General features: G+C 38.5%; 4 protein-coding genes across 8 annotated transcripts in view; 2 read left to right on the forward strand and 2 right to left on the reverse strand.

Moving 5' to 3' along the window:
* Positions 1–1,431: 1,431 nt before the first annotated feature.
* Positions 1,432–15,618, forward strand: mamdc2b (MAM domain containing 2b). The gene is made up of 14 exons (XM_079804386.1): positions 1,432–1,910; positions 1,989–2,093; positions 5,470–5,711; positions 6,999–7,083; positions 7,490–7,597; positions 8,564–8,847; positions 9,867–9,960; positions 10,037–10,177; positions 10,370–10,635; positions 11,968–12,061; positions 12,144–12,299; positions 14,427–14,686; positions 14,918–15,002; positions 15,085–15,618. Exons 1-14 carry the CDS (start codon positions 1,880–1,882, stop codon positions 15,159–15,161), a joined length of 2,028 nt encoding a protein of 675 aa, XP_079660512.1. The 5' UTR covers positions 1,432–1,879; the 3' UTR covers positions 15,162–15,618.
* A 1,026-nt stretch (positions 15,619–16,644) lies between these two features.
* On the forward strand, positions 16,645–37,739 carry smc5 (structural maintenance of chromosomes 5). The gene is made up of 24 exons (XM_079804512.1): positions 16,645–16,885; positions 16,961–17,102; positions 17,912–17,964; positions 18,054–18,216; positions 18,549–18,683; positions 18,773–18,913; positions 19,418–19,579; positions 19,671–19,742; positions 25,066–25,321; positions 25,504–25,658; positions 25,750–25,863; positions 26,181–26,275; positions 26,369–26,501; positions 28,327–28,500; positions 31,422–31,591; positions 31,768–31,891; positions 32,150–32,272; positions 32,873–33,001; positions 33,096–33,191; positions 34,653–34,757; positions 34,846–34,965; positions 35,237–35,416; positions 37,283–37,378; positions 37,455–37,739. Exons 1-24 carry the CDS (start codon positions 16,734–16,736, stop codon positions 37,584–37,586), a joined length of 3,222 nt encoding a protein of 1,073 aa, XP_079660638.1. The 5' UTR covers positions 16,645–16,733; the 3' UTR covers positions 37,587–37,739.
* On the reverse strand, positions 37,735–51,480 carry zfand5b (zinc finger, AN1-type domain 5b). Of its 4 annotated transcripts, none has more exons than XM_079804560.1 (5): positions 51,312–51,480; positions 43,608–43,785; positions 43,298–43,498; positions 40,763–40,891; positions 37,735–40,679 (listed from the first exon to the last, which is right to left on the reverse strand). In XM_079804560.1, exons 2-5 carry the CDS (start codon positions 43,762–43,764, stop codon positions 40,531–40,533), a joined length of 636 nt encoding a protein of 211 aa, XP_079660686.1. In that variant the 5' UTR covers positions 43,765–43,785; positions 51,312–51,480; the 3' UTR covers positions 37,735–40,530. The 4 variants fall into 4 exon arrangements, with proteins under 4 accessions (XP_079660686.1, XP_079660687.1, XP_079660684.1 ...); XM_079804561.1 differs by having other exon boundaries at positions 39,133–40,679; positions 43,298–43,495; positions 51,312–51,471; XM_079804558.1 differs by having other exon boundaries at positions 39,133–40,679; positions 47,055–51,421.
* A 5,113-nt stretch (positions 51,481–56,593) lies between these two features.
* erbin (erbb2 interacting protein) overlaps positions 56,594–72,089 on the reverse strand; it is an 88,204-nt gene continuing 72,708 nt past the window's right edge. Inside the window, exons 16-26 of one of the 2 annotated variants that reach the window (XM_079804502.1) lie at positions 70,926–71,099; positions 70,630–70,806; positions 69,123–69,240; positions 68,803–68,986; positions 67,214–68,675; positions 66,015–66,113; positions 63,775–63,831; positions 62,421–62,594; positions 59,946–60,038; positions 59,270–59,344; positions 56,594–59,173 (exon numbers count right to left, since the gene is read on the reverse strand). In XM_079804502.1, coding sequence (XP_079660628.1) covers positions 59,066–59,173; positions 59,270–59,344; positions 59,946–60,038; positions 62,421–62,594; positions 63,775–63,831; positions 66,015–66,113; positions 67,214–68,675; positions 68,803–68,986; positions 69,123–69,240; positions 70,630–70,806; positions 70,926–71,099 — 2,721 coding nt within the window. In that variant the 3' untranslated portion in view covers positions 56,594–59,065. The remainder of the gene's footprint in view (positions 59,174–59,269; positions 59,345–59,945; positions 60,039–62,420; positions 62,595–63,774; positions 63,832–66,014; positions 66,114–67,213; positions 68,676–68,802; positions 68,987–69,122; positions 69,241–70,629; positions 70,807–70,925; positions 71,100–72,089) is intronic. The other variant, XM_079804503.1, reaches the window with a different exon arrangement.

Raw genomic sequence — 72,089 nt, forward strand, 5'->3', positions numbered from 1 at the left:
CAAGTAAATTATATTTAGAAATTGTATTAAGTTAATAAAGTTAATTATTATTGTGATATTTACTAAGCCACTGAATTATTTTTTAGAGTGTATTCGTGAATTTTCCTCACTACTAAATATTCCACAGTCAACTGTTAGTGGTATTATAACAAAGTGGAAGCAATTGGGAACAACAGCAACTCAGCCACGAAGTGGTAGGCCACATAAAATCACAGAGCGGGGGTCAGCGCATGCTGAGGTGCGCAGAAGTCGCCAAATTTCTGCAGAGTCAAAAGCTACAGACCTCCAAACTTTGTGTGGCCTTCAGATTAGCTCAAGAACAGTGCATAGAGAGCTTCATGGAATGGGTTTTCATGGCCGAGCAGCTGCATCCAAGCCTTACCAAGTGTAATGCAAAGCGTTGGATGCAGTGGTGTAAAGCACGCCGCTACTGGATTCTCGAGCAGTGGAAAGGTGTTCTCTGGAGTGACGAATCACGCTTCTCTGTCTGGCAATCTGATGGACGAGTCTGGGTATGGCGGTTTCCAGGAGAACCTGACTGCATTGTGCCAAGTGTAAAGTTTGGTAGAGGGGGGATTATGGTGTGGGGTTGTTTTTCAAGGGATGGGCTTGGCCCCTTAGTTCCTCTTAATGCTTCAGCATACCAATACATTTTGGACAATTTCATGCTCCCAACTTTGTGGGAACAGTTTGGGGATGGCCCCTTCCTGTTCCAACATGACTGCGCGCCAGTGCACAAAGCAATGTCCATAAAGACATGAATGAGCGAGTTTGGTGTGGAGGATCTTGACTGGCCTCAACCCGATAGAACACCTTTGGGATGAATTAGAGCAGAGACTGCGAGCATCAGTGCCTGACCTCACATATGTCCTTAGAAGAATGGTCAAAACTCTTCCCACAAGAGTTGAAGCTGCAACTGGGTGGGCAAAGATGCAAAGGGTGGGCCAACTCCATATTAAACCCTACGGAAAAAGAATGGGATGTCATTAAAGTTCATGTGCATGTAAAGTCAGGCGTCCCAATATGTTTGGCAATATAGTGTATTATAATAGGCTTTTTCATTTGGTGTCAAGCAGACAGAATATCTTTGTCTCATAAGAACACAGAACGGAAGTTGCGGAAGTCGTGAGTCTTTTCTTCCCTATTGTGACATACATCAGAGTGAAATGGCTTCAGGAACAAGAACAAATGTAGGGTGGGACTTGATTTTGTTCATCTGGAATTGATTGAATGATTGTGGTTTGCGATTGGTGGATCTCCTGTGATTAACTGGTTGCCCCACCCTCGCAGTAAACACATCAGAGAAGAGACGCTGTAAGAGGGAGAGGAAGTCATTTTGCACGGATAAACCATTCACAACAAATACTGCAATATTTCATTAAAATTTTTATTTCATGGTGACATTAAATACAATGCAGATGTGCTCATGTCATCAACAAATGTTTCATAACTAGAACACAGTTCTTACTGGATTCTTGCCTGAATAACATGAGAAGAGAGATATATTTTGGTGCGACAGATGGCACAGTAGCTACCATAGGGGAATTAAAGAAAGAAAACAAAGATCTGCTCCATATGGTTTTGATCTAAATATCCATGTGATATGATATGAAAAGTGTGTTTTGAGGTGAAGCGGTCACCAGCTCTGAGGTAAGGGAAGAGAACCTCTGAATCTGGTCAACATTACTGAAACACTCTTCCTCCTTCCCTCCCCTTTTCTTCTCCTGCAGCCAGACAGAAGGATCACATCTGAGCTTCGGTTATTCGCTGCCAGCTTGAAAGACGGACAGGATGAGAGAGTGAAGTCTAGATCTCTCTAGTTCTCTTGTGCTGAAACAGGTCTTACTTCATCTTCGCAGGACAAAACGTAGGAGAGAAGATGCTTTCTTTCTACGTTCTGAGCTTGATTGGTGAGGACTCAATGCAGAGAAGTTGTCTGTGTCCATCATTGTACATGCATGAGTGTGTGTTTGTGCTCTTTTCTGCAGTGACAGCTAAAGCAGAGCTTTTGCCAGGCTCCTGTAGTTTTAAGGAGAGCATATGTGATTATGTGTCCGACCCGGCCTTTCTCAGCTGGACCCTCAACCCGTCCGGTGAGTTTCAGCAACTTGTGAATGATTGCAGTGCATTTTGATGTCAAGTTCACCATTACATGAATGGATGATATCTGAATGTTTATGTTTATGAGTCAATGACATGATGATTTTTTTTGCAGATCTATTAAAATAGATTAAAAAGGAAATCATACAATTTCTGTTAATATGTTGAAAATGTTTTTTAATTTAATTTTAATGTAGAAGAAGAGACATTTTGAAAAGAAAATGTTATTGAGCAGTTTAGCATTATCATTATCATTATCATAGAAAAAACTAAATAGGCAGTTATGGTATCATTTCATAAACATTTGAAAAACGTATGACAAGGCAAGAGTTCCGATTAATGTCACTTATGTTATTTATTAATAATTTATGAAATTTGTAAACGTTTTAAATTGTTTTTGAAAAAGTTAATTGTGGAGCCCCTAAAGGGACATGGTAATGGAAAAAAATGAGATGGGAGTAAAAATTATGTTAATGCTTTTGCATTCTCTTGCAAAACTTTTGTGTTCTTTGTGAACAAACGCAACGTTTCTCGGCAGAATGCAAACATTTTACGAGTGAACGCAAAAGCCTTGACAAATCATTTCTCCTCCCATTTTATATATTTTTTCCTCCCTGCACTCTTGAAAATATAGGTTCTTTGGCAAGGTGTATGGTTCCATAAAAAAACGTAAATATCCAAAGAACCCTTCCATTGCACAAAAGGTTCTTTATAGCGTAGAAAGGTTCTTTAGACTATAAAATGGTTAGAATAAAATGGTTCTTTAAAGAACCTTTCCCAAAACAGTTCTTCAGGGAACCAAAAATGATTCTTCTATGGCATTGCCGTGAAAACCCCTTTTTGGTACTTCCTTTATTATTAAGAGTGTATGTCCCTTTAGAGGCTATACAGTTTGATTACATTTTGTACATAAAACAAAATGCTTGAAAAGTTTTCAAAACCAGATGAGTATTATTTATTATTTTATAATTTAATAAAAATATGTAGAATATGATATATCTTCCATCTTTAGAAAGCAAAATATATAATAATCTGTAGGCTAATCGTGTTAATTATGCATTGGAGATGTCCTATGCATTTTTAGGAACATTATACAGTATATATATATCATCCTGAATACAAACATTACATTTTTAAGCACTTGCCACGTATTTTCACATACAGAATGAAATTCTTCCATTGTTTTCTTTCATTCATCCAACACAAAAGAAGAAAAAAACACTTTCTAAGATTAGCAAAATAGTGCACGAGTCACTATGAACTGATGCTTTGTGAAAAAGAACTGCATAAAGATTCTTCAAAATATCTCCTTTTCTCTTGTCCAAGACACACTGTCATATTTTATCCCAGGGATGAAGAAGGTGGGTGAAGTAGACTCAAATTTAACTTGATTATTAACAAATAATGCAATAACAACTAACACAAATGAAACAGTGTGCCATGCACAAACAATACCGGACAATGACTTTGAGAAACAAAGGAACGTAATGCTGCCTTCATGTGCTATCGGAAATTTCCTACTTGCCACTATTGAAGTCGTGATTACGAACTCATCGCATTCAAATTTTGACTTGAGAGGGCGTTCATGTCCAATTTTTTAACAGGAGACTAGGGCTGCATCCAAAAACCTAGGCAGCTGACTTGTTGCCTCGCTGCCTTATCAGACAATGACTTGTAAGGCAGCGTTTGTGCATGAAGGCACCTCACGAAACTGATTTCGGACAGGCAGCGTAACAGTTAATGATCTAAAGAAAAATAGAGAGAGCTTTGGTGAGAAGTAAACAAATATTGAATTACCACATTAGTAATTTCTCGCTAGAAATGACATTAGAAGTGGAAAATGTTGGTGAAACAAAAACTTACATTTACACAAACTGACCAGCAAACGCAACTTTCGGACGCCATCTTTTTTTTCCAGCTCAACTGTCACAGAAATGGAAAGCACAGGATAGTGGGATATCAAAGGCAGTGAAGCATAGGCTACATATATGCTGCCTTCAAAACTCGATCAGATGAAGGTATCACAGGAAACAGGAAGTAAAGCTAACATTAGATTCAGACGTGCCTTGATGCCTTCCTATTTTGAAATGTGTCCTCCGAAGGCAGCTTTTTCCAGGTTTCGGACGCAGCCTAGTATTTACGATAATTCCGGTAGCGTGATGGCAGCATACATAGGCCTACACACAAGGTGAAGAACTTTATTACAAACAGGTGTGCTCGTTTAAATGAATATCCATGACAACATGTTGACTAGGCCTCCAAATTCCCCAGATCTCAATCCAATCGAGCATCTATGGGATGTGCTGAACAAACAAGTTCGATCCATGAAAGCCCCAACTCACAACTTATAGGACTTAAAGGATCTGCTGCTAACATCTTGGAGCCAGATATCACAGCACACCTTCAGGGGTCTAGTGGAGTCCATGCCTCGACGGGTCAGGGCTGTTTTGGCAGCAAAAGGGACCAACACAATATTAGGTCATAAAGTTATGCCTGATCGGTATATGTATATTGTTTCTTGGACATTCTTCACACTTCACTCTTTGTTAGTTGTCATAGGATTTTTATGATTTATCACTATGTCATTCCAAACCTGTATGCTGTTTTTTAGAAGAGAAAAGGAGAATATTTTTAAGAATCTTTATGCAGCTCTTTTCCAAACAACACCAGGTCATAGTGACTCATGCACTATTTTGCAAATCTTTGAAACCGGAATATGTGTTAGATTAATGGGACCAATCAAACCAGTCTGGAATGACTTGAGAATGAGCAAATAATGACAAAATTGTATTTTTCTGGGTAAACTACCCCTTTAAGGCCACTTATAGGCTTGTGTAAAGCAGTGTTTCACGTGGGTTATTCCAAATAGAGGTTTGAAGCCCTACAGAATAAAGTATTAAGTAAAAATCCAAACATAGATTTCGAGGTTAAAAAAAAAACATGTTCACTTCATGCATTGGAAGCCCAAAAAAGTGAAGAAAACATGTTTAGTGAGACTCACATCTGGATGCCATTGCCTCAACATTTACGGCATCTGGAGATAGTGAAATAGCACATTATTGGATTGAATTGTTGTGTGTTTATACGTGGCATGGATCACATTTACACAAGCCCACTGGATCATTTGCTTTTGATTAAAGCAGAGGAAATTAAGAAAAAATGTAATGCTTGAATACAAATGTGGAGACAACAGAAGCCCACTCCCGACATGTGACGCTTGATGGATGTATTTGAACATTTCAGCCATGTAATAATAGTTGAACCTTGGTTGATAAGTGGACTGTCACGACTCACAAAAACACTTTTTGCTTTCCCAGCTGTTTCCACAAACTCTTGGCATGAATGTTGTTTTCCTTTGGCTTCACTCAGGACACTTCATCACAGTGGACCAGGAGGACCAGGGAAAGGCGGTTCTTTTGGGTCCAGATGTGGACCAACAAGACTGGAGCTGTTTCAGGATGGTCTATCAGGTCACAGGCAGCGCTTCCCTGCAGGTGCAGAAGCGCACAGACGGAGAGAGTTTCGATCAGGTGCTCTGGACGGCCCAAAGCCCGTCTGACAGCTGGCTCATCGCCAGCATTGACCTTCAGAACTCTACCAAACCATTTAAGGTGAGAGCTATTTATTCCCAGCTAACAAGGAACATTCTGGCAAGGTTCTCTCAAAGTTATGAACAAACGTTCTAAGTTCCCGGTCAAAGTTATCTGGGATTTAAAGGAACTGTATGTAGGATTGTGGCCAAAACTGGTACTGCAATCACTTTCAAATTACTGTAGAGCGGTGTATCCCCTCTCTCCCTCCCGAAAGTAGGTTACAAGCACAAGCCTAAGTCACACAGGTCAACTTGCAGCATGTGTTGTCCACTATATATGCGAAGAACGAATGAGGAATCATTTTTACCGAGGTAACGTTAGGCTACTGTCTCAAATACGTTTTCACATTGCCATAATGGGCGTGCTAATGTTCTTTTCCTCAGCGTCTCAGCATAATGACAATTCAATGACCCACCTCCTCCATATGCGCTAACCTAACGTTACTTTGCACAAACATGCATAACTTTGTTCGACTGTCATGAATATTTGAAATGTCCATTTCAAAAACATAGTTAGCCAGATGAACCTCACCTGTCCAGGAGGAAATTGGCAACGTTGGCGTCTGTCTTCAAATACTTCTCAGTTTTCAGCCGTCTCCATCTTTCAAAGGCATCTCCTATACAAATCCTTGTTTTATTTCGGACAGTGTCACAACGTTTTTCTGATTCATAACGAGGTCTTTTAGGTTTTCGTAAAGTTAGACATTTTTTATCCAAAAAGTTTGTAGCTGCAGCTGTGGTAACTAGAGCTGGCAACCCCGATGCCAAAACACAACTGACTTTGTGATTGGTAGACAGGTGGAGGGTGGCGCTTCAGGCCAAAACACAACATGTCAACATCAACATCAGTTGAGGGCTGCAACTTCACTTTTAAAATGACAATATCCTGGCCGGACAACTGTTGTCAGTGATATAAGTATTTGAAATTAACATGATTTCTTAATGTCTAGTGACATATCAGGGCCATTTTATGATTAATTGAGATACATTTCTTACATACAGTTCCTTTAATAATGTTCTCAAAACATAAAATGTATGCATCGATCACTGAAATATTTTAGTCGGATGTTCATCTAACATTTTTTAAATGTTTCTACTGGTTTCAGAATGTTCAGAGAACATTCAAAAGTAACATTCCCATAATGTTTGCAAAATGATAATGTATTAACGTAATAGAACATTCCGAAATAGCGTTTCATAACTTCGTTCACATTTAAAAATTGTTTGTTAGCTGGATATACTAGATTTGCTGATGTATGTAATATTGTCAAATGAGAATAACGACAAGTTCACTCCACATTTGTAGATTGTCATTGAAGGCAAACTAGGAGAAGAAGCAGGCAGCAGTGTGTCCATCTTTGAGATAAAGATCTCTGACACATTTTGTATAGGTTAGTGCTCTTTTAACTTGGGCCAGTAAACAGCATGTTAGAATCCACCCAGAACAGCCCAGCAACCTTTCATTATGTTTCACTTTGTTTCTTTCTTTGTAACATTAATAATGCTGTGCCAAAATCAGGGCCAACCACATAAAAAGAACTATTAACCACTGAAAAAAGATGCTGTTCTTTCTAAACTATGTTTTGATGGCTATTCCTTGCGCACATCCATGTGCACATTCCTGAGGCAAAAGAAAATCTTTTAAATGAACCCAGATTTCTGTTGCTCAGTTCTTGTTAGAATTGTACCCAAATGTTATTATCATTTAAAGGCTTGCAGAGCTAGAGGGCTTCAAATCTAGTTATTTATATTTTCATGCAAGATAATAACTCTTTTCCTGGTCATGTGACCCCAAAGATTGTGACTTTGAAGAAGCTCACTTGTGTGGATACGCAAACCAGTGGAACAGACATATGAACTGGCGTGTAGGAAGATCAGATGATGCTACACTGACAGATGAAACAGGTTTGTCTGCTTTATCGCATATGATATGAAAAAGATTTAGCGTAACATCTTATACAATATAAAAACATTAGACAACATGGATTTTTTTTTTGCTATAATCTTGAACAATACAAAAAACTTTTTTTTATAGATCTGTATATTATTATATACAAATCATATACCTATACATGAGACAATGATATATGATACATATATCATTGTCTCATGTATACATCATAAATTGTTTATGATTTGTATAATAATATACCTGTATAATGAAAACAATATATATACAGTAATCTTATACAATACCTAAAATGTACACAAGTTTATCTGTATTTAATTTTATACATATTCTATGATACGATTATCTACAAAAAAGTGTCTTTTATAAGTTGTATAATTGTACACAATACAAAAAATATATAATATTGAGAAAAGTTATAAAAATCAATAATGTTTTATATTATAATCATGTACAATAGAAAATGTTATTATGTATAAATTCTGAAATTCAAAAAATTGTATAGGAGCTTTTTAGCATAGAATTTCTACAATAACATTTATAATTTAAAACAAATATATAATACAAAAAAATACATTTTATAGATATTTAATTTAATACATATTCTATGATACAGTCATTTACAAAAAAATAAATAAATAAAAGTTATATATTATACAGAAAAGTTGTATGGTATAGTATTATGTGATTACATTTTTTTAATGAAAATGTTTTATTGTATAATATTATACACACTAAAATGATCTAATGATCTTGTAAAAAAAAAAAAAAGTTGTATACAATGCATAATGTTGTATCATATAATCTTATACAATTTGACAGCATTATACAGCCAGTCAGTTTTGGGCAAATACATGAAAGACCCACTTCCTGTTACACTCTCTGACATCCTGTTATGGTAAAATATAGATTTTTCTCATACCAAGAATCTGTCAGTCATGCACTTTTATTCATTTACACAGGTCAGTACTTGTATGTGGACTCTACTGACACTAAAAGCTTCCAAGAGGTGGCCAAGCTGGTGTCTCCGATGACCACAGTGCCCATGTCGGGCTGCTTGAGCTTCCAGTACCAGCAGAATCATACTGGGGACCATCTGTTCTCCCTTTTCAGCAGGGATCAAGCTGGACAATATCAGGAACTATGGCGAGCCGATCTACCTGAAAACAACCACGTGGACTGGATTCCAGAAGACAGGGTCTGGATACCTGTACAAGTGGACCTGAAAGCTCCATATCCTATCGAGGTAAGGACTGATAAACCTTACATGACACATCAAAATAAAAATAACTCTGACTGGCTGTTTTACATACCAGGCAAAAAGTCTCTTCCTGTATAAGAGTTCTAAGCCAGAATACGCTGCCAAATATGGATCAGACTTTGTTGTTTAGTCAAAAACCTGAGAAATAAAAGTGCATGTGTTGTTTTATTGATGCTGTACCTGAAGGATGTCAACAGAAAAAAGAATATGGGTTTTGAAGAAAATACCCAGCTAACAAAAATACTAAAATATGTTCTAAGAATGTTTTGCTAACCTTCCCATTAAACGTTATTTCTGATTTTTTTTTTTAAAGTTCAAACCGTTAAGGGAACATTCCACTTGATCATTTTGCAATGTTCTCTAGACGTTCTGAAACGAGTAACATTTAAAAACATTAGACCAACGTCCAACTAAATTACTTATTAAGTATAAACAACGTCTTTTTTGAGAACATTATTAAAGACCAGATAACTCTGAATGTTCTGTTAACGTGACTGGAAGAACGTTGGTTCATAACTTTAAGAGAACGTTATCCAAAGTTCTGATAATGTTTCCTTATAGCCCGGTAGATTTCAATCTGCAGTTCCTGAATTTTCTGCTTAACATGTTGCATCCAGATGTCAAAGTATGCTGTACCTATTTACCCTTTTATCTTTTTTTTTTCTCAGATCAGTGTCTGATAATGATTCCCACATTAAATTATATTAGGGCTGTCAACTAAGAATAAAAATGTAGGCAAATGATTTTGATTATATACCAAATAATGAATTAAATTAACTGCACAAAAAAATGCATCGTCACATAAAAATATTTGTCGAGAACAGCCTTAAATGAATCACTATATTTTAAGTGTGTTTTAAGACATGAAATTAAATGTAATTAGACTTTATATTTAATTATAAATCATGTATTGATTTAATTGTTGAACATAATAATTAATCTCACTACAGTACATGTAAACTTGATAGCCCTAGTCTCTACTGTATGTGTGTGTATCTTACCAGTTGGTGTTTGAAGTGGCGTTCAACAGTCCTCATGGAGGATATGTGGTTCTTGATGATATTTCCTTCTCTCCAGAGTTCTGTAATGAAGGCACAGGTATGTTTGAACACGGTAGCTCAATTCCATAAAAATACCAATTCCTACGTGACCCCTTAAAAATGTGTTTTCCCAGAGCCAACGTTTGATCCATCTATTGCAAACTGTGACTTTGAGTCAGGATATTGTCAGTATGTCCTGATGGGTAGTCCACTGTGGAAGAGAGTGTCTGTCAGGCCCAACATCTACAGCGCTGGAGACCATACGACAGGAGCAGGTACAGCTGCATATAATATACACTACCGGTCAAAGTTTGGGGTCAGCCTTAGTGAGCATTAGAGACTTTTTTCAAAAATATACAAATCTTACAGACCTCTAACTTTTGAACGATAATGTATATCAAATACATTACTGATTAAGAAATTGTTAAAGCCTGAAAGGGCTAAAAATTGTTGTTCTTTCTTAACAGGATCCTTTTTTTTGGCAAATTCCCGCTTCAGTTTACAGTCTGGATACATCAGCCGTTTGTTTGGGCCGCCAATGCCAGGGAATCAGAAATACTGCCTGAAGTTCTTCTATTCCCTGCGAGGTCTTAGTGGAACAGATCAAGTCCTGTCAGCGTATCTGTATTACAGTGATGGTACAAAACAAGAACAAATATGGAGCCAGAATGAGAAGATAAGAAATGTTTGGATTGCAGTTGAACTAACCATTCAAAGTCAGAAGAATACTCAGGTAAGATAAGTCTTCAGTTCACCTATCTTGCTATTGCTTGTCTACTTGCTATGTATATTTTTAAAAACTGTGTCTTATATTAGCATATAAATGCTAGCTGTGAAAGCTATGGACTACAAACTGCGCTAAAGTCAGTCGAAACACTTTTCCCACCAATTCAAACGTTGTAATTGTCCATGAGACATGATGCAAGACATGCAGTCTTTGAAGCTGGTGCCATGACAAACACAGATTGGTCGATGGATGTCTCTTGTGAAAAAGAAGTGCACTTAATTTTATTGAATGTGCACTTGTAGTGTACGTCAACTCTTAAATATATACAAGATACAAAGAGATTTCAACTAACAATATGTGATGCAAACACTACACATTAACATAGATGTTGACAACACTGAACAATCGATCTGAAATCGCCCCTGAACCCTCAATTACTATTCCCTACGACAGTTCCCTGGAAGGAGTGAATGAAAACGAGTGAGTGAATTTGGACAGCCGTTGAGTGTACATCTGCTGTACACACGTTATTGCGAGTGCACACGATAACGTCCACTGGTTTCAGAGACCACTACAAATGGCTGTCCCCTCAAATAATGTCCTATTGGCAATTTCGTATTCAGCCAATGAATAGAAAGAACTGAGGGCATAAATACACACGGAATGGCAATCAACAGAACAAGGAACAGGTGAAAAACTCAATAAGGAGCCATTGTAAAAGCCATGCAAACAAGGAACGAGAACTTAGGCAAACAGAAACTTGGAAATTGAAACTAAACTGAACATCACATAAACTTTGAGGTATATACTTCTTCTTCGCAATGGATGTACAGTCCCAAGCACTTTACCAGCAATTATCTTTAGCAATGACGTCAAGCAATATAAAAGAATATAAATGCATAAGTACATAAATGCATACCAAACACATTTGGCTATTCCTGTTCATCAGGAAATGCATCAAGTCAGGAAGAAAAATGTGCTCACCAAGTCATTTCACAGGGTCTTTAAGAGACATGCAGAATCTAAGATGAATTCCATTTAACTGGACACACGTTTGGCCCAGTGCTCTAGCATCTGTTAGCAAGGTTTTTGCCGCACATTACTTTTATTATGACAGTAAGATCCAGATTTAGAGAAATAAACCTTTAAAACATCTGGAAAAATAAGACGGTCTGAGGATTATTCATACAGTAAATCCACTCACCCATACCATGAGTTTTGCTTCTTACTTTTTAAATATTATATATTTAAATGTATATATACACTGTCTTTATTTTCGGATTTGTCATGTTATTGTTCATCTTAATTATGTGTTTTTTCTAAATCTGGGTAATGAAGGTGGTTTTCATCAGTACATGCAAAAATGTTTGGAGTTGTGGTTCTGTTGGTCTTGATGATATTAAAGTCACCCTTGGGGACTGCGCACTGTTAGGTAAACAAGCTTCATTTATTAACAAAACATGTGAATCGTCATTGTGAATCTTACAGTTGATTCCTTGATATTTTTGTTACAGCATCTTCTCTGTCAGTCCCGTCTCACTGTGACTTTGAGACTGGTCTCTGTGGATACACTCAGGATAAGGAAGGAGACTCAAGCGACTGGATGCTGTCCAGAGGACCCACACCAACATCCTACACGGGGCCAAGAGGAGATCACACCACGGGAGTGGGTGAGCTTCAAACCTTCCCTAAAAACCCTTTAAACACTCGTCACTTACACTCTAAAAAAATAAAGGTTGAAAAAGAGGGATTTTTGCAGGGATGCCATACAATAACAATAAAGAACCTTTTGTGCAATGGATGTTAAAGGTTCTTCATGGAACCATTCAAGGGTTAGTTCACCCAAAAATGTATCCTATGATTTACTCACCCTCAATTCATCCTGGGTGTATATGACTATCTTCTTTCAGCCAAACACAATCAGAGTTCTATTAAAAAATATCCTGGCTCCTCCAAGCTTTATAATGGGAGTGAATGGTACCTGGTTTTTTGAAGCCCAAAAAAGCACATCCATCCATCCATCCATCCATCCATCCATCCATCCATCCATCATAAAAGTAATTAATACGGCTCCAGGTGGTTTTGTAAGAAAAATATCCATATTTTTAACTTTATAAACTATAATCACTGGCTTCCGGTAACGGCTGTACGCAAGTCAATGTTGAAGTCGACGTATGATGTATTGAACCCCGCATTGGAGCCGCATGGATTACTTTTATGATGGATGGATGCGCTTTTTTGGGGCTTTAAATATCTCAGTTACCATTCACTCCCATTATAAAGCTTGGAAGAGCCAGGATACTCCGATTGTGTTTGGGTGAAAGAAGAAAGTCATATACACCTAGGAGGCTTGAGGGTGAGTAAATTATGAGAATTTTTTATTTTTGGGTGAATTAACACTTTAATGGCAACAAAGAACTCTTATTTTTAAGAGTGTGTAATAGTGAGTTCTAGTTTAATGTAAAACTTGAAATTTTACTATATAACATTTCCGAGCAAAAAGATTCATTACCATATTAGACAGTTTGACTGGGGAAATCTTTGAGGCAAAAAATTCTGGAGGAATTTAATGCTTATATTAATTCTTCTTAACTAAAATGTGTTTGCTTGAGTTGTAAAGATGTCTAAATAAATCATCCTTTTGACATGGGACTACTTTCTTGGCGGATTTACTGCTGATTTTGCTCCATGAAAACAGTACTTTGCAGACAGTTACATCATAGATTCTCATGTGAAAGTTGCAGGTGTACTGGCTTTACCTGCTCAAGACAAAAGTTCGAAGGTTGTATGGACATGGTTTTAGTCTTGTGGTTAAGTAAACTTTAAAAAAATATACTTATGTGTGAACTGATTGTAATGTTTTTTAGACACTTAATTGCTTGTTATTTGCAATTAAATGAAAATGTATTGTAATTTATATTGTATATTATATTATATGTTTTATTATATATGAAATGCAATTAGTTGAACTTTCTTGAAATATGGTTAATTTCTAATAAAACTTTTGAATTTAAATATTTATATATAAAGTTTAAGTATATTTGTCATTACACATTTGCAATGTAGTGTATTTAAATATAAATGAACTTAAATGTAATATTGAATAACACACATAACACACACAAATTCTGTCATTAATTACTTACCCTCATGTTGTTCGACACCCGTAAGACCTCCGTTCAGAACACAAATGAAGATATTTTGGTTGAAATCCGATGGCTCAGAAAGGCCTCCATTGGCACAATGCACTGTACACTCTTAAGACCCATAAAAGGTACTAAAGACGTCGTTACAAAGTCCATCTCACTACAGTGGTTCTACCATAACTTTATAAAGCGACGAGAATAGTTTTTGTGCGCAAAAAAAACCTAAATAACGACTTTAGTACCTTTTATGGGTCTTGAGAGTGTACAGTGCATTGTGCCAATGGAGGCCTTTCTGAGCCATCGGATTTCAACTAAAATATCATCATTTGTGTTCCGAAGATGAACGGAGGTCTTACGGGTGTCGAACGACATGATGGTAAATAATTAATGACAGAATTTTCATTTTTGGGTGAACTAACCCTTTAAGTGGCCTTTTATTTCATTAATATTGTATTATCTTCAACTACAGTTTTTATACTATTTAAGATCTGAAGTACACTACAAGTGCACATTCAAGTGCACTTCTAATTCCCAAGCGTGTAACTTGCCCCATAGACATCTATTATTATAAACATTATGGGACACAACACAATTAGTTTCTGTATTCATCTAATTTTATTGTACCTGGGACATACTTTTCTCTATCTTTAGGTCATTATTTGCACATTGAGGCATCAGTAATGCTGCCCGGTCACAAAGCGCGCCTGCTCTCCAGCTCTCTGCGCGGCTCTAGAGAACCACAGTGCTTGCAGTTTTACTACCACATGTATGGATCAGGGATTGGCCAGCTGAGCGTTTACCTCCAGACTGGACAAGAAAATGAGGACAAATTATTGTGGACTAGCCACGGAGAACAGGGCATCTCCTGGCTCAGAGCATCAGTAAACTACCAATATGACCAACAACACCAGGTTAGTTACATGAAACTGCATTAGTGCTTCACAACTGCACCCACATTTTACACAGTGCCAAAATAGTTTAACATACAAAAAATAATTTTACCAAGAACTGCATGAGCCCAATAATAATTGGTTGCGACCTTGTCAGTTAAGAGCTACTTTTAAAAAAGTTTTAGTGTTTAGCATTTAGTCAACATTCTACATTGTCATTAATATATTATGTCTATTTGTCTGCATGCTTAGATTGTGTTTGAAGCCACCAGAGGTGCATCAGTAAGGAGTGATATTGCAATCGATGATGTTATTTTTGAAAGGGGACCATGCAGAGGTATTCATGACATGTCAAATGAATCTGTTATTCACATTACCATGAACATCTTTTCATACTTTTCATCCTTTTATCTACACAGAATATGCTGATGACCATATCCCCCATCTGAGCCTCTCTGGAAATAATAATGACATTCAGTCAATGAGTTTTAAATAACAAAGTGAGAAAGAAAAGAGAGAAAACATAAACCATGTTGACAGTACAGCTGGAGTGCAGAGCTCTGTGAGGATGAAAGGGAAGGATACAACTGCATCATGACCATATCTGATCACCTGCATACTTTCCTTGTTTGACTTATGAACTATTCTTAATACATCGGATACATTGTTAAAGATGGAAACCGTATTAGTCACATAGGAAGCCTTAATACAGATGTCTTATTTGCTTGTTTTAATTTTATTTTTTAATGTCAAATAAAACAGAAAATTAAAGAGATTCCTATTTGAATATGTGAATAAAAGTTAGCCCTTCATTATATGTAAGGTGTAATATTTATAAAAACTATACCTGATTATCCTGTTCTTTTGTAATAATGACCCACTGACTATACATTATCTTGCCTATTACACATCTACTGAAAAACATAAATACAAATAAATGGATATGAAATATGAATTAGTTATTTTATTGTGAGAAGAACGAGAGTACAAAGGGATGTGAGAGACATGCAACTAGCACAACAACTAGGTAGGAAATCAGCCGCCTGTGAGAAAACAGTTGAATCTATTTACATCATTATGCATTATATCCACCGATCAGGCATAACATTTTGATGTTATTGTGTTGGTCCCCCTTTTGCTGCCAAAACAGCCCTGATCGTCAAGGCATTGACTCCTAGACCCCTGAAGGTGTGCTGGCACCAATATGTTAGCAGCAGATCCTTTTAGCAGGGAATTTGGAGGCCAAGTCAACACCTCAAACTCGTTGTGCTCCTCCAACCATTCCTAAACCATTTTTGCTCTGTGGCAGGGAGCATATATATACATATATATATATATATATATATATATATATATATATATATATATATATATATATATATATATATATATATATATATATATATATATATATATATATATATATACACACACACACATACACACACACACACAAAAGCTAAGAAAATATGTTCTAAGAACGTTTTGCTAACGTTCCTGTTAAGTTATGGAAACGTTTTCTGAATGTTCTTTGAATCGTTCTTTAAGAACGATATAGGCCTATATAACAGAAAACATTATTAACGTTTCTGGAAGAAAGTTTGTTCATAACTTTGAGGGAACCTTGACAAGTTAGACGATTTCTACATGCTGTAGAAATGGTAAGAGTACTAATTTTATAGTAGGCCTATGCTACATGTAGTATTTAGGCGCAATATAATAAGCAAAAATGCTGCACATTTCGGAAAAAAGTAATTTGTAAATACATAAAATTCTCGCCCTGTCCATAGTATACACTACATACTGTAGAACCGGTAAGAGTAGTTTGTTAGTATGCTAAATGTTAGTCTATCGCAAGGTAAAGCTTTACTGCCATCTAGTGCTGCTTATGAGCACAAATCACCCATAACATATGAACCCCCCCCCCCCCCCTCCCAATAACATATGACCCCCCCCAAGCCACGTGACTACTGTGAGCCAATCACACGGCGACATACTCACAACACAGGCGCGAAACGAAAGTGATGTTGCTTGCTATCAACCGTCAGTGGGATCGACGGGGTGAGAAATGGATCTGCCGCAGAAGAGAAAACGAATAAGCCACGAATTAACCAACTCACAGCCCTCCAACCGCGAAGCGACACCCTCCACCAGCACAAATGGCCACGCAGGTGGTTTCGTGGAGGGCTCTATCCTCCGCATCACCATGCGCAACTTCCTGTAAGTGACCTGAAAGTATTGTCAAATTCAGTCATGCTGAATCATGTTTGTAATCACGGTCATCTCTGTTCTTAGCACGTACGATCACTCAGAAGTTTTCCCCGGGCCCAAACTCAACATGATCGTGGGAGCCAATGGCACAGGGAAGTCCAGTATCGTGTGTGCTATCTGCCTGGGCCTGGCTGGAAAAACAGCCGTCCTGGGCCGAGGGGACAAGGCGAGTCGCTCCCGAGAGCTACCTGACAGCTTGTGTTAGACTACAAACCTGTTTTAGATTGTAAAAGTGTCACTTCCAGTGTGACACTGCCAATCATTTCACATCAACTGATCATATCTGTGTAGTTTAGCACACACACACACACACACACACACATAGAATTCACAGGATTCACAAATATATGTAAATGCAAATTTTGCATTTGTGGATTCTTTGCCAAAAGTTTACAAGCCAGTAAATCTCAACTCTTACATGAGTTTTTACATCTAATGTGAAATTGAAATGGTTCCATGAGGAATAGAATGTTTTAGACTTAATTTATCTTTAAAACAAAATACATTTTAAGGAATTTGTTAGCACTTTAATTGTCTCTTTAACTAAAGTATAATTTTGAAAATGTTTTCTTTTTTGAATACAGTTTTCAGATTTTACATTCAGAAACAACTTATCTCATACGAGGGTTATTATATCGCTAAATAAAACGAATAACATAAATAAACAATTTTATTACTTGGAATAAAATAAGAAAGACAAACTTATTTCATGTCAGCTATTTGCATATTAAAATTTCTCATTTTCATTTATTTGAACTTCCATTAATAGATGCCTGAAACTGAAATAAAAACGACCTTTAAAACTAAGAAAAGACAAAAACACAACAAATTACTAAAACTTAAGAATGAACATAAAAATATAAACATTCAAATATGAATAATATTTAAAAACAAAAGAAAAATATAGTATATTAATGATACAAAAATTGCACTGTCAATAAATAATAAATGAACTAGATATGTTTCTGTTTCTAGGTTGGTCTGTATGTGAAGCGAGGGTGTAATAAAGGTTCAGTTGAAATCGAGTTGTAAGTATATTTATATTTGTACAATTTCCATTTCCAAAAGTGCTTGGGGAGACATAGAGCTGCTCAGTTCATCTTTTGTTTGTGTCCAGATACAGAGCGAGTGGAAACTTGATAATCACCAGAGAGATCCAGGTGGAGAACAACCAGTCTTCATGGATGCTCAATAAAAAACACGCCAGTCAGAAGGCTGTGGAGGAGGCTGTGAAAGAGCTGCACATTCAGGTCGGGAACTTGTGTCAGTTCCTTCCACAGGTGAGTGCTGGTATTGCATTTTATATATATATTGCCAAACATTTGCTATTTATATACTTATATTATATTACTTTTTTTTTTTAAGAGGACATATTATGCTTTTTTTCCATGTTCAGCTATCTTTAGTGTGTAATGTTGTCATAGAGACAGGAAAAGTGTTACTGACAGACTGGGAAGAGAGGTGCTGCAAAAATGCCTAATATATGAAAAATAATCTCTTTTTTTTACATTCAAGCATGGATACCTATCCTAGTAGAGCCCAAAAACAAAGTCAAGACATTGCATAAAAGGTCTTCTTTAATTAATACTCTGCCTTTTATCTGGTGTCACAGGAGAAGGTCGGTGAGTTTGCTAAGATGAGTAAGATCGAGCTTCTTGAAGCCACTGAGAAGTCTGTCGGCCCACCAGAAATGTATGATTTTCACTGCGAGCTCAAGACGTTTCGCACCAAGGAGAGGGAACTGGAGGTAAACGCTTTTCTTGTATTGAAATCCAGTATATTGTGTTTAGGCCTTTGACCTAATTTTACTCCATGCTGTTTGTGGTACTTGAACAGAATCTCTGTAAGGAGAAAGCTAACTTCCTAGAGAAGGCCAAACAGAGGAATGAGAGGAGCAAGCATGATGTGGAACGTTACTACATGAAGAAGAGACATCTGGACAATATCCAAGTTCTAGAGAAGAAGAAACCCTGGGTGGTGAGTGTCCGATCTTACTAAGCTAAACTTTCCCAAAACCGGAGTGGGCGGTTTCTTTGGGATTGATCATAAGTCGTAATTGTGTTTCACATCTGTTGTGTTTCATTTTGTTGCATTAGTGCTAAAAAGCTGTCCTGAGAGAAATTAATCCTCACTCTAGATTAATGCATTTCAGAATGACTAAAACAACATATGAGATGCTGTGCAATGAAACTGCTCCTCTCGTTATTCCAGTTATCCAATCACATCCTCTGTTGAGGCATTTTTTTGAGGAATTTATTTAGTAATTGTGTTTCCATAGTAGTTTATGCTCATGTCTTCTTATCAGATAAAAACATTATCCACCTCAATTGAGTGAATACAATTTTTTGTGCATTTTAGCATTTTCATCCAGCGGTTTTTTTTATGCAATGTCCCAAAATTCGCAAAATATGTCCCTTTGATCAAATCAAGTGTGCATACTGGATGTATTTCTAAACTATTTTCTGTTTCAAATTTTTTTAGGAGTATGAAACGACACGTAAAGAGCTGGAGGGGGTGAAGAAGCAAAGAGAGGAAATGAAAAGGAAGCTGAAGTCGTTGAAAGAAGCCCAGGAGCCGCTGCTCAGAAAGATCCGCTCGGTGGAGAGTCAGCTGCAGCCCATCGAGCAGCAGATGAAAGAGAAGGTCAGCACAAATCACAAACCTTATTACCAACAATCTGTTTAACCTCTTTTTTGTAAAAAAAAAAATGTATGCCTCTGTTTTTTTTTTTCAGACTGCCAGTATCAGAGAGGTGTCTCAGAAATGTAAACAGAAACATGATCAGCTTGAACTGAGGAATAAAGAGGTTTGTTCTGAAAGAGGAACCGCTTATGAAACATTTTAAGACAGTGTTTTATAACAGTGGTTCTCAGCTGGTTTGGCCATGGGACCTTCAGGTTTACATGGTCATCACAAACAAAATGATTAGGTATTTGACGTATTTATTTCTCAAAAATGGTTGACACTAGTGTTAGACCGATATATCGGCCGGCCGATATTGGCGATTTTTACGTGTATTGGCATCGGCCGATATAAGGCTGCTGCGTTCGCCGGTATTTTTTTCCCCTGCATTATTTACAGACAGGCGTCCACAGGCAGCTCTCACCGTCTTCAAACTCTCTTGCTCTCCCTCCCTCGCGCATATTAATCAAAATCAATTGAGAATTGACACAATGGTAAAAGGTCGAAAGACTGAAGTTTCACGTGGAGCATTGGGAGATTTTTTCCTGAATTACCGCTGGTGTTGCTCTACAAGAGATTAAGTTAAGTGCACCTACACTCTAAAAAATGCTGGGTTAAAAATAACCCAAGTTGGGTTGATAATGGACTAACCCATCAATTGGGTTGTTTTAACCCAGCAATTGGGTTATTTTTAACCCATCATTTTTTAGAGTGTAACCATTAAATGACCAGGTTGTAAATAGTTTTAAAATTAAGTATAGTACAGTCAGTGTGCACTTTGTTATGCTGCTTGCTTGTTGATACTGTGCAATAGTGTAATTATTTTATTTATTCTTAAAAAAAATTCACCACTGAACTTTTTTTTTTTTTTTTTCTTGTTCTACCTCACCTGTTTTTACTATTTGTTAAATATAGTTTTCTTTTAGTTCAATAAATGTTCCTTTTTTTAAATTGTAAATTTTAAATTGTTATCATCCTGATCATTGTGTCATTTTTATGTTGTTAATTGAGGGAGCAAAAGCAGTATCGGCTTCAAATATTGGCTCAAGAAAATCGGCAGCCTGTATTGGTCATCGGCTAAAGCCCCGTTCACACTGCCAGCGACACGCAGCGACAAAGCGACACGATCCCATTCTTTTCAATGTCGGCGACACGAGCGACAGTGACCGTTGGCGACAGAATGTGGGCGTGTCAAGACACGAGACAAGCGACAAAAGTTCAGAAATTTCAACTTTATGCAAATGAGAAGCGATTTTCACGAGCGACAACCTATAGGAGTGAAGTCAGTGGAGTGCACGTGATCCGTCTGCTGTATAGCTACTGCGGTGTCGTGTTAAGATGGAGATGTTGATTTTAGATGTTAGCAATTTCCCTGTTCTTTACTATATGTCTCTGTGTACATACAGAGACACATTTTAAAAAAAATGATGCATGGAAGGACGAGGGTGATCTGCTAATGACGTTTATAGGCAACCCGTAGTGGGAACGCCCTCTAGCGACATGAATCTCTGGCGCTGGCGACATGCAGCGACATTATCGCTGGCGGTGTGAACGGGGCTTAAGGCTGATGAAAAAAAATCGGTATCGGCATCGGCACTAAAAAAAAATCCATATCGGTCGACCCCTAGTTGACACACACAAGTACCATCCACTTTATTTATTATATAGATAAGTTGTATGAATATCACTTACTGATGAATAAACAGTATATGGTAAGGCTATTTGATAAGTTCATATGAGCCACCACAGTCATCAAAAATGTTCTATTTCTATAACGCAAAATAAAAATAAAGTGGTATTTTGGGTTAAGGTTATGGAACAGATGAATACACAATGCTAACATGAACTGTCGATAAAACACATGGACACTTTCAGAAAGGCTAGCAATAGTGAGCTAGCTTTGAAAGCATAAGATCCCACCCTCCCTTCAGAGCGTCTCCAAAACCATGCCTCCTTCACGCCTCCGCGTACAGCAGGGAGCAAACAAAAGCTGCATGGGGGACGAGTGAGGTCTCAAAGCACGTAACATTACAATAATTATGAACATAAACAACTTAAAGAGCTCTGACCTCTACCACCTGACTGCGGCAGATTCATTTCGCCATTATACTCTTCCAAATTACAGTAGTTATGGCAGCAGCATAAGCTGCATAAGCTAGTTTTTTTGTTTGTTTTAGGAAACAAAGGCAGGTGCTGTTTGTTTGTGGTGCTCTGCGACTGACGTCTGTCTAACTCTACATAGCATGACATTCACCCCTCATCAACCGCGTGAAGCCATCAATGAAAACCATCAAGGTGTGGCCTGCGGGGGCAGACTCCACACTCCAGGAAAGGTTTCTTAACACAGACTGGAGTATGTTTGCTTCTCAAGCCACCAGTGGCGCTCACACGGACATTGACTCCTACACCTCCTCAGTATTGGATCATATCAATACCACCATCGACAGTGTTACAACCCAGAAACAGATCACCACATACCCAAATCAGAAGCCTTGGATGAACAGGGAAGTACGACTCCTGTTGAAGTCACGCAACACTGCCTTCAGATCAGGAGATGCACAAGCCTACAGCGCATCCAGGGCAAACCTGAAGAGGGGAATCAAAAAGGCCAAGCACTGCTACAAGCTTAAGATTGAGGGTCACTTTTCCAACTCTGACCCTCGACGCATGTGGCAGGGCATTCAGGCCATCAGTGACTACAAACCCCCCCACTCCACCCCCGCAGCCACTGATGTCAACTTCCTGAATGAGCTAAATTACTTTTATGCTCGTTTTGAAAGAGACAACAGAGAAACTGCCACCAAGCTCAAACCCTCAGCTGACCACACTCTCCTCCACAGATGTCTGCAAGGCACTGAGCCGGATCAGCGCGCACAAGGCTGCTGGACCAGACAACATCCCTGGACGTGTGCTCAGGGCATGTGCGGAGCAGCTCGCTGGGGTTTTTACAGACATTTTCAACCTGTCTCTCGCCCAAGCAGCTGTACCATCATGCTTTAAACGCACTTCCATTGTGCCAGTGCCGAAACACTCCAGCCCGAGGTGCCCTAATGACTACCGCCCTGTAGCACTCACACCCATCATTATGAAGTGCTTTGAGCGGCTGGTCCTGGAACACCTAAAAGACTCTATACCATCCACATTGGACTCACACCAGTTTGCCTACCGCAGCAATAGGAGCACAGAGGATGCCGTTTCCATGGCACTGCACTCTGTGCTCACCCATCTGGACAGTAAAAACACTTATGCACGCATGCTGTTTGTTGACTTCAGCTCAGCATTCAACACTGTCATCCCATCCAAGTTAATTGCCAAACTTGGAGACCTGGGCATCAACACTTCAATGTGCAACTGGATTTTGGACTTCCTAACCGACAGACCCCAGAATGTTCGATCAGGATCCACCTGCTCCACATCCATCACTCTTAACACTGGTGTACCACAGGGCTGTGTGCTAAGTCCGTTTCTCTACTCCCTCTTCACCGCCGACTGCAAGCCTGTGTATGGAACTAATTCCATCGTCAAGTTTGCGGACGACACTACGGTGATTGGTCTCATCAGCAACAACGATGAGACTGCCTACAGGGAGGAGATCCAGCACCTGGCCACATGGTGCGCTGATAATAACCTGCTCCTCAACACCACCAAAACGAAGGAGCTCATCGTGGACTTCAGGAAGGAGTCAAGAGGCACACACGACACCATCCACATCAATGGAATGGCTGTTGAGCGTGTCTCCAGTTTCAAGTTCCTGGGGACCCACATCTCGGCGGACATGTCGTGGACGACCAACACCTCCAGCCTGGTCAAGAAGGCTCACCAGCGCCTCTTCTTCCTGAGGACACTGAGGAAGAATCAGCTCTCCTCGGCTATCCTGGTGAACTTCTACCGCTGCGCAATAGAGAGCATCCTGACCAACTGTGTAGCAGTGTGGTATGGGAGCTGCTCTGTTGCGGAGCGCAAGGCACTGCAGCGGGTGGTGAAAACTGCCCAGCGCATCACAGGAACTCCACTGCCTGCCATCGAACACATCCAGAGGAAACGCTGCCTGCATCGAGCTCGCAGCATCCTCAAGGACTCCTCTCACCCAGCCCACAGACTGTTTTCTCTCCTGCCCTCCGGCAGGCGTTTCAGGATCCACCGGACCAGGACCAGCAGACTAAAGAACAGTTTTTTCCCCAGAGCTGTCTCTTTACTGAACTCAAACCCCCGTTGATCCACTTCCCTCATAAACTGCGAACTCTCCTACCTCACATCTGCCTTCACTTTGTTATTTGCACTACCGACTGTTTATTACAGTAACAACTGTTTACCTATGCATTCTGCACCACCATACCGTAACTGGATTATGCTCATCTGCACTGCCGACTGTATTTACAGTAACAATGTTTACATTTGCATTTTGCACCGTACTTCTAACGAACTCTCAAACGAACAAATGTTTACATTTGCATTTTGCACCGTACTTCTAACTGTAATATGCAACCACTTTCCACTGCACTTTTACACTTTCTTTCGGATAGCTCTGTCCATAATTTATTGTACTAACTTAATCCACTGCTATATTCCTCATATTAGCCTAACATATTATTGTATACCTCTAACTGTAAAATTCTGTTCAAGTAATAACCGTCTGTATATTTATTCATAGTACATAGTCACCTGTAAATTCTGTTTATAGTAATAGCCATCTGTATATTATATTCATAGTACATATTCACCTGTAAATTCTATTTATAGTAATAGCCATCTGTATATTATATTCTAGTACATATTCACCTGTAAATTCTGTTTATAGTAATAGCCATCTGTATATTTATTCACTGTATATATTCATCTGTAAATTCAGTTCTACTTATAGTAATAACCATCTCTCTACTTATACATATTTATATATATTCAGAACATTTTTACGTCCTGCACTTACGCAACCATTGTATATCCTGCACTTGCTGCTATTGCACTTCTGGTTAGACCTAAACTGCATTTCGTTGCCTTGTACTTGTACTTGTGTAATGACAATAAAGTTGAATCTAATCTAATCTAATCTAATGCGCTGATGACGTGTGATGTTTACATTTTGTGATGACAAACATTTTAAGGTCCTATGCCTCCCACAGACGATATATACAGATCACTAAACTTTGTGGTTGCTATCAGGATGTGAAGAGACTTTCAACCAGAACATCAAAAAAATGTTTCTAGAACAAATCGCCTACCCTGCCTTTAAACTGCGTCTCACTGAAGAGTCAACAGCTTTTATGCATGTCTTACAAAATAAGTCTTGCATTAGTAAAACATTTAGAGTTATTGTTTCTTTAACTGCACACTCCGCGACCCACTCAAAATGGTCTTGCGACCCACCTGTTGAGAAACACTGCTTTATAACACCATTAAAGACTGTATTAAAACACTGACTGATCACTGTCTCCTCTGTCAACCGCTAGGTTGATGACATCAGACAGGACCTGAGTCTGAAGCAGACGGAGGAGGCGGACCGGCAGAAGCGGATTGGACACACGCAGCTCATGATCAGAGACCTGCAGAAGGAGCTGCAGAACATGGACGGCATGGAGGACGTCACGCCACAGATCGAGGCTGTTAACGCAGAGCTGAGGAACATCCAGGAAGAAAAAGCCAAACTGGATGGCGAAAGTTTGGACCTGCGCAGAGATAAAGACGAAGCTTATGGAGAATTTATTCGTAATATTTTAGTTCACTTTAAAAGCAAAAAAAACGTACAAATGTGTCTTATAAACAGGAAATGTTGGAGTTATAATGGTGTATATCTTTGCCTGTTGTGGAGAAACCACTAAAAATGTGAATATCAGTTCATCATATTAAGTCTTGTACTCATTTTTATTTTGTTGGTTGTTGTTTTGAAGGTTTGCAGAATCGTCTGAGGAGTCTGGAGGACATGATGAAGGTGAAAGAGGATAAACTGCGCAGCCGTTTTCGTGACACCTACACCGCCCTCATGTGGCTGAGGAGTAACCGTGACCATTTTGAAGGCAATGTCCACGAGCCCATGATGCTGGTGGTGAGAGCCTAGCAGCTGATCACTTTTCTGGAGATGGCTGTTCAAACAGATTGGTTTGATGTTTTCACTCTTTTTTTTTTTTTTTTACCAGATAAATGTCCGTGATGCTCGGCACGCAAAATACATTGAGAGTCACATTCCTGTAAATGACTTGAGAGCTTTCGTCTTTCAAAAACAGAAGGACATGGAGAGGTTCATGGCAGAGGTGGGAAGCTCACCATGTAGTACTTAGAATGAAGCTGACACCATTTTTTTTTTTCTTTTAATTTTAACAAATGGTCAGTGGAGAAAAAATAGTGATTGTTCACCTCAGGAGGTTGAACTAAATATTATATGAACAATTTTCTATTAATTTCATATGAAGTTTGTAAAGGTTTGAAACCTTGTTAACAAAATGTGCCATGTTTATTTACAGTTTATAGCCTTAATTTATATGATAATGCAATAAAATGATAGCATAATAAACATCTATAATAGATGGTAAATGAGGTAAAATCAGTAAGATGAGGCATGTTTTCTCAGGTGCGAGACTCACAGAAGCTAAGAGTCAACAGCGTCATCGCTCCAATGGAGTCCTGCTCTGGAAGACCACCGTCACGATCTCTCGAGACTCTAAAGTAACACCTTCCTCTTGACCTGTACCAAGACATCTTATTCGGTTCATTTTTAGCATATGTATTTATTATGTGTATATCATTTTTTTTTGGCAGGCGTTATGGCTTCTTCTCGTACTTGCGCGAGCTTTTTGATGCTCCTGAGGAGGTTATGAGTTACTTGTGCCATCAGTACAAAGTCAATGATGTACCTGTAGGAACAGAGAAGACCAAGAGCATGATCGAGATGGTGGGTCCTCCTTCATTCAGCTGGGACGTTAAAGGAACACTCCACTTTTTTTGAAAATAGGCTCATTTTACAAGTCCCCTAGAGTTAAATAGTTGAGTTTTACCGTTTTTGAATCCATTCAGCCGATCTTTGTATCTGGCGGTAGCACTTTTAGCATAGCTTAGCATACATCATTGATTCTGATCAGTCCATTAGCATCTCATTCAAAAAATGACCAAAGACACTTTCAATGTTTTTCCTATTTAAAACTTGACTCTTCTACAGTTACATCGTGTGCTAAGACAAACTGAAAATGAAAAGTTGTGATTTTCTACACCTATATGGCTAGGAACTACTTTCTCATTCCTGCGTAATAGTTGCGGATCTTCGCGGCCGTACCATGGCTGCAGCAGCACAATGATATTACGCAGCGCCTGAAAGTAGCCCCCAGCTAGGTAACTTTCAGTGTGACCAGTACTAAGTTTGTGTAGTTGCAGAGAAAGTTTCAGGCTTGCAGCCGACAAATTGTGTTGTGGATTTACCTGTGTGATTAGCCATGGTTCTGTGTGTTGTAAAGGGCTGTGATAGTAAGTCGAAGGTGTATACTACCACCATGTTTCACAGAATACCAATGAATCATTGCGCCGCTGCAACCATGGTACGGCCGCGAAGATCCGCGACTATTACGCAGGAATGAGAAAGTAGTTCCTAGCCATATAGGTGTAGAAAATCGCAACTTTTCATTTTCAGTTGGTCTTAGCACACGATGTAACTGTAGAAGAGTCAAGTTTTAAATAGGAAAAATATTGAAAGTGTCTTTGGTCATTTTTTGAATGAGATGCTAATGGACTGATCAGAATCAATGATGTATGCTAAGCTATGCTAAAAGTGCTACCGCCAGATACAAAGATCGGCTGAATGGATTCAAAAACGGTAAAACTCAACTATTTAACTCTAGGGGACTTGTAAAAATGAGCCTATTTTCAAAAAAAGTGGAGTGTTCCTTTAACCAAAAATCCTTATAGACCTCATGTAGCTGGCAGAGGATACAAACTTAGGGCCCTGTGATTTTAGGTTAACCGTGTCTACCACTATATTGCCCACCCCTACTATGCAGTGTTATATTTTTATATTTGATTATTCAGTTTCCGTATTGTATCTTAGTGGAATGCTACTGTTAAATAGATCTGATGGAGCCCTACCTGAAAAACTTAAAGCACTGTTTATTTCATTTTTATTTTAAGTTTTCAGGTAGATATAACTAGATATCAAGGTGAGAATTTTTTTAACTGATGTTAAAATCTGTTAACTTATGTAATGCTAAAGCACTGCTGTTCACTTTCAGAAGTTGTAGTGATGCTTTCTTTTCCCAGAAAGAATGTGAAACATACTGTATGTTGGAATCAATCTCAGTTTTTAAATATAATTTAAATTGATTTTACACACTTAAAGTATTATCATATTGCATATTGAATATTGCATTATCGAGATATCGCATAACACATTTTTCTTCAATATCGTGCAGCCCTATTTTTTGCACCTGCCTTCTCACTGTATGAGGACATGAAGATAATACATTTGTATTAAATTATATAACAGAATACAGAAAAAGTAAAACGGACAACACAGAATTTCTGAAAACTATATTTGTAAAAAAATTTATTAAATTGTTAGAAGTTTTATGAAATCAGTTGATTTGATGTGTTTTGATTTTTAAATGAGATTTCATTAAACCATTAAAATTGAAGTCAAGGAATTTGAGGGGGAAAAAAAAGGAATTTAGGGTTTAATAGGGTCCTATAGGCTTTTCCTGATTTATTTATCCCGTTTTATTTTTCTGTGGCAGGTGATAAAAGATGTTCAGTTGAGGATGATCTACACAGCGGAGGAGAAGTACACAGTGAAGAAGTCCTCCTACTCTAATAACGTGGTCTCCAGTAACTCTGCCCTGCGGCCCTCACAGTTCCTCACCACGGCTGTAGATGTAGACGAGAAACGACACCTGGAGGAGCAAATAAGAGTGAGTGAAGCCCATCTCACACACTAGCTATCTTTCCATACACTCATTTTTATGCGCATTTTGGGATATTGCATAAAATAACCACTGGATGAAAATGCCAAGATGTGCAAATATTTTTTAAATGTGCATTAAAACATGCAATTGAGGTGGATATAATTTTTACCTGATAAGAAGACATGGATACCGGATAAATCCCTCTATGTGCAACAAAAAAATCTCACGTGATTTTGCCTCAACAGTGGATGTGATTGGATAACTGGTCAAATCAGCGGACCAATCGCATCGCACAGCATCTCAAATGTTGGTTTGGTCGTTCTGAAATGCCTGAGCTAAAGTCTGTCATCAGAATCATTTGGTTTAATTCCCTCACAGAAGCTTCTCACATGATTGTGTTTCCAAACCTCAGCATCCGAACGCAAGATAACCTGACAGTGTCATTAGCAGTTGATTCCCTGGTTGCAGCAACTTCCAACTACAATTTAATTGCACCTCCGGAAGACATAAAATAAAAAACATAAACCATGACTTCTGGCAAGTTTTGTGGATAGAAATGGACATTTTGAACATTAAAATCCAAATTAAACTTTTCATTCGTTTAAAAGGTGACTAGCTTACATAGCCTATTTTACTTCACCTCCAGGGTTGTGCGGAAAGTTTGGATACTATGTTTTTGCAAAAAGTCTCTTATGCCTATCAAGTCTGCATTTATTTAATCAGAAATACAGAAAAAAACAGTAGCCTAGTGTTGTGAAATATTGTTACATGATGTTCTTTTTAACTTTTTATTAATCAAATGTATGTATGTGTGTGTGTGTGTGTGTGTGTATAAATATATATATATATATATATATATATATATATATATATATATATATATATATATATATATATATATATATATATATATATATATATATATATATATATATATATAAATATATAATTTTTTTTTTTTAAGAGCATCACATTATCATAAAAGAGCTGCAAGTAATTTTCTCTTTGCCTTGTTGTTTGATTCACATTAATGGCTCAATCGTCAGCAGGTTTATTAGATGCTGCCCCTTTAAGACCGAATGCAGATCTAATAATATCATTCTCCCATTGATTTCTCCGAACTATTTACGCCCATTTAAGATAAACTGTGTGAATACTCTTCAAGCCGGTCACTTTGAGATATAGGCTATTTGTTGTTTATTTGATGGTTTAGTCGCACACACAAAGCATAATGTACAAGGCGGTCCGTTTCGCAGCGTGCGCGCACACACACACACACACACACACCCGCACCCGCCTTGAACTTGGAAACTGCGTCTATTGCATGGATTATTGTGCTTTTAATTTTATCAAACACGTCCTGCAATTTAGCCAAAGTGGAGAGTGCATTTGACAACAATCACAGATTGTGCTGAATCTGACGTTAAAGGCATGTTTGGGGAGAAAAGACAGCGCACACTGTGAAGGGAAGGAAGTTGCGCTAGACGGCACGCGGGTATACCGTAGTTTATAATAGTTTTACCTCATATCATCTTTTTATAATCCTTGGGGGGGGGGAAATAAAGCGAATATAAAATATACTCTCTCTCTCTGAATACATTGTAGGGGAAAAACTGAAAGGGTTCTAAGATTGTTTTATCTATGTAGCCAGAATATGACGTGCAGTTTCCCCAAACACATCTATTAATCGACATTAATAATCATTATTGCAAAATCAAGAGCATTAATTGACAATAATGACTCCATAAAGAGTTCCTGTTAATTTTATCATTTATGTGTACATACACATTTATGCTATTTCAGATGCAGTTTCTGTTCCACCTTTTCATTGTAAAGATGGCTTTTGTTAATGATAAGCTTTTATTGGTAACGGGGTGTAATGATATATATCGTTAAATCGATATATCGTGATATAAAAATGCGCCGATATGTATCGTTGATGTAAATGATGAATCGCGATATAGAGTTGTTTTATCCAAGGCTCAACTTGCTGTATTTATAAGGTATAATTCACCCAAAAATGTAAACTCAGTCATCATGCACCAGTGTTAATTATGACAGCAAATTTTGATTTAGTTTTAGTCATAGTCTTTTGACTAAAATTCCATTTAGTTTTAGTCATATTTTAGTCACCTTAATTGTTTTTAGTTTTAGTCGACTAAAATCTAATGAGTTTAGTTAAATTGTAATGCATTAATTAAGCATTAAATTACTGACTGTTACTTGAATACATGTCAAAACTGACATTTTGACATCATTGTTTTTGACAAAAAAATAAACAAAAGAGAGCTCAATTTACTTTTTTTGTTTAACCAAAAACGTATATATAATGCGTGACTTTTAATCATAATCAAGCTCGAAATACACATTGACCTCTTCCCTAATCGTCCCTCCCTAACATTTGTCTCGTTTTTATTCCTTGACGGAAAATGACAGTAGATTTGCGTCATAGTTTTTGTCATCCAAAACTCTTTTTTAGTTAAGGTCTCATTTTCATCAGTGAAAAAAGGGTTGTTGACAAAAATGATGACAATTATTCGTCAACGAAATTAACACTGCTCTTCATGGAACGTTAGGTCATGAATATTTGCTGAAAACCATAACAAGGTTTGTACATTTCTACCAATACCTTTCTGAGTACAGTTATTTTGCATATGGGAAATGTTTTAAAATAAAACAATGTAGGATCGGTTTCACAGACAGGGCTTAGATTAAGCCTTTAATTAAGCAATTAGGACATTTAAGTAGTTTATATAAACATTATTAAACAAAAAAAAAAACAATGCTGGTGTACAGCTTGAGACAAAACAATGGCACTGACAGATATGTCAGTCAAAACAGCTCAAACATGAATTTGAGTCTGGGACAAGCTTATGCCTTGTCTGTGAAACCTGGGGGTAATGTATCATTTGACATCTCGTTGACAGGTAGCACAGAGTAATGTTCACAGAATTGATGAACGGATGGCAGCCATTCGTGAGCAACAAGGCAAACTAGATCGCCGTGATAATGAGCTGCGTGCTAAGAAGAAGAAACTGTCTGAGATGAAAGGCAAGAAGAGACAACTGGAGCAGAAAATCAGTACAAAACAGGACAGGTACCTTCTGCCAAAACCCATCCGTGTGTTTCTTTCTTTCGTATTAGGCAGGCATCTCATTGCTATTGCTCAAACTTTGGGTGAAGGGTTTGTCCAAATCAAACTTTCTCATCCCACACTCTTGTTACAGACATGAACTATGCCTTTTTCACTATTGTGTTTTTCTCTCTGTGTAGTTTGAGGCAGATGGAGCAGAATAAGATCAACTTGGAGGCAATTGAAGAGGAAACGAATGCCAAGATCGCTACTGTAAACAACAAGAAAGTGGCCATAATGGAGGAGTATTTGAAATACATGCAGGTGTGTTAGTGCTCTCTGCATGTTGGTTTCTATTCTTGGATGTTCTTGTCTCATAGCTTTGTGTGTGTGTGTGTGTGTGTGTGTGTGTGTGTGTGTGTGTGTGTGTGTGTGTGTGTGTGTGTGTGTGTGTGTGTGTGTGTGTGTGTGTGTGTGTGTGTGTGTGTGTGTGTGTGTGTGTGTGTGTGTGTGTGTGTGTGTGTGTGTGTGTGTGTGTGTGTGTGTGTGTGTGTGTGTGTGTGTGTGTGTGTGTGTGTGTAGATGAAGGCCAGGTTGAGTATGGAGAAGGTGTACTTGGCTCTCCAGTGTGCAGGTCTCTCTGCTGAGAAAACCAAACTGGAGACGGACTGCAGGGACAGTTCATCTGAACTCAAGCAAGCAGAGGTCAGTCAGTCTGTCAGATGTCAAAAGTCTTTTACAACCTTTTGTGATATTTAACAAATATGTAACAGCAATGTAATAAACACTTTCAAAGCCCAGAAAGGTAGTAAGTACGTTGTTCAAATAGTCCATGTGACTCCAGTGGTTCAACCTTAATTTTGTGAAGCGACAAGAATACTTTATGTGCGCAAAAAAATAAGGACTTTACGTCAACAGTGTAAGAGTCTGACTCAGACTAGAAGAAATTGTTGAATAGTGTAAACAGTACAGCACTTCCTGGTTCTACGGCAGAGTGATTCGTACACATTCGTCGTAGTGCTCACGTGAGCAGCCTTAGCCAATGGTAAGCCGGCGTTCTGAAAGTGCCGCACTGTTTACACTACATCAACAGCACATGACTGTAAAAACTCAAGAACTTGTGTTTCCTACGTCTCATGTTTTAACCACAAAGCACCTTCTTTGTAAATGCCTCTAATTATTCAGATAGAGAATTTGAATATTTGAGAATACAGTATGTTTTAATGTAGTTAATGAAAGATTCCTGACCCATGGATGAATGGTGCACAGTAAGACCCCAGAACGTGTGTCTGTGTGTCGGTACAGGTAGCATATACCAAGCTGGACCAGATAAAGAACAATCTGCTGGCCACGTGTAAGAGCCTGATGAGGAGGGCCATTGAGATCTGTAACATGATCCCTGGAGAGGCGGCGGTCCCAGAGGAACTACATGCAGTGAGCTCTGTCTACCTCACACACTCCATGTCCTCCTCCATTACGTGTTGAATTCATTATTTTACAACATTATGTGTGTGTCGTTTCCTTTCAGGCCTTCAGCCAGTTGCCTGAGACACTGGATGAGATTGATGCCATGTTGAATGAGGAGAAGACCAGAGCGGAGTGCTTCACAGGCCTCAGTGATGCTGTGAGACCAACAACACATCAGCTCATTCACACTTTGCCTAACCTCCGCCTTTAAAAATGATATGAACCAGTCCTAACTTCAATGCATCATGACAACTGAACTGTTCTGATTAAGAATAGTTTCTTGATTTCTAACTTTACATATATAAAGCAATTAGGGATGCCCACAAAAGCTCCAAGTTTAGCTTCTAAAATATATTTTCCTCAATATTTGTCCATTTTGGGATTATCAATATCCTCTGATAACCATGAGCACCTTGCAAATGAACATAATGTCAATTCCAAATGGTTCTACCAGCCTTATTAATTGAAATATGCCATTTCTAATGGCAATATTTTATTCCAAATGTATCTTAATTGAATTGTATTCGCCTACTATTATCTAATGATTAATCTCCAAGGCCAACAGTCGGGTTTCGGAAGTAAAAACTTTGCGTTTTCTTCATAGGGAAATAGATTTTTAATAACTTAAACCAAGACGGCCCTACTGTGAGCTACGAGGTTGTTAATCAATGGTATTTGCTTCGGTTGAAGCCGTCAGCCAAGATTATTTTAAATTATTTTTATCAGCTAAATGTATAGTGAAAAACTACATTACCCATGATGCTGCACTGTGAATGATGTCATCGAGTCTCAATTTGGCCTCAAAGTACTTAAATATTTGTTTGTTTTTATATAATCAATATTTTTAAATGAGTTAGTTAATTTTTTAATTTTTTAGTTAATTATGCTGTTTGCAACTCTAAATCAGGTTAAGTTCACAATCCTGTACCTTTTGTATTTTTGTTAAATCAAAGTTTATGTTGTAATTCACCTCATATCTGATTGGCTTGTTTTAGATTGCTTTAACAAAGACTTCTTTTAAAATCCCTATGGGAGAAGTGAATGGAAAAAATACGTCCAGAACCCACGCCGCTGATTTGGTCTAAAGCGGGACTTTTATTTTGACAGTGTTGAGAACCCAGTGCCCAAGCTCCCATTCTCCTTCTTCATTAGTTTACTAGACAGTTTATTAAACAGTGCTGTTAAACAGAAAATAAACGGTATATGAAAAATATTAGCCCTTCTATTATTAGTAATTAACCGGCAAACGCTATAATACTTTCTAATCCAATGTCAGCATTCAGCAAATACACATTTCTATCATTGAAACAAGTCTTTGAATATCTAATAAATATTTAATTCCATAAATCGTGCAACCTTTGAATGCAGCTGTTAGATCTTCTAAGTGTGCATTTGTAGCCTGCATAAAACCACGGCTCAAATTTCAATCAAAAGTCTGCGTAATGCATTTCATCAGCCAGTATCTCATTCTGAATGTAATCTTCCCTACCGAACAACTTCCTAGCTGGAAAGCATGACAGAGTTAGCAGCATAAATACTTGAATATAGTCAGTTCAAATTCAGATGAATGAAGAGAAGGGCTTCTATTCAATCATGTGCTGCTGGTTTTGACTCTCAGGTGGTGGAGGAATATAACAGACGCGAACAGGAGATTCAGAACATGGAGAAGGAGCTGGACGACAAGACCAACGATCTGACGACTTACCGACAAAACATCGCTGAGGTGCGTCCGACCATGCAAAACTCACACACACATCTCCATCGTGCAAACAGATGAAAAGAGTTACCAAGCACGTTGATGTGTTTCCTAGGCGAAAGAGCGCTGGCTGAATCCTCTGAAGCAGCTGGTGGATCAGATCAATGAGCGCTTCAGTGATTTCTTTCGTTCGATGCAGTGCGCTGGAGAGGTGGATCTGCACTCGGAGAATGAGGTGAGGACGCATTCTCTTCCTTTCTTCAACAGTATGGCCATCATTGGCTCTGAAGCTCTCGTACACTTTCAACCGTTCTCTCATACACAACAGCTGGTCAGTACTGGGTCATATGAGACTGGGTTTCACATATTTTGTACTGCAGTATTTAAATTTGTAAATTTGCCAATTCACACTGCACCGACAGACACTTTGTTGGGTTGTCGCATCAGTGTACCCAATACTGGGTGTCAGACTCTAGCAAACGGAGCATCTTGAACATGTGTTTCAGGAGGAGTATGATAAGTACGGCATCCGCATCCAAGTGAAGTTTCGCAGCAATGCACAGATGCATGAGCTCACGCCTCACCATCAGAGCGGAGGAGAGCGCAGTGTGTCCACCATGCTGTACCTCATGGCCCTGCAGGAGCTCAACCGCTGCCCCTTCAGAGTGGTGGACGAGATCAACCAGGTAAACCCTTAAAACGGTTGGATTCCAGAATTACCTAGTCGATTCCAGCCAAAATGTTCCTTAAAGGTGCTTGAATGTGCTAGGGGTGTGAATCTTCACTGGTTGCGAGAACAAATTGCGGTGAAATGGTCAGATACACACAAATGTATGTACTAAATGACCGTCTTGAGAGTGTGCACGTAAACCCCGCCGTGACTCGCGAGTGAACGTTTGTGCAACTGCATGTAACCGTATCAGTGTTCGCTCTTAAAGTGACAGCTGTCGAATAAACTGCTGCTGTCTCTGAGTTTCTCTGTCTTGTGTTGTTTGATGAACCTTTATGACACTCACTGCTCTTGAATGACTTACTTTTGCAACCTTAAGTGTAAGGATTAATCTAATTTAATTTTTTCAGGGAAGACCAATATTAATTTACATTTGATTTCTTATTAAATGTCTTTAGTATTTCTTATCTCAATACTAATGTTAGACCTACCTGAAAATTTGTCTTTAAAAACAAAAATGCACTGCATGATCAAATATTTAGGTGAGATAATTATATACATTTATTATACCGTATACATTTATTTGGGAAAGATGGCCTACAGTAGCCTTAAGTTATCTCATTTTCTAAAATGAACACTTGGTGGTTCTTCAAGATCTTGACTCTAGCCTATTTCTACAGTTTTTTTTCTCAATACAGTTAATTTAGAGTTAGTTTCATTTCTACAAATGGTGCAAACTCTGCAAGATTATAGATAAAAGATTCCCATTACCCTGCCATTCTGTGATCGGCAATCGGCAGATCATGATCTTGGTGATCGGTAATCGGCCCCAAAAATGCTGATCGGAGCATCTCTACAAAGAAGCTGTCGAATAGCGGTCTTTCGAATCGGCTTTGGCCGCGACTCTGGAAGACTTGGCGTTAAGCTTTTCTTTGAGGAAAGAACAAAGACGACACTGAAGTTATTCTTAAAAAAGGAAGATGTGTTCAGAGTTTTGCCGACCGGATACGGCGAAAGTTTAATCTATCAACTAGCTCCGCTTCACCTTCTTCGTTGCTCTGGTTGGTTGTAGCGCTATCCTATTGCGTGCAGAGGGAATTTGAAAGACAACCGTTTATCCCGCCCCTCAGATTGAGCAATGCCAATGGTGTGTTCCCAGACCCAACGTCTTGATGTGGGTCTGGCTTGTCAGGCTAACTTGATGTACTAAAATAACTAAAAAGGAAATAAAAGTGATAAACTAAAACTAATTAATTAAAACTATTAATAAAAACTATAATAGGATCTCTATAATACAAAAATAAAATAAAATAAAATAAAAAAAAGCTACATTTTTGAGCAAAAAGCTGAGAAAAACACATTTTTGTCAAAGACCACATCCAGATTGGATTCATAACGATCAACACCCCCAATGCTTGCACAGTCCTATAGCTTGTCCTGGGTTGACATTTCATTCAGTAACATTAACAGCATTTTAATCAAAAGTGCCTGATGTTGATGATCGCGTTTTTATATTTGCATCTTCTTACATGATACTGCTTGTTTCTGCGTCTTCTTCACTGTGTTTTGATCAGGAGATTCAGTACTCTTTCAAAAGTTGCATAATAGTGGCCCCTACCATATAACAGTGAAAACACAGAAAGCTGGAAATTTCCATCAATGGCGGGGAAAGATTTAAAACCAAAACTGAAAATACTACAGAAACTTTACATCATTATTTAGACATAAACTTTGACAATGAAGATTTAGCCACTGACTGAAACAGATTTGTAGGAGAACATGTATAGTATAGTTGTGGTATTTCCTTTCTCCATTCCTCAGGTGGAGTGTGTAGGTGCGTGTCACTCTTGTGTTTGATTGGTGTTTGTTGTTTTGTGTGCAGGGGATGGACCCGGTCAATGAGAGACGAGTGTTTGACATTGTTGTGAGAACCGCTTGCGGTGTGAACACGTCTCAGTATTTCTTCATCACACCTAAGGTTAGTTTACTGAATATGGCTGTGTGACGTGTTCACTGATGTGGGTGTGTAATTCAGTGTGTGTGTGTGTTTGTAGCTGCTACAGAACCTGCAGTACGCAGAGCAGATGACCATCCTCTGTGTTCACAACGGACCCCACATGCTGGAGCCAAATAAATGGAACGAGAAAACCTTCCTCAGACGTGCCAAACGCAGACCCATTTCCTGAAGTTCAAGTAAACTTGCTAAATGCTGAGCTGTTGGTCAAGTTCTTGTTGGACTACCAGTTCATATGCTGTTCATGAGTGCCTTAATATGTGTAAAAAATGTTTCGCGGTCTGATGAAAAGATCTGTTATTATAAATACAACTGCTGTTTCCTTAATGTGTAGTGTTTATTTTCACTAAAGGAAGAATCACTGGTATTATTATTACTGCTTATTCTTAGTAACACCCATCCAAAATATTAATCCAAGATATTTGACATTTAAATTTGACAAAAAGTCAAGGCTGGTCAAAATGATTGAGCTGGCCAATCAAATCAAAGAAGGTGAGACTTTACCGTTCACAGATACGATATACCAAACATGTAGCGCGTTGCTGCAGTTTTTAACGGTGAAAGAGTGCAAGATAAGATGCAGAAACAGGAAACCGGGCAGGACATATCAAACAGTACCTCCCCTTTTTTTTAAATAGCCAATAGCGTTGCATTTATATGACAGCTCGACAAGAGCCGTTGAGCTCGGCAAAGTTGCAGTTTCTCCTCCTAATGTCCTCCATATCACTATATCCATAAAACATTGTGCAGAATTAAAATAGGTCCGATGTGTCAACTCGCACATATTGTGTCTCTGGACCGGAGCTGCGGCGGTTCGCCTGACACTAACGTGAAACCAGACTTCATTCACCCCAATGGAAAGCACATTTACACTGTCTGAATTGTTCCCTATCCCCTATATAGTGCACTATGGGCCGTTCACCATGTAGGAAATAGTAAATGTGTGAACAAGTGACTGATTTCAGCCTCAGCGTCTATTTATAATGTAGGGGGCGGCACGCTTCAGATTCTAGAGAGCATTTGATTGGACAGAAACTCTGATGAGAAGTGCAGAGTGATCTCATCAAAATCATTGATCCATATTGGCGGAAGTGAGAGACTTATATTTTCGAAATCTGTCATTGTTTTTGAGCACACTAGCTTATAGATAACAGTAAGACTAACAATCATACTAAAATCCAAAAAACATGGGGACTTTAATATTTGACAATTTTATATGTTAAATTATACTGTCTTGCATTGACAATATAGGCTGTCATTTACATATAACTACATGGAGATATTTTAAATGAAAAAATATCTAAGATTTAAATAAAGATTTATTCAACACGTTTCAACAATAGCCACTGATTCGAGCAGTGAGGCAGTTTTATGTTGACAGCACGTTGTGCTATTGTTTTGTGATAATTTATGAAATATTGAAGTCAACTCGCGTACTGTTAACTGCCGGAAGCTAGTTATTTTAGTCAAAAAATCTTATATGGATATTTTTCTTACACAAACACTATCGCTTTGCTTCAGAAGGACCACTCGAGCCGTGTGGAGCAGTTGTATGATGGATAGATTGTGTTAGTCTTAAAGAAGAATGTCATATACAACTAGGATGGCTTGAGGGTGAGTAAATCATGGGGTAATTTAAATTTTTGGGTGAACCATCCCTTTAAAGCTCTCATTTTGCACAAATCAATCTTAGAATTAACTTATTACACCAGTGCAGCACAAAACAGTACAGGACACATTTTAATGATATCTCTGTACATAATTTTATTTACATGATACAATTTCGCAGTAATGTCGGATAACAAGATTATATGCGCAATACATATAATAAATAAAGATGGTTTGTACAAACTTGCATAACTAAAATCAAAATCAGAACAGATGGTTAGTTTTACTGTGTAAACTGACAAAGCTCTAAAATAAAACAGCGCTGTGCAGCCAGACCCAAAAAACAGGAAACGGACTGAGCCTCAGATTCAAAGATGGCATTCACTGAGTAAACTAGTCACATACTCACACTGACTCACAACACAAGCACACTCAAAGGGCTGATTAAATGACACTAAACAATACCATTAATTTCTTAACCTGATTTAACACTCAATACCCACTGAATAGATCAATCACACACACACACAAGAAAGGTGAATTAGAGAGTGGGGGGAAAAATGAAATGGACTTCTAGTATGTGGTCAACTGTAAAATACTCATTTCACTAACCATGCAAAACACCCACTTAAAAAAAAAAAAAAATTCAACTCTCTGAACGAGCCCAGGAACCATGTTTTCATACATTGGTGTCACATTACAAATCAATGAGAAAAAGAAATAAAATAAATTCACTTAAAATGACTTGAAGGGTCATGTGGGAGGATCAATAATTGTTAGTTAGTTGCCATGTCTAACCCCATCCATACTGGACACATGGTTGCTCAAAATCGATCATGAAGTATTCTGGTCTGGCTGCATTAAACAATCGGAACTGGATTATATATTTTTTTTTCCACAAAGTCCGTCAATGGTTAAAAACAAAAATCTTTTTAACATGAAAGAGAAACCCAGCATCACTCCAATAGCTCAATGACTCGCGTAGGCTGATGCTCAAGCAGAAAAGTGGTTGATAAATGTCGAAAAGGCTGACTCTAATGGGAGGGCGAAACGTTCGACCCGGAGGAAACAGAAGAGCGTCCATTTGCTACATGAGCCAGCCATGCACTGTTGCTCTGACGGCGCTCGGGTCAGAGCGGTAACAGTCTTCAGAGTCCCGCGTCATGAGACCAACCAGGAGACACGATCACAAAGTAAACTAATGACGATCACGACGGACAGTCAGCCTTTAGCACAAGATTCCAGGATACTCCGAAACGGACACGTTAGGCAACGTCTCTGGCTTCATACCTCTTATAGAATTGTTTTGTTCTTTTAACTTGAAGCTCATATACCAACAACAGAAAGCAAAAGAAAGATGGAAACAAAGTGATCACTCATGCATTGGCTTAGAAACGAGATTCTTTCCCATACTGGAATTTAAAAAAACTAGTCTTTAGAATCACAGGTCAAAGTGCGAGTCCTTTTATCTGATCTCTCGCAAAATCGAGGTGAAGACGGCGAGAGGTTTATATTCTCTGAATCTTATCGGCGACCACCACGGGGTTCTCTTTGCGGATCTTGGCGGCAGCCTCTGCCTTGTAGTCGTAGGGGCAGTTGTGCTTGTCCGAGTAGCGATGAAGTCCACAGAAGAGATTCCCACAGCGGCAGTCGAACCCTGGCGAACGAGACATCGGCATCAGAATGATGGATGGAGTGTTTATATGGAGTGACGTGTAGGAACATGCTGGTTCTGCTCACCTGTCAGGCCGACCTTCTTGCGGCACATGAAGCATCTGTTCTTCTTGGGTTTGGGGGCGTCGGGCGTCTTGGCCTCTTCCCCGTCAGCCGAGCTCGGAGGTGCAGCGGACGCTGTTGGCTGAGTGACGACTGGGAAGACATGCACAGGATTAGCATCCCCAAAACAACTACATGCCATAGACCCATAACGCGTCCGGCATTCGCTTGTTTGTGGTCTTTTCATCTTCAGTGTGCAGGCATTTTTTGTAACTTTCCAATTTTAATTATTTTCAGTCCTTCCAGAAAAATGTGGATTTTGTGATCGTTGCGGGCAAAATTCCTTGATTTTGCGGCACGTTTTCTTAAATGTGATGGAATGCAATGAAATTGCAAAAACTGCGGTTTGATTCAACCAACACCCTGTTCTCAATAGGCTACCTTAAAATGTTAAGAGTATACTACCTATGATAAGCAAGCATAGTACATCACAGAAAGTGCTGGGAATATTTAGTTTAGAATATTTAAGTTCTCATCTTGTTTTATTTCAGACCTTGATAAACACATGGCTCAAACTTAAAGAACATTGAGTCAAACAAGTTCTGTAGCTTTAAAAAAGGAATACGCTACAACTTCTGTTAAAATGAATAAATAAATAAATAAATAAATAAATAAATAAAGTGTGCTTCCTGTTTTACAGAGGCAGCTATACAAAACAGACATCTGTTAAAATAAGTGCTTCCAAAGCACAATCTTTTAAATGTACATACTACTAATATACTTACAACTGTAAGGTTTTTGAAACTAGTATGATTTAACCCACTGGTAACAAAAAAAGTGCAGTCTTACAACTGTAAAGTTGCTTTTTGATGATGTTCACGTCACGTAATTACGTCACTTCATAACGTTCCCATGGCAATGGCTGCTCGTGTGAAGTAAAAGCAACATTTTTCCACTTTCTGCTAAGATATGTGACTTTGTTGCAACGAAAATGCGGGGGATTGTGAAATCATGCAAGATTTTGCGCACGGAAATCGGCAATTAATGCGAAGTAAGTCCGCCGTATTTGAAAAAGTGTGGTCCCCGCATAAATATGCATACTTTGGCTGATTATGCATTGAATTATGTGATCACATGATCGCGTTTTTCTGGAGGAACTGTATTGTGGCTTTCACACCTAGACCTTTTTTGAATTTCAGACACAGACAGGGGAGTATTTTTTGGTGAAAATGTCTCCGCTTAAAAACCTATGGAAGCTTGTTTTCCACCACAGAATAAAAAAGGTAATTTACATCTCGCAACTGACCTTTTTTCGCTCAGAATTGCACAATATAAACTTTACAATCCTGACTTTTTTTCTTGCAATTCCAAATGTAAACTCTGCGAGTTTAAATATCAATTCTGAGAAGAAAAATTGTGAGAGAAAAAAAAGGCAATTATCTTTTAAATCGTTTTATTCCATGGCGGAAAAACTCAGTCGGAAAGTTTATCAACGCTACTTGCGAAGCAAATAAAGTGGATCACTTTGACTGCAAGAACCTTTTGTTTTTTAGCAAATAAAACCAAGATAGCAGTCAAACAATGCAGCATTTTACACAATTTGCATGGCTCTAAAAAAATATTATTAAATTATAAAATGTTATTTTATTCTCTCGAACCAGTTAACCAGAATCTGACCAACAGCCCATTGATCATGCAGTCACAGGTCAAGAAAAGTTCAGATTTCTAGAATCCAATTGCCTCAAATAGTAATGCCATCTATCAGGATGTGCTACCAATGCTTTACTGAGGTTAAAAGGTATAGTTCACCCAAAAATGAATAATGTTGTCACCATTTACTCACCATCAAGTTGTTCCAAACCTGTATTCATTTTTTTCTGCTGAACACAAATTATATTTTGAAGAATATGGGTAACCAAACAGTCAATGGACCCCATTGACTTCCATAGTATTTTTTTCCTCCGTACTATGGTAGTCAATGGGGCCCATCGTCTTTTTGGTTACTTCAATCTTTTGTGTTCAACAGAAGAAAGAAACTCTTATAGGTTTGGAACAACTTGGTGAATAAATGAAGACATTCATTTTCGTTCTGCAGGTTCAAGGTATTTGTATTTGTTTCAGTGTTGTGTAAGCAGTCGGCACGGTGATTCGAATGAAATCTTTAGAATTGGCTGCAGAGAGGAGTTTGCACTTAGCTGGTATGAGAGAAAATTGCTTAAATGAAGCAGTGTTCAAAATAGCATACTAGTCTCAAAGTGCGATCACATTGGACGTTTTGTTTGTTTGCAGAATTTCTCTAATGTCAATAGTGCCGATGTATGAAGCAAACCAAGCAGCTTTATGTTGGCCAATACAGCGAATTCACAAGCCTAAACGGAACCCGTCTGCATGTTGAATAATGAACCAGAAGCATTGAGCTGTTATTTTGAACATATCCTTGACTCCTTTCAAACTATCAAGTGTTCAGACTTTCATAAACATGTTTAAAGTGGTCTGAACGCAGCTTGAGAGTGCCTGAAACGGGTTGAGCTGAGACACTTCCTCAACAGAAATACCAACCTGGTTCAGGAACTTCTACTTTCGGCGAGACCGCCTCATCTTCACAGGAAATGCTCATCTCCGTCATCTGTTGAGTCACCGGAAGGGCAGCGGCGGTGCTGTTGGGCGACTCGGCAGCAGAGGAGTTGTTTAGTGTAGCTTCAATGATCTGGATGGCTGAGGCTTCAGAGGTAGGACTACTGGTGACACTGCTAGAAGCTGCTGGAAGAGACCAAATCCCCTTAGTGTTAATGAGACGCTCGAGGAACACATCGATCTTATGAACACATCCGATCGTCCGTGAAGATTTTCAAAGAGTGGAAACACGTACCCATTGTGCTAATAGGACTGACTCCACCATTGTTCTGTCTTGTTATATTCTCTTTGTAACAGACCGAGCACATGCCATTGGTCCGAGGGTTGCCATAGAAACCACAGCCGGTGGCACAGAGCATGGGCACGGGGCTTTGATTGGTCTCCTGGGCCATCTCTCTGAATGTGGGCAATTCCTATAGACAACAAAACACAAGCACCATGAATATGACAGCGTGTGTGTGTGTGTGTGTGTGTGTGTGAAGTGAGAATCAAAGACTGCGACTGGCTTCATTAAGAGGATTTACGCCAACAAAGGCGCAATGTTGCCGCAGACTGGGAATCAGATTAGGGGTCACACGTCTGAACACTTTTTTGGCATCGGTTTGGAACGAGCCTCATCTTTGCACGGAATCACCTGATTCAAGACGATTCCTGCAAACTCACGCCACAGATCATGTTTAATTGTTTTACAATCAGGCTGAGCTGAATTCATGCAAGACTTCCTGGAAACCCAAACACTTAACCAATCCAACCAATAAAATGCTTCATTAAACTACATGGTGTGGTTCCATCAGAAAAGGGAGAAGGGACGTCAGAAGAACAGGATTGTCAGTACTAAGATCTGCAATGAGAAATAATGCCGTGCATCCACTAGGAAAAACATTTAATCATATAGAACCAAAAGTTTGGCTAACAAGCTCTAAACGAGTTTATTTTCTGACGAAAGCACACATTCATGAGAATGTCCTAGGCAAGTGGTTCTCAACTTTTTGACTCCAAGCCCCCCCTTTGTCCAACACAATATTTGGTAGTTCTGATATGTACTTCTGGGGCCTTAACTGGACGTGCAAATGCCTAAATGTGAATGTGCAAAATGTTCCTTTAAATGATTTATAAAATGTCTGTATATACAAATTTCCTAAATGCATCTATCTTTATAAACTGTGGTTGATCTTAAAGGGATCGTTCACCCAAAAACGAAAATTCCGTCATTAATTCCTCGCCCTCATGACGAGCCAAACCTGTAAGACTTTCGTTCATATTTGGAACACAAACGAAGATCTTTTTGATGAAATCAGAGCTTTCTGTCCCTACTATTTTGACACTTCAAAAAGTTTATAAAAAGATTGTAAAACTAATCAATATGAATGGAGCGGTTTAGTCTACATTTTCTGAAGAGACTTGATGGCTTTATATAAAAAGATTTAATTTAGGCTTTTACTTCACATATAAACATTGATCAGCAAACATAAGCAGAAGCTCAATCGAACCTTACTTGACTCGGAGGAACAAACCTTTTGCATGTAGAAGCTCAAACGTGCTGCGTAACACGAGAATGAACCTCATTGGTTCTTGTGGAAGCTCAAACGTGCTGCATAACTGGTTCTGAGAATGAACCTCACTGGTTCTTGCAGAAGCTCAAACGTGCTGCATAACTGGTTCTGAGAATGAACCTCACTGGTTCTGAGAATGAACCTCACTGGTTCTTGCAGAAGCTCAAACGTGCTGCATAACTGGTTCTGAGAATGAACCTCACTGGTTCTGAGAATGAACCTCACTGGTTCTTGCAGAAGCTCAAACGTGCTGCATAACTGGTTCTGAGAATGAACCTCACTGGTTCTGAGAATGAACCTCATTGGTTCTTGCAGAAGCTCAAACGTGCTGCATAACTGGTTCTGAGAATGAACCTCACTGGTTCTGAGAATGAACCTCACTGGTTCTTGCAGAAGCTCAAACGTGCTGCATAACTGGTTCTGAGAATGAACCTCACTGGCTCTGAGAATGAACCTCACTGGCTCTGAGAATGAACCTCACTGGCTCTGAGAATGAACCTCACTGGCTCTGAGAATGAACCTCACTGGCTCTGAGAATGAACCTCACTGGCTCTGAGAATGAACCTCACTGGCTCTGAGAATGAACCTCACTGGCTCTGAGAATGAACCTCACTGGTTCTGAGAATGAACCTCACTGGCTCTGAGAATGAACCTCACTGGCTCTGAGAATGAACCTCACTGGTTCTTGCAGAAGCTCAAACGTGCTGCATAACTGGTTCTGAGAATGAACCTCACTGGTTCTTGCAGAAGCTCAAACGTGCTGCATAACTGGTTCTGAGAATGAACCTCACTGGCTCTGAGAATGAACCTCACTGGCTCTGAGAATGAACCTCACTGGCTCTGAGAATGAACCTCACTGGCTCTGAGAATGAACCTCACTGGCTCTGAGAATGAACCTCACTGGCTCTGAGAATGAACCTCACTGGTTCTGAGAATGAACCTCACTGGCTCTGAGAATGAACCTCACTGGCTCTGAGAATGAACCTCACTGGCTCTTGCAGAAGCTCAAACGTGCTGCATAACTGGTTCTGAGAATGAACCTCACTGGTTCTTGCAGAAGCTCAAACGTGCTGCATAACTGGTTCTGAGAATGAACCTCACTGGTTCTTGTGGAAGCTCAAATGTGCTGCGTAACACGAGAATGAACCTCATTGTTTCTTGAGAAAGCTCAGTGTCAAATTAAATCTGTTCATCATATAAAGTGATAATTTCTCTTCAGAAAATTTGGACTAACCCGCTCAATTCATATGGATTAGTTTTATGATATCTTTATGAACTTTTGGAAGCACCAAAGTGGTAGTTTTAGCTGCTAATGGAAGGACAGAGAGCTCTCAGATTACATTAAAAATATCTTAATTTGTGTTCCAAAGATGAACGAAAATCTTGCGGGTTTTGGAATGACATGAGGGTGAGAAATTGGGAATTTTTTTGGGGGAGGGGGGGGGGGGTAAATCCCATTAAGATCAAGCGCAAATCAACTCCACCTACAGAACTGCCATAAACGTCTTTAAGGTTGAGAAGACGTATAATACTCATAGTCAATGAGCAAGGTAATCCAAGCACGCTCTCAGAAAATGCATGTGCCAGCATGGCTAGGCTTTTTCTTTTCTTTTAGGAAATCATTGATACTAATTATTTCTGGCGCAATTACAAAAGTGTCAAGAAACCCCTGTTTTATCGCCGCTCATTCACACCTCAGATTTGAAAAAGACTCAAGAAATGGACGCGTAAAGCTGTGGGAAAAGTAGGAGTGTAGAGGGTGGGAAGAGGGGAGACAACCAATAAAACACAGACCTACAACACGCTCATTTACAGACAAATTAATATTTAAATGTGAAAATTCTACCAAACAGTTGGGTGCACCTTGATGCATTTTAAAAATATAACTATGACAAACTCACAAAAGTTATCAGTAGAGACTACTAACAACTACCAAAAAAACAACTACCAAATATGTTCTGATAAAGTATTCTTACAAACATCAACATAACTTTCAAGAGAAATTGGTCTATATGAAAAATGAGGAAGAACATTAAAAATGTCTATTTTCATTTTGTTTACGTGCACTACAAATCGCTGAACAAATGACACACATCAGTTTAACACAGAAGGAATAAAGGCATAGTTACTTTTTTTTTGTCCATTCTTCTTTGAATTTTCGGTCTACATCATTGTCTTGTGGGTATCAGAATAATTTGTCTCATCGCCTTCATGATCAGACGTACCGTTGTATCAATGTCCTTATTTGCAAATATATATTTCAATTGAAGACATGAGATGTGCGCATTCACAGTGCTGGTTCATGTTTGGAGCACTTCTGCAGTATATGAAATATGTCCATAAAAACTTGAAACGCGCTTGCTCCGGTCCGGATATGAACTGTGATCCGAGAAGCGAGTGTTTATCTCATTGCATCGTTTCATACAGAAACTGCTCTCATGTGCACTTCGCGTGTTACATATTATATATTGTTACAGTCATATTTTCAATGTGTTGGTAATCAAACTCCAGCTCTGAATGCATCGTGGCAAATACAAACACTTTTGTACTAATTTACTGGGGAAACAGCCGTTATGGCATGTATCTAAATGACAACGCAAAGCTGACCCGTCAAAAATCAGTTAACGTTGCTTTTTAAATATATTGCCTATTTATCTTTACATTTTTTATAATCTTTACATTTCATTTTATGCAGTTAACTGAATTACTGGTATATGAGCACCAAGACGTATGCATGCTCTTCATTTGTCATCCGCATAAGAACTTTCACATCACTTTCTCCCTTTATAAATCCAGATTTTTTCCTCAATATTGACATAGGATAAAATCCTTGGTATTTAGGTTCAAATCCAATCATACAAGTGTTTTATGATTCAGGGTCAATTTAATGTTGTGCATCTTTATATTAGAGCATTTTCATTATATTCGAGTTATTAAGACTTATTGAGAACCACTGTCCTAGGTTGTTTGCCATTTTTGTACTTTCTAGGTAACATTTTTCGAATTTCTCAATGTTTAATACAGCGGTGAAATAAGCCGGGAAAAAAATAGATTTTCCATACAGAATTTTCCTAATTCCTTTATGATTCACACTAAAGAATTTGATGTGGATCAGAGGCTGTTTCGGGAACGATTCACTGCTGGTTTGAACACAATTAGTCCAAACCAGATTCACCAAATCTATTTTTAAATGTACATTTTAAACAATTCTGCTGTGTCAAATGAGTTCAAGATTTAAAAAAGCACTGAAAACTCAAATCAATAGATATTGCCATATATATGTTGCGATATGTAAATAAGCATTCGTGTGCTGACAGTGTGATAAAGCAATAAAGTCCCCATAGAGTGACAATTATGCTCGACAACTGTAGTTGCTACTGTATAAATAAACCCGGCAGTACATTAAAAACTTTTTTGTATCATTAAAATGATTGTATTCGCCCTATTATTTGTAATTATATGAACTATATAAAATAGTGATTTTCTTCATTATAATTTTATCACCACATTACGCAACACTATCCATTTAACTTTTTAAATGGTGTTTAACTAGCCTGACGTCGTCATACTCAATTCTAGTCAGAATATGAGTCTGATACTGCTCCGTTGGGCTGTGATTATGGGGCGTGTTTCAACTGAACCAGGAAAGATCTCAATTGGATAGACCTACAACCAATCAGAGCAACGGAGTGACGCACAACGTTAGCTGTCAAATGTCAACAGAACTCAACTGAACACAGTGAGTGTTGCCATGTCCGCGGGTTGAAGCGACCCCAATTATGTGATATACAGATCCAGGAATGCGATTTTTAGCTGCCAGCCCTGCCAAAATAACATATTTTACCCCCCAAATGCCTTTTTTCCCGGACAACCCCCCCTGGAAAGCTATTGGGCTTGTTTTTGGCTAGTTTTGAGGAACGTTAGCAATTGGGCGGGTTTTGTTGTAAAAACTTGGCAACCCTGTCTGCACGCACGCTGGAATAAGTAGCCTAACGTTAGAAGAACAAGATTAGTGTAAACGATCTTTGCCGGTGTGGTAAAAAAATAGTTTAAGGATACACAGAGTACTTACCAACACGATCATTTCTGAGAGAAATAGTAAAGGTGAACGCATATACGAACAAGTTCTCCTTTTAGGATTAGAACAAATTCAACCCAAGTGGCTGTTGATGACGTGGATCATTACGTTGCGGTTGATCATCTGTCCATCATCGTCTAAAGCCCGCCCTGACAATTTCATTGGTCCGAACAGTTTCTGTTCGGGCATAATTACTCCTCTACCGATCAATTCCAGACCGAACTGCCCGAGTAAAAATGTTGTGGGCGGGGCTAAGTTCGGCTGGCATCCAGGCTAGTGTTTAACATTTTGGCTGTATCAAATAATTCTTAATACCAATTGCACTGGAATCAACTACTAAAACTACTATTGTGACCATCCTACTCGGATGAAGTACGACCATGTTGTGTTGATGGGTAAATGCTGACTAGCTGTGTAAAATGTAAATATATCTGTAGGTGGAACAGCTGGAACATTCTGTTCAAGCAGAGGCCGAATACAGCAGCAAACCCCCATCCAAACCCCCGAAGCGGAAACATTTACACAGACGCTTTCGAGCAATGAACCTGAAATCTGTCAGGAGTGACATGTCGGCGAGGGGCCCCGTGGGGCCTCTTGTTTCCAAGTAAACAAGATTGCAGCATTTCACCTCCGCCTTTTGGCATCAGAGGTTTTCCCCCAAAAATCCACCACATGGCCTGCGTCACGTGCGTGTGAGCCTGCTGCCCTTCGCACTCGCTCACACGGACGGCTGGATTAGTTTTCATCCGTCACAAGGGTGCAATGTGACATGTTGTCCTGAACAGCCTCCACTAGTGTGTCCCGACTATAAATACCCCCCCCTTCGTCCTACCTGCCTCCATTACATCACACACATCTCTAGTAGGAGCTGGTTTGCATAGCACCCTCCTCCCTATGCATGGGCTCATATATTCTGATAAAGCCAAAAATGGCTAAGCCCTAATAGGGCTGTTTTTTCCTTCTTCTTCAGCCGATTCCCATGTGTGTTGGCCATCTATGTCCATTTATACCTGTCTGGGTGACAGCAAATACACGGCATATAGGGCAAAACAAAGACATGAGAGATACAACAAGTCAAATATTTGAACAAAAGCAAACCATTAAGCTAAAAACACACCATAAATGGAGAAAGCCATCAGAAAACCGATCACTCAATGCTCACGTGTTTCAATGCACCAATATATGAAGCATTTAAACGACATGTACAGCTTATACAAAGTCTAATAGTGCACTTTACAATGCAAACACGCCGTGTGTATGTTATTCACCAGTATGTGTACTTTTATACATTATATATAGAGCTATATTCGCGTTTGAGGCCTCATAATGAAATCCACTGAGTCATGCTAACATTAGCATCATGGCTAACAAACACACAGTGGCATATAAAGCACGAAAAACACTCAACACAACAGCTGCTGCCCTCAAACTGTGTGTGGTGTTCAGTCTGAGGGGTTTGTGATTATGAATGAGTGTGGATGGATGGTCATTTAGCTGTTTATCTACTTTATATCTGGGTCAGGGTGAATATGCTTTGTGTTCTCCTTTGTTTCAAACACTCTTCCTGTTTGAGCCTAAGCACAAACCTTGATAATTAAAAAAAATTAACCATCCACCAACACAACGCCAATTCACAACAAATCAGTCAAAATATTGAAGAACAAACGGTGGGGAAATTATTTGTTAAAGACGTTTATTCATTCACTCAGTGATAAAGATACACACACGAGCTAGCTTTATGTTTCATATATAACATCTCGACCGACACACAAAACAACCCCAAATAAACCCGAAAACACTACAATTGAGAGTTAATTAACCGAGTAATGATAATAATACATAAACAGACAATTCATTGTATCTCAATAAACACTCGAAGACAAATACGTTAACGTTACATGCAGCTACCAGCAACAAACGAGCTTATTTGTCATCTCCGCAATCTTGAAAGACAAAACCCGTTTAAATGCGAAGCAAACAGCGCGTTACGAATAAAACATGCGTGTTTAAACAAAAAGGCTGCGGTTTTCGTATCATATTTCAGCTTTTAGGTAGAAAGGAACAACAGGCTAATTTCACTAGCTAACATGCTAGCATCAGCTAACAGCCATATTTGGTGAAACTCGCCAAGTTAATCAATTTAGACTAACAACTAACACATTACATGTCATTATACCAACGAATAACTCTGGAAATAAAGATATTATGCGTACTAGCTGGTTATTTCACCCAAACGAATCATATTTTCCTATAACGTTAGCATGAGCTTTTAAAAGGTTGTAATGTGGGGGGAAAGTGTTCTACTTGCCTTATATGAGTAAAAAGAGAAGCTCCCGGAATAAAGAGACTATATATTAAACCCCTCGCGTTGGTCTGTGCCGTTAGTCCGCTGACGTGTGTGTTTCGGTGTGTATGTGTGTTTTTCTGGCTGCTGTTTGTTGGTTTTCTTTAATAGTGGTCGTGACGTCACGGTGATTGACACGTCCGCGGGGCGGGGCCAACTGCGCCAGTCACAACAAGTTTACTGTACAAAAACAACCTTCTGCTCTGAAGCAATAGCTCTTAGTGCAGTGGGCAGGGGTTGCATTGCTTTGTCATGATTGTCAAATACTGGATTTTGTTCACTACAGTTTGTGGGAGTTGTATGGACGAGTTCGTCCTTAATGTGAAGATGTTTTGAGACAAACTGAGGCAGAAAAATCAAATGAACGACTTGAGACAAGTTGCACTTTTTCCCTAATGATTTCCAAATTAATTCGGAGTACTGTGATAGTCCTGATGTTGCAACAATTCCCAAAATATCAGTTTGCTGATATTAGCCATCACCAGGGTCGGGAAGGTTACTTTTCACTTCACTACAGATTACAAAATACATGCTTTAAAAAGTCATTTGTAATGTTTTTCATTAGATGACTTAATCTAAATACTTTAGAATGCTTTGGAATACTAAGGCATGTAACACAAAGGGACCACCAAACATAAGACTTGGTTTTCCTCTGCATATTATCATCAGTTTTTCACAATATTCTTTCATAAATATTGATGCTCAAGAAGGGGTGTGCAAACTTTTTGAATTGGATGAATGGTAAATTGTACTTATATTGTCCTCTGGGAAATATGAAGTTATTAGCTTCTGAAGAGAAGTAGCCTACTAAATGGAAAAAAAATATGACTTTTATACAAAATAAGAACAATTTCAAAAGTGTTCACCCCCTGCTTTTAATGCAATGTGTTTCATGGAAGCTTGTTTCCGCCACTAAATATAAAAATAAAACCGGTAATTGTTGTAAATCTTTTTATATCTCACAATTCTGACTTTTTTTCTTCTATTGCGAGTTTGCATCTTACAATTCTGACTTTTTTTCTCAGAGTTGCGTGATATAAATGAACAATTGCGTGTTATAAAGTCAGAATTGTTTTTCCCCGCAATTCTGAGAGAAAAGGTCAGTCTTTTTTTTATTATAACTCGCAATTACAAGTTTATATCTCACAATTCTCAGAAAAGAAGTCTTATTTTGTTCAAATTATTAAATATTGAGCATGTTCTGCAAGGGGTATGAAAATCACCAATCGCTGTTTACATTAATTGCCCATTACAGTTTACATTAATGTTTAAATGAAATAAATGACATTAAAATTCAAAGTAATCACTTTGGTAATTTAAAATACTTTTCGGATGTAACTGTAATTTGATTACCACTCATTTAAAATGTAACTGTAATGAAATACCAAATTTTGTATATTAAATGTGTAACTAAGTTGCATGTATTTCGTTACTCCCCAACCCTGGCCATCACTGTCATTCATATGACTGTGGTTTTACAGTATTAACTGTATGGCATTGGATGCAACAAGATGTTTGTTTTAGTAAAAGAGCAGACACAAAATGTTCAAAAGTTATCAAAAGGGAAGATTGTATTGAGATCCAAAACGTAATAAAAAAAACAAAAACACTTTATGTGGTCCATTGGTGTGCTGAAGGTTATTTTTACATGAGCTTGTATCAGATGTCACTGTGATCTGCTGACCTGGAGAACAGCCAGAGCTGAGCTCTCTTTGAAGGACACGTTGATCCAATCACAACACATTTCCATCACGGCCATGCAGACGGAAGATGAAGATACTGGAACATATTGAATACTGGCTGCCTTAAATGTAGTGAGTTTCCTATACAGCACTGTTTGAATTCAAGTGGCACAGCAACGGTGACGGGGGTGGCCTTTCCTATTTTGTCGCTCCTCTCTTAAAATTAGATGGGTAGAAATGGACATAAAACAGATATTAATGTATACATAATATAACCAAATAATCATGATTATGCTGAGACAATTCTTACTCAACAATGAAACGAGTCTCTTGTTGGATGTCTTCAACCCTGGGTCTGTTTTGAGAGCACGCTCGTATTTTTGCCCTCTGGTTATATATAGAGCTGGAATCTGATATGAGACCAACTCACACTCCATGTGAGACTTTCTGCTCTTTAAAGGGATAGTTCACCCAAAAATCACTCATTTACTCACCCTCAAGTTGTTCCGAACCTGTACGAGTTTGTTTCTTCTGCTAAACACAAAAGATATTTTAAAAAATGTTGGTAACCAAACAGTTTCTGGGTCACATTGACTTCCATAGTAGGAAAAGAAATACTATGGGAGTCAATGGTACCTTACAACTGACATTCTTCAAAAATTCATCTTTTGTGTTCAGCAGAAGACAAAATTCATTCAGGTTTGGAACAACTCAAGGGTGAGTAAATGATGACAGAATTGTCCTTTTTGGGTGAACTATCCCTTTAAGTGATTTCAAAGCCAAGGAATGAAGCAAATAAGGTGGTGAAGGCTTGATTATATTCTTACCTGTTTGACCATTTAAGGCATTTCCTCCAGCAGTGTAGTTGCATTATCAGTAAACAAAGTGAGTTACACCTGATAAAAGCAATGATTACATTACTTTAGACTTCTAATTTTACTTTACAGACCCATCTAGTCTTTGTTAACACCTATCAGCTTTGATTAATGATGGAGATTATGGACCGAAATTTTGTATGGGCTTGTCACAAAAACCTGCCATTTGTAAATGACAAATATGGTGGTCTCATACCTGATAATGCTTTCATACCCGTTTTCAATGAGATCAGCTTCAAGAAAAAAAAAATCCCTGGCAACCCAGAAATGAAAATAGTCTTCAATTACCCAATATCTTTCCAAACCTTTTGACTTTCTTAACTCTGCAGAACACAAAAAAAGATGTTAAAGTCCCCATGAAATAAATGTTTTGACTTTTAGTATGAATATGTTAGTCTTACTGTTATCTATATTTACTATTTTCTGCATGGTGAATGGCACATAGTGCACTATATAAGGCAGTGGTGTCCAAACTTTTTAAAAAGGGGGCCAGTTCCTTTTCTTTGTTGAACAACTCTCAACAACCTTGGCTTTAAAGGGGGAAATTTAAATATTATTAGTGAGTTAAAACTCCATTCTTATTTAAATGAATAAGTACTCTATTTAGATCACCACAGGTAAAACCACACTGCAAAAAATGCTTTTCTTACTTAGTATTTGTACTTGTAGTATTCTTACTTTTTTCCTGTCACATGCAATATTTTTTCTTGATTTCTGGGGGACAAAATCAAAACGAAGTTTATGCTTAAAACAAGCAAAATGATCTGCCAATGGGGTAAGAAAAATAATGGTTTGGGTTGACCCCATTGGCAGATCATTTTGCTTGTTTTAAGCATAAACTTCATTTTGATTTTATTTTCCAGTAAACAAGAAAAAATATCTTATGTAATTTAACTAATCTAGTACAGGGCTTTTCAAACTTTTACATCCCACGGACCCCCAAATATGAACATCCTCGTGTGAGGGACCCCCGTCCTGAAAATGTATAAACATCCGATTAATAAAATAAAATAATATATCTTACATCAGTTTCTATTAAGTTCATTTATTATACATCTTCTCTACTCACTATAAGAATGCACTGTTAATTGCATCATTTATTTATTTAAATCCATTCATTTATATTAATCGTTAATAATTTTTTTACGTTATTATACGTTAATTAAATCATTTAAACATTTAATCACTTATCTTAATCGAATACATTATTAAATAAATATGCAAACTTTTAGAGAAAAAAACATTTATACACACATTTTTTCTCTAAAAGTTTGCATATTTATTTAATAATTTTATTATATTCACAGTTTTACTGGTTTTTCCACATATATTTATTTTAATCTCATTTATTTATTTACATATTTACGTTTTACATTTTTATCATATGTTAATTTACCATTCAGTCATTTATTTATTTTTTTATCTCATTTACTCAATTTCATAATTACTTTTCTCTACACTTTTAAGCAAATTTAAAAATAAGAAACTAAGCAAATGTATTTACTTTTTTATTTTTGTGCATGTTTTATATGTTAATTTAACATTAAATCACTAATTTATTAATTTTAATCTTATTTATTTATTTATTTAAATGTTTTCATGGTTTTTCTCTTGACTTTTCCCCGGACCCCAGTTTGAAAACCCCTGATCTAGTAAACGCATCTTGATTTAAGAATTTTATGATATATTTAGACTAGAAACAAGACAAAAATACTAAAGATAATTTTTTGCAGTGCACACATGGCAAAGAGTAAAACATTTCTATATCTAGAATGGCTTTATTTTAGTCTATAAACACATTTAATATAAATACAAATGCACAAAACTGCAAGTTTATGATAAAAATAGTCTGCAATTTGGCCGTTATTACTCATTTAATACATGTCTACATTAAAAATTAAATAAAATTAGATATTAACCTACATTTCTGACAAAATACCATGGTTAGTGTTACCACAGTAAACCCATGATCAATGTTGGCGAATTGTTTGAAAAGTATTTTTACTGGATCGGCTCAGTGTTTCTCCTGATTTGCACATTAGTGTTGTTGAATAAGTCACCTTGTGTTGACATTTGTAAATTATGTATGGCGGGCCACATATATTTTAACAGACACGCTGCGGGCTGTTTGAAATTCATCCTCGGGCCGCATTTGGCCCATGGGCCGGACTTTGGACACCCCTGATATAGGGGATGGAGAACAATTCAGACAGTGTAAATGTGCTTTCCATTGGGGCGAATTAAGTCTGGTTTCACGTTAGTGTCAGGTGAACCGCCACAGCTCCGGTCAAGAGACACAATAGCACAGAGCGGATCATATGCGCGAGTCGACGTATCAGACCCATTTTAATTCTGCACAGAATGTTTTATTTTAAAGCGATATGGAGGACATAAGGAGGAGAAACAGTTAGAGATTAGGAGTAAATTGCGGCTTTACCGAGCTCAACGGCTCTGGCCGAGGGGTGATATAAGCTGGGGATAAAAAAATATAAGGGGTGATAAAAAAAGGGGAGGAGCTGTTCAATATGTCCCACCCTGTCTTCCAGTTTCAATGAAAATTGCGTTCAAGGCACTTCAGCATGCCTTTAAAGAATGGTTGAATTGCTTGGGTCAATTCAGTGACAAAACTGTACAGACAAAAATAAATAAATTAAATAAAACCATACCAAAAAAGAAGGACAACAAACATACACCTTGAAAGAGCATTAGTTGATTTATTCTTTCCACAGGACACCATGGAAAGTAAATTTATTTACAAAATCTGGAATGTTGAATAAATGCATACCAATCATCTTAATAGTAGCTGCTTGCGGAGAAACCTTTGACATAGCTATACATTAAAAGGGACTGCTTCTGTGATGCAAGTTATTGCTGGATTTAAAAACATAAATCACTAATGCCATGAACAAATCATAGACCTTTTAAAAAAGTATTTACATGTTGATTAGTAAGTCAAAGTAGAGTGTGCTAAATAAATAAAAATAAAAGTGGGACAGTAAAAAGAACACCAGTTGTTTTTAGTCACTGTTATTACATTTTTACAATGTCTTTGCAGACAAAATAAAAAACGTGACAGTCGAGGGATCTACGCTAGACTGATTTGTGACGAAATGGAAGTGTCCACAAAAACATTGTGTTGAGTGAATCATTCACAGCAAAGTTGGGGAGAGGGGGGCGTAGTTTTTATCAACTAACGTTATGCATTTTAAACTGTGTGATTAATCATCAACAACCCCCCCCCCCCAAAAAGTAATCAAATGTAGCAAATTCATTTACAATCCATATGCAATGTTGAACCAAACCTTAAGATCCTAAATTAAAATTAAAACTCAATAGCGAATCAATTTCGAATGAACTGAAGTCTTGAGTTCTTGTAAAAAAGGGCGACAGTGCTCTTTCACATCAAATTGTGGATTCGTCACATTATCAGTATGTTAATTTGATTACTTTGATTCAATTAGCGCTCCAGTCTACCGAAAGAATACAGCGAAGAACGATCAAAAGGAGGAATTTCATGCAAATAATACACACAGTACTAAAACCGACAGTAGGTCATTCTCCTCATATGCTTTCATGGGCTTTCAATCTGACTATTTCAAATACAAACATTACGATTAACATTTAACAAGGCTTCGTAGCTTTTCGAATCTCTTTGCTATTGAACAAGTTGATGCATCCACATACAATGGAACGATAATCTTCGTAGGGGCGTTTGGAAACAGCAGTGCAATCGCTAATGTGACGAGACATTCATTCGCACACTATTCAGACTTTACGCACAATTTTTTTTTTTTTACAAAAAAATCTGAAATGCCATTTCCTATGTTTTCGTCTTTAAAAGATTTACAATATAAAATGCTGTATCAATCGAGAAATACTAAATGGGTTGTCTTTATTTATAAAAAACGCAACTGACTGCATCTTGCGAATGGAATAAACGACTTTCTATTGCTCTTTCGCCCACTGTGTCATACGTCAGCCTGATAAGGCCACGGAATATGCGGCGTGGATCTGTATGAGTATTGCTCTGGGTCGAACCCATTTCGTGACAGTTCAGGGTCTATGGCACTTGACATGTCGTTTTCTCGAAGCCCCAATAGCAAACACTAGTCAAATGTTAGAATGTTTTCGTAAGAGAATAAAATATCACATCTACAATCTTCTTCACAGAATAAAAAAACATTTTGATGAACTCCAAAATGCAAAAAAAAAAAAAAAAGGCTGAGCGCAAATGCTTCGGATGAGTTCAGTGGCATTGGAATCGGGTGGCTGTGTTGTAGAAGTCCGAGGAAAGAAGTTGACGTGCCAGCAGTTTCATGCCGCCCAGCCACAGTGTCCCAATATGCTTTGGTTAAGATAGGTTGAACCACTTTCTGTTTCTGTCTTTCAGCAAAGCTGTTCTCTTTCAAAATTCTCATAGAAGTTCTTCATCGAGTTCCTGTCCATGTTTCACGTACAGGGAGCATTTCAGCGTATCCTTCCAGGTGGCGTCTGGGCTAAAAGTCGGTCTTCCACTTTTGTTCGGTGGAAGTTTGTAGGAAGAGACTCTTATTTCACTGGGAGAAGGTAGAGAAAGCTGAGAAGCCTAGAAGAGTTTCTAGCACTGAGACGGATGAAACAAGTTATTCATCCCAATGAGAGGAAGTTTTCTTCACAAGGGTATAATCTGACCACCAGGCCAACTGATTTCACATCCAGTTCAGTTTAGCTCACCCCAGTTCTACATTCATTACCACAGTTTGCACGTAGCATTGTCTTCTAACTCCAAATCTCACACAGGTCATAAAAGTGGTTTTAAAAATCTTTAAAATGATAAAAATAAAAAAAAGGGTGAGATTTGATCGAGAGCCCTGCCCTCAAGCAGTCAGCTACAGCTCATGTCCCATAAGAACTCTACCCAGGTGATATCTTATAAAATGAAAAACAAAAACTATCTTTACAAAAAGCACAGGGTTTCATGTCAGTTGGACCGCACCAACAGGCTATCCCACAGTGAAGGCGCATGCTTCCAGACTCTGTCCGTCTTCCACCTGATGCAGTGGTTTCGCCCCTATTCACCGACGGTCAAACCTTGTCCCGTTTACATCAGCTCAGATTAACTACATACAGCACTGGCTCCTCTCGGTAAAAAAATAAGACAGTGCACATTCAGTTTCGTCAGTTATGCGGCCATCTCTCGAACGATGATCAGGTCGACGGTGCTGGGGAACGTCTTCAGGAGGGATACAGCGTGTCCGTGATCGATGTTAACAAAGCTGTATCCGTTTGCCTGCAAAGCGAATCGTAATTGAGTTACTAAGGTATGGCAAAGACAAAAATGTGAATAGCAAGAGAGGAGTTAACAAAATTGAAAAGTAGAAATGACCTGGATGATCTTGTCCCCAGGTTGAAGGAGTTTTGAAGCCGGTCCCTCCGTCTGAACCCTCGTCACGAAGATGCCCTGTTGATCATTTATGATTTAAGAGTTCATTATTCATTAGGCTAGTTAGACTTCATTTGAATAAAGATGAGCACCAGTTTCAGAGTAAACAAAGTTTAAAAACTACTGTTGAAAAGTTTGTGGTTGTTAAGATTTTGTATGATTTTGAAAGAAGCCTCTTTTTCTCACCAAGGCTGCTTGATGAAAAGTATAGCCTTTTTATTTTAAATATTATAAACTCATCACAATTTCAAACTATGGTTTTCTACTGTAATATATTAAAATATAATGTATTCCTGTGATGGTAAAGCAGAATTTTCAACATCATTACTCCAGTCTTCAGATTCACATGAAATTATAAAATAATAATTTTATAAATATATACTATAACCTATAGGATTTATTCATTTGGATTAAGCATTTCTAGGAGATTGCAGACCTAAATGGTTGCTCTCTTGGCAAAGTTAAAATGATTTTAATGCTGTTCTCTAGATACGACTGAGTTCCACTGTTCAAGTTAGGTTCATGAACTTTAAAGTTCAAAACAAATTGAAATCATCTGGTTAGAATGGATGTGTACACCTATTTAAAAAGAAAACGTAAGAAAAAGAGAAATACTGACGTTGTCGTCTGGGCGGAAGGGATTCCCGCGACCACCCACTCCTCCTGATATACTGAAACCCAGCTCAGGATTCTTCTCAATCTTCACATGGAGCTGAGAATGCAAAACAGACAGGTGTGACACAAAAAACCACAGCGCTTAAGTTCAAAGTGATGCCTAAATACCTGTTTGACTATTAGCTACCATTATTCAATATCCCACACAGTCTAGGTGACATCAGCGAAAAAATTATTTAATTTTGAAGGGTTTTACATTTTAATGATAGACCTTCAAAATAATCCAAATAGGGTTCATTTTGATTTCCTAATGACTTGCACTGTGTCTACAGCAGAAGCAAGTGGCGGGACGTGACAAAAGTAAATAGGGCCCTGTTTACACCTGGTATTAAGATGCATTTTGGTCGATTCGATCACATGTGGACGATGCTAAATACATGTAAAAGGTAAGGATTTTTGCTGCCGATACCGAGTACCGATTTCTTGTCATGGTGATCGGCCGATACCGATTCCAATGCTTCACTGATTTGTAAACTTTCTGATCACTGTTAACCTTTTTTTCAGAAAAAAAAAAAAAAACTATAGAGGTTGCCTTTATTATATTTTTATGGTAATTATGTAATGTAACTATTGTTTTAACAGGGTACTAAATAATCACAAAAATTATTCATTATACAGTGAACATTTTAATATGCCTTTTAAATGGGGTTTCTGCATAACACTATGCATATCAGGATACTTTAAGTAATTTTTTTTTTTTATCCAAATAGAAAAACTTAAGTAACTTAATAGGGCTGTATTTTCTACGTTTTTCTATTTGGAATAAAAAAAAAAATCTGTATTTATTTTAATATTAATTTATTTAAATGTTTTAATTTATTTCACATCCTGCCCAATGATGTCCTAAAAACAATGTTGATATTAAAGGCTATAAACAAATACAGTGAATATAATGTGGGCATGTATTAATAATTTTGTTTTTTAATTCACTGAACTAAAAATGAAAATAAAAACAAAAGCATATTAGCCTATATTTGATTACCCAATTATAATAGTCACTTTCATAAAAAATATACATACTTGTAGGTTTAAAATTCTACATATGGCACATTTATTGTCCAACAACAAATATTTTAGAAATATGTATACTTTAGTCAGAATTATTGCGTTCTATTGCGCTCCGTCTGTTTGGCTCGTGGAAGTCTGAATTTTAGCGGCGATTCACATGCAGAAGGCTCGTTGTCTCCTGACAGCAAAATTGATATATTTGCATGACTTTCTAACATTTACAGATGGAGAATATACCTGTGAAATGTAAGTTATGCACTGAGGAAAGCACCACATTTCAAACGCATTAAACACAGCAGGTATTTATCTATCAGGTATTTAAGTAGCCTATCTCTCAGAGCATCTGACAGGGCAAGCTGCTTTAAACTATATGTGTTAACTATATCTTACCAGTTATTTTAAAGCCCTTAATATAAAGCATGTGTCATGTTTAGGACAAATTGAATCATGCACTTTCCCTGCATCCGCTCGCTCTGCATTCTCCGCTATTTTTCATATGCGTTCGTATCAATCTGGTATTGTATATCGATACTTCCGAACGGTGTTCGCCCATCCCTTAGGACCGACTGACCCGTGTTCAACTGCTGTTCACATGGAACGCTTCTCCACTTCTGCCTTCAAAGCTCTGGTTTGAATATTTGCTACTACCTACCCCACGCGTCATGTACGTCCTCACGCAATGACGTGTTGCGATCGGTTCGTGAGATCGGCCAAGTTAGTGAGTAACGATCGAGTCATGAAATATGATTATCGGCCGATACCGATCTCCGGCCGATCGATCGGAGCATCCCTAGTAAAAGGGGTCTAAAAAGTTGAGCTTTTAAACTTGGTCAGACCCAAGTTTGGTTTGAAGACGAGAAACGTACCAAGCAAAATGTTCTCTCACCATTCCTGATTTCTAATACACACTCAGTGTTCGGCATGGTCTTGTGACTATTAGAGCAGAAACGAAAGCTGATGCTCTTCGTACGTTTTTCTGACGTCTCTGGTTGCTTTAATATGTAAATTGCGTGAGCTTATTTCATCCATGAGATCGAAAGATCTGAAAAAGTCCATACATTTACCCGCACATAGACCCTCCCCTCAAAGAAATCAGGACAGAAGTGGTTGAAAGTGGACAAAAGACATGGATTAAAACACCAGGTGTAAACGGGACATAGAACCCATTATAATCAGTGATGCTGTCTACACTGGATGCGGCACGGCGTGACATGACAAATTCCTGACAGTAAACTGACTCGTGCTACTCTGACACAAAGAACAAATGGATTTACAATGGTCACTTTGTCGCGTCCAGTGTGGAGAGCCACAACTGTTGCGTCTGGTGGAGACACTGTGTTAGACATGACGGTCTATAGATGCGTCGACATTTAAAATGCAGGGAACATATTGAGGTTTCTGAGGTGCCCACCTCCTGCTGCAGTGTCTCGTGTGGGACCCGTGGAGGGCCCGGGGGCTGCTGGGACACTTTGAGCATCAGATAGTCGATGAGCTGCTCTCGCGAGGGGTGGCGTGCCATTGGTGGTTGACCGCAGCTCATGGGAGGTCTCACAGGAGGACACATTTGGCCATTCATCAAAGGCACCTGAGAGACAAATGCACACACACCAAACCATCAAGTGATGCACACAGTATTTTTGCCAGTTAAATCACTACACACGGTCAACCTATGACAAACTCTCTCCTCGAAGCGAAAACAATCCGGTGCAGCGTTTTTTCCATTTAACTCTTAGGTTTTAGCACAGGTCTGTGGAATAGACAGAGGATACTCTCAAAGATACAGTAGATTTATAGTCTCTATGATGAGATTTCTGTGACATGGAACATCCAACCAGACTCAAGAAATTTCATTGTGTTAGACAGAAATCAGGTAAAACAAACACACTCTATTCAATGATAACTTATGACATTTATTTTTTTTATTATAACTGAAATTGAGTTAAAGGGAAATGACTGGGCTTTTTCAATAAAAGCCAAAGGAAGGACCTTTGTCTAAAATGACATTAAATGTCTATTTATATGATGTGATGCATTTTTTCAGACACCAGGGGGCAGAAAGTTCCCAGTAAACATTTCAATGAACCATGCATCTGGTTAGAAGAACAAGAAATCCATGTTGACTGATGAAGCGTCACACTTTTAGACCTTTAATTATAATTAATCCACCTCACTAAATGATTTATTTCCCGAGAGACTAAGAACTCCACTATGACACAAATTGCATGTTTGTTTTCAAGGACACATTCACACAATGTACAAAAGTACAACAATAAAATATTTGCCAGGAGGTAATTCTATAAGAAATAAATATATAATGTATATAAATATGATATATATATATATGACATTTTTTGTTGATAATTGTATCCTCCTTTCATGTGTTTATTGAAGTAAGTAGTGAGAACATCCACAGTTGGTTTTATGAGCTAGAAAGGACACGTCTGAAGTCTTCTTTAAAGCAAGTGTGTGTTAATTAGAGCTAATTAATCACTGCTGGAGTCAGGCGTGCCGCTGGCTCAATATCTCAATCCAGTTCATTAGCACATTAAACAACCACAGATGAGGTTATATAGGATTCAGTCATATAGGATGCATTCATAAGAAGTTTAACGATATTCCTGAACATCACTGCATACATGTTCTTCATGAGTGTGTAAAGCAAAACATCTGAATGTCATCGCATTCGATAAACCAAGCAAATTTTTATACAATTCTAAGTGTCCAAATACTTTTTGTGTCACTAGTACATAGTGTAAAGCACTTACTTTTCTTAGAGTGTCGATGTGGTAGCCCTGTTGTCCATGAGGACTGAAGACATCGTCCTGCAGGGAAACAGCACAAAATGTCTCAATCTTTGCTATGGGAAAGGGTGTACTGTATTTGATGATGCTTGATTAACCATTATGGGATGTATTTTGAGTACTTTTAATTACAGTGGACGACTAAATTATTAAAACATACAGCTAAATAAGAACTAGAAGAAAAAAAAAAAAAAAAAAACTGGGAACTGCAGCCATTTCCCATGAATGAGGAATTCCCAGTAAATGCGATTCATAAGCTTGTGTTGATTATGCTCCTGCTATTTGTCATTTCAACCAACAGGATGGTTGACTTATGTTCACTAAGGCTATGTTCACACTGTCAGTCCAAATCCAATTATGTGTATCCGATTGAAATCTGATCTTCATTGTGCATCACAACTGTTCATATCCGATTTGTATGTCCCGGGATGCTCTTTCGTTTTCTGGAATATCTGCATTTGCAATAGAGAAGTTGTCTTATTTACAACATGACAATGTGTAGTCGCCGCGCTGGACTACTGCGTCTTCTGAGGCAGTGGCAGAAATGTGGGAAGCTGGTATGTGCGGCTTTATTCCGTGCTGTTGCCACTTTCAAAACATGTCTCCGTTATATTGCCATTTTCTGCTGTCCTTGTTTCTGCAGTGACTTTCAGCATGTTTCCTATAACAACGTCTGATGTTCAAGTTTTACATGCCGTAAGAAAGTCACATAAACCATGCAAAATCCAGTTAGACTGACACAGATTTCCAGAAATGCGATTTGAATAGGATTTCAAACCACATGTGTGACCCTGGACCAGAAAACCAGTCATAAGTGTCAAATTTTTGAAATTGAGATGTATAAATCATATGAAGTGTATAAGATTTCCATTGATGTGTGGTTTGTTAGGATAGGACAATATTTGGCAGAGAACTATTTGAAAATCTGGAATCTGAGGGTGCAAACTCCTTTAAAGTTGTCCAAATGAAGTCCTTAGCAATGCATATTACTACTAATAATACATTTTATATATTTACAATAGAAAATTTACAAAATATCTTCATGGAACATGATCTTTACTTAATATCCTAATGATTTTTGGCATAAAAGAAAAATGGATAATTTTGACCCATACAATGTATCGTTGGCTATTGCCACAAATATATCTGGTTTTGTGGTCCAGGGTCACATATGAATGTAGCTCGAAATGGATTTCATGCATTTCATGTGATTTTTTGCAGTTCACACGTGCTAAATCTGATCGGATTTCAATCGGATTTGCACAAAAATCGGATTTGGACTGACAGTCAGATGGTAGCCTAATTAGCTAGCTGAATCAGCTATGATGTTTACCAATTCAACATAAAAATCAGGCTAAACATAACCACATTTCATAAAATATTTCATAATCATATTCCTTAGATTTTTAAAAACAGATTTCATGAGACTATCAGCTAAACTGATAAAAACAACTGAACTTTCTTGAGCTCAGATTGTGCTTTTAAGCACAGACAGAAATAAAGAGTGTTTGTTTCCAGGACTTTAGTGTATATGGTTTAGTGGTTAGGAATGTTCTTAATCTCGTATTACTTAAACCCCCCCAAAAAATGGAGCAATTGTGCAAACCAGCCGACACTGGATATAAGCTGAGAAGGGTAAATTTGGGGTGGGGGTCTTAAGCTCCATAAGGGGCACTCTCATCAATGCTTGCTGCTTTGGGACTGTTTGTTGGCGATTCAAAAGCCATTTTTTCAGAATGTTGTGGAAAAGAGCAGCTTGGACATTCTTCTTTTATATTTCATGGAAGTTAGTCAGTCATACAGGTCTAGAACCACATACCGATTACAGAATTTTAATTTTTTTAGGATCTAACCTTTTAATTGACTTTCCTAACCCTGTTTCCGAAAGTCTCCCTTATCTGACCCATTCATTTCAGATCTTGGAGTCTCTGCTAACAAGCTGATGAGTTGAAGCGGGTGTATTTGATTAGGAAGAGTTCTAAATTGTGTACTTTTTCGTGTGCATTTAGCTAGAGGGTTGGGAAACATTCAAGATATTCAGCTCTTGAAAGTGTGTACAGATATTGTAAGTTGATAAATGCCTCTAAATTTGTTGGGAACACAGGTTAAACAGCAAGCGGAGAGAATGACCCTTTGGGAACTGAGAGAGTCCACTGCGCCTCTGGGAGTTTGGGGAGGTGAGGACTCAGTGGGGCGGTACTCACGCTGGGCCCATGAGCTCCAATCTGCCATCCGTCTACAGCGCTAAAGGCCAGAGAGCTCTGACTGCCAGTGAGAGTGGCCAAAGACCGAGATAGAGTGCTCTGAACACATGATGACACATGCACACAAACACACATGCATTTAACGATAACTTCAGTGAGCATGCATTGACCATGAGTACACTTTGAAACATGCAAGGGTTAGAGCAGGTTTATGTGTTAATGTCCATACACAAACATGCAGAAAAAATACTGGGTAATAAGCATTTATATGAGAGAATATAAACAATACCATATGCATGCAGTTAATGCTGAAGCATGATGGAGCGTGAAATTCAGACTTACGGTTCAGAAACTAAATTGTGCCAGGGTGTTGCTATGTTGTTGCTTAATTGCTTAAAAGCGACTTAATTGGTCTGACCATGTGTCCAAATATGAATACTTCCGTACTATTAAGTAGGCGACAGAATTTATAGTATTACTAAGTGACACTTTAATATTTCATGAGGCCACTGGGAGAGGATTTATGAACGTAGATGCACATAGCTATGTTGTTGCAAACACATCAGGGTAGAAAACCCTGCTCCTGGAGAGCTACCATCTAGATTCTAGATGATTTCACTTCCACTTCTATTTTCTAACAATCCTGAACACCTTGATTAGCTTGTTCAGGTGTGTTTGATTAGGGTTAAGAGTTCAACTCTGCAGCATGGCTACCGCTGCACAATGCCTTACACAAAGTCTAATTTTTATCGCCCAACTTAACCATGGATGGCAACTCTGGTCCTGGAGGACCACTGTCCTACAGAGTTTAGCCCCATCCCTAATCAAACACTAACCTATGTCTTCAGTTTTGTTTAAATATTCCAAGCAGGTGTGCTTAATTTGGGATGGAGCTAAACTATTTAAACAAAACTGAAGACACAGGTTAGATTTTTTCAGGCGTGTTTGATTAGGGATGGGGCTAAATTCTGCAGGACAGTAGCCCTCTGGGACTGGAATTGCCAAGCCCCTGCACTGGACAGAACTTGCAAGTCCAATCACGTACAAAAGTAGCAGCACATTTCTCCTCAACAAACCGCACAATCTGAAGTATGATTCCTGTCTGGAGTATAAATGGATTTGAACAAACCCTTAATTCTAAGTATTAGCAACAGCTATGCGCTTGCCTTTGTATACACTATTCATAAGAACAATCATACCTTCTCCATCTTCTTGGCTTCAATGTGTCTCATGACCTGATCCCTCCAGTCAGCTGGAACCCTGCCACCTCCTCCAACTGGCCCGTCCAGCAGCGAGTGCTCGGACTTCACCCTCATGCTTGGCCTCTTGCTGGGGCTGCCATGCTGGTAGTTGAAGTCGCTGACGGACATGGTCCTCTCTGGAAGCTCGTGAGGTGGGGGCCGGGCACTCTGTGGCCGGGGAGCGTTGGGTCCGTCTATGCTGTATGTGCGGGCTGACAATGGTCTGTGGAGAGCCTGGCTCATCTGCAGGGGGCCACGGCCCACCGCATGAATGTCCCGATAGGTCATGTACTCTCCTTCCAATCCTGGCATGCGACGTGGGTCTGTCATGCACATGGAGGTGCCAGAGGATCCACTACCTTGTCTCTGCAAGGTGCCACGCTGGCTAACAGATGGCAGCATCCTTTCCTTGGCCCACATGTCTGGGGTTTTGGGTGGGCCACGTTGTTGAGGCTGGGGGTATGGAGGGGCATTGTTGCGGTTGGAGTAGTTGGTGTTGGCAAGGGAGTGCTGCGGTGGCAAGTAGGGCTGCTCTGGCGGTATAGGTGTACGTTGGCTCCACAGGTTGTCTTTGGGGACTGTGCTACTGGCATACTGGACGTTGTACTGCGGCGGGGGGCCGGCAGGGTAGCGGGCGCTGCTAACCGGAGGTTTGGAGCTGGACAGCAGGTCGGAGGATGATGCTGAGGATCCAGGATAGATTTGCAAGTGTTGATCGTTGAGCAAGGATGCAGATTTGGACCGGACGATGCTCTGGCCCTGAGCAGCAGTTACAGATGTTCTGGTTGCGCATGCCACTTCGTAAGGGGGGGTTTCTCCCTCGAAGGAGTACAGCTTCATCCCACCAACCTCCATGTTAGCGATGCTCTGAGATTTCACCACTGGGGCCGGTGGACATTTCTTCTCTGGTGACAGCTCCTCTGTGCTACGAGAAAGACTCATATCACTTAATGCCGTTACACCTGTCGAGACGGTCCTTGTAGACTCATACCGCAAGGGAATTTGATCCGTTCGGCCATTGAAATCCTCTCCAGACTGGGTTTTCAGAAGCTGATTGCCGTTCTCAAGGTTCTCAAGCGACAGCATGGGATTGTTGTTGCTTGACAAGGACTCCTTGGCTGAGGGACTCTTGGTCCTTTCCAGGTCCTCATAGGACACCATGTTGTCAGGTGGGAGTTTGGTCACGTTCATGTTAATCTGATCCCACTTGCTGTACTGCTCTGTCACGCCGTTGTTTATGCCCTTTTCAATGAAGGCAAGCCTTTCCTCCATGGAGAGACTATAGTCTGCCATCTGGTCTGACTTGCTCTCGTAGCCCTGCTGGTTCTTCAGGATGGTCTGTAAGGATGTCTCAGAGCCGTTGCAGTTCTGGAGTAAAGGGGTCATCTGCTTCAGCTGGTTGAGGTTTTCATCTTCTTGTCTGAGTTTGAGGAAATCAAATCAAGTTAGAGAAAGACTCTAGCTCTGTTCCAAAACCTAGTGTCTACTACCTACATGTATTCATTGTCATGTTTTTGACTCAGGGTCTATTCAGGGTGTGTTCGTACCTGTTCTTGGGGATGAGAGGCATCTTTGACTCTCTCTCTGGGGTGCAGAGGGAGTTGTCCTGACTGCTGTCTGTAGTCAAGGACACAGAATCAGACATGCGAGAGGGTGAAGAGCAGTTGCTGTTGTTCTGGTTACTGTTGGCCACCGTCTCATCCAGCAAAGAGTCTGCATCCTTCCCATCATCTACATCACCAGACACGAAAAACACAATTTGCATTTGTGAGTTCTATTACACATCCTATTTCGAGAAACAATTACCCACGTTAATGGGAGAATTATTAATTGATATGAAGTAAAATTGCGAGAGTAATTGCTTTACCTTTTTTGTCCTTGCTGAGGGCCACTACTTTGGGTTGGTTAATGGAGATTTCGATGAGTGGAGGTCTCATTTCGGCTATCTTCATTTCATCCTCCTCAGATGACAGCTCCTCCGAGTCCTGACCACACAACCACATCACACCAAATGCTTAAATTCAATTTATACTCAAATTTTCTTCCTGCTTCTATAATGGTAAACTGAAGTCATTTTCATATTAATTTATTTAAATGATACCTATGATAAAGCATGTCTTAAGACACTATTACATCTCACATAATACAATATGAGAAAATACAGGAACTTCACATCCACTCATAGTAAGAGAATAATTTACATTTATGTTTATGGAACAGACGCTTTTATCCCAAAGCGACTTACAAGAGAGGAACAAAAGCAATTCGTCAAGGAGCCAATTCGTAGTATAAACTGCCAGGTTTATTTGACAACTATATTTGTAAACAAGTTAGAGAAGAGGAGAAATGCAGAGAGATGAAATGTGTGCGCGCGCATATGGTTTAAGAGTGTGGGATAGTTAAGTGCCTCACAAGCCATATTGGTGATCCATTATATAATCACCACTACAATTTCTTAAATATTAAAGGACTCCTAATGTCATTTCAAATCTATGCAACTTTAAAAAAAATCATGTCTGCAGTACATAATGAACAATTGAAACTAAGGATACCCTGCTCCAAAATGAAAAATAAATAAATAATGATTTCATTATATATTTATAAAAATAATAACAATATATTTCAATACATTGCTTACAATAATTTAACAATTTTGTCTTAAAAACACGCAATGTACAAAAACATACATGTATAACAATAACAACAATAGTAATAATAACAATTATATAGAAACCTTTCATGATAAGATTTTGATGAAGTATGGTACAAATCCCAAATTTATTCCAAGAGAAACCTTTTTTAAAATAAATATATTTTCTGAATAAAAACATTGTCTAATATCATTTAAAAATGGACATTCTAATAAAATATATTTTACACAACAAATTCTTAAGTCTCAAACGGTTTATCTTCCCCTTTCAATAAATATGAGTCTTGAGTGTCTTGAGAATCTCGCATATACAACAATATTAACTCCTTGATTTAGTACTGGATTAACCTCATATAGTTTGAAGAAAGTAAATAAATAAGTTATACAAGGATCATAAAGGTAGTCCATATATACATTTATGACTGATATAACCTGATTGTAATGCTAACCTAAATCTAATGGCAACAGTACAAGCGAAGACTTGAATAATAACTTCAATTTTGGTCAGTTTTTCACGGTGCACGAGTCACATGAACTACTTTTGTGTTTCTTTTAATGTTTGACAGCCTGTTGTTTTGGAGCTTGACAGCCCGGTACAGATTCATTCACCATCATAGAGGTGTAAAACTACAAAAGAATGAGTAAAATGTTTTCTTTTTTTAATTAATCTGATTCAATAACCATATTCATAACAATTAAAATTTTTGACACTTGGATATAGTACCTCAAGGGTGTCATCATGGTTCACCATGGTTCTCATGTTGTCTGAGGTCTTGAGAGGGATCCTTTCAATGCTGTGGTAGTCTATTGAATCTATTGGTTCGTAATTGTGATGACTGTTCATCAGCGTTTTAGGCTCCATTTCAACAGCTTTGCCATTAGTGCAGGGACTTTCAATCACCTGACAGAGGGAATTCAGGGTTATTCCAACACCTGCACCAAGATTCATTTTCAATGTAGTAATTATGTCAACCCATCCCACAATAGGACATGCAACTGATAGTGCTTTCAAAATCCAACCTTCACTCCAACGTCCTGCACTCCGATATGGTTCCTATCGCTGGCCCTAGTCTCTTTTCTTGCCTCGTCACCGGACTCGTCCTCTTTGAGTCTGTGAGCCACGGACTGAGCCGTTTTCACCATGTTCTTCAGTTCATCGGGGTACGGTGTTGGGTAACGCTTCAGATTGCCCTCCTGTAAATAAAAAGACAGCGTTAAGTAACTCGAGTAACTATAACTTCATAGGATCTGTAATAACTGTTTTGCTCAAAAATCTGATTTATTATATAATAATCTGATGTGGTTTGTGGGCACGTTATGTAGCTACACAGGAAGTTGCATCATTGTAAGAGAAAACACAGGTCAGTTCTTATAGAGGGTCACTGAACCCCTGGCCAAACCACTGATACCATTTAAATGGAGGTGATGAGCCTTTTACAACACCCACAATGAGGAGGGCTGCTCCTTCAGGGCCACACTGGCGCTCTGAGAGCTGATAGTGAAGCTCCGTCAGACAGCTTGGAAGCCTGCATGTGTTCCTGGCACAGCGTACAAGCCAGACAGGCATATTGAGTCATCAGGGGTGCAAGACCAGGCGCGAGAGGGAGGGAACGAGATACTGAGTATGTAATATCAGTGAGTTGAGGGGTGGAAGGAAAAAATAAGGTTGACGTTGTACGCTTAAGGGCCCCTGAGACAGTGAAGGCTTCCATTTCACTTTCTGACAGGAGTCATGTCAGGGTTACAGTTTTAATGAGGTTTCCACTGCAATTCAGTGAAGCGCAGGCTGTGACATGCCGACAAAACCAGGTGAGGCTGTTCCACTGAAACCGTTTTACCTCACCTCATGCTGCCAAAAACATCAAGAAATAATTCAGCCGAAAAAAGAACAATTCTGTCACTATTTACTCATTCGCATGAACACAAAAGGAGAGATTCTGAAGACTCTTCTGGTTTGTTTGTTTGTTATTGCCATTCCGGGATTTATGGCTATTTTCATGGCAAGATCAATGTAGTACAAATAAATAGTAAATAAAATGTAACTTTTTTTCAGTGAACCCACTGATGTAGTTCACAAAAATGGTCACTTTTGTCATTTTTTTATTAGTTTGTTTGTAAATATTTCCATTTAGTTTTTTATTTAAATTATACATTATTTTTTATTTAATTTTATATTATTTCAAC

Source organism: Gobio gobio, assembly GCF_949357685.1.
Source record: "Gobio gobio genome assembly, chromosome: 22".
Classification (NCBI taxonomy): domain Eukaryota; kingdom Metazoa; phylum Chordata; class Actinopteri; order Cypriniformes; family Gobionidae; genus Gobio; species Gobio gobio.

Excerpts from the sequence above, each read along its gene's own strand:
- mamdc2b (XM_079804386.1), top strand. The coding sequence starts at position 1,880 with ATGCTTTCTTTCTACGTTCTGAGCTTGATTG. Across the intron at positions 7,084-7,489 it reads CTCTGACACATTTTGTATAG|ATTGTGACTTTGAAGAAGCT; the intron begins GTTAGTGCTCTT and ends GTGACCCCAAAG. Across the intron at positions 12,062-12,143 it reads TGGGGACTGCGCACTGTTAG|CATCTTCTCTGTCAGTCCCG; the intron begins GTAAACAAGCTT and ends TTTTTGTTACAG.
- zfand5b (XM_079804558.1), bottom strand. Across the intron at positions 43,499-43,607 it reads CAGTCCTATTAGCACAATGG|CAGCTTCTAGCAGTGTCACC; the intron begins GTACGTGTTTCC and ends GGTCTCTTCCAG. Across the intron at positions 40,892-43,297 it reads AGTAGAAGTTCCTGAACCAG|TCGTCACTCAGCCAACAGCG; the intron begins GTTGGTATTTCT and ends ATGTCTTCCCAG.
- smc5 (XM_079804512.1), top strand. The coding sequence starts at position 16,734 with ATGGATCTGCCGCAGAAGAGAAAACGAATAAGCCACGAATTAACCAAC. Across the intron at positions 28,501-31,421 it reads ACCTGGAGGAGCAAATAAGA|GTAGCACAGAGTAATGTTCA; the intron begins GTGAGTGAAGCC and ends TCTCGTTGACAG. Across the intron at positions 34,966-35,236 it reads ATCTGCACTCGGAGAATGAG|GAGGAGTATGATAAGTACGG; the intron begins GTGAGGACGCAT and ends CATGTGTTTCAG.